The 72,089-nt window shown below is 35.7% G+C and overlaps 2 protein-coding genes and 1 long non-coding RNA gene across 6 annotated transcripts; all 3 read right to left on the reverse strand.

Annotated features, from left to right (window-relative positions):
• Nucleotides 1-16,344: 16,344 nt before the first annotated feature.
• Nucleotides 16,345-17,246, reverse strand: LOC126699822 (uncharacterized mitochondrial protein AtMg00810-like). The gene is made up of 2 exons (XM_050397798.1): nt 17,170-17,246; nt 16,345-16,978 (listed from the first exon to the last, which is right to left on the reverse strand). The coding sequence occupies exons 1-2, from the start codon at nt 17,244-17,246 to the stop codon at nt 16,345-16,347; spliced, it is 711 nt and encodes a 236-aa protein (XP_050253755.1).
• A 4,451-nt stretch (nt 17,247-21,697) lies between these two features.
• On the reverse strand, nt 21,698-28,042 carry LOC126699582 (uncharacterized). Of its 4 annotated transcripts, none has more exons than XR_007646827.1 (5): nt 27,328-28,042; nt 25,993-27,088; nt 25,280-25,334; nt 23,800-23,930; nt 21,698-22,360 (listed from the first exon to the last, which is right to left on the reverse strand). It is a non-coding gene; the product is annotated as an uncharacterized LOC126699582 (long non-coding RNA). The 4 variants fall into 4 exon arrangements; XR_007646828.1 differs by having other exon boundaries at nt 25,280-25,351; XR_007646826.1 differs by having other exon boundaries at nt 23,800-25,334; nt 25,993-26,818.
• Nucleotides 28,043-28,117: 75 nt separating this feature from the next.
• LOC126699823 (disease resistance protein RPV1-like) lies at nt 28,118-38,430 on the reverse strand. The gene is made up of 5 exons (XM_050397799.1): nt 37,928-38,430; nt 29,925-31,020; nt 29,524-29,799; nt 28,576-29,417; nt 28,118-28,121 (listed from the first exon to the last, which is right to left on the reverse strand). The coding sequence occupies exons 1-5, from the start codon at nt 38,428-38,430 to the stop codon at nt 28,118-28,120; spliced, it is 2,721 nt and encodes a 906-aa protein (XP_050253756.1).
• Between the last annotated feature and the right edge of the window lie 33,659 nt (nt 38,431-72,089).

Here is a 72,089-nt window from a genome sequence, read left to right on the forward strand (position 1 = left end):
GACCGTACGGTCCGGTCTGGGTTTCAAAACCTTGGCAGTAGGAAATGCAAAGACTGCAGAAAAGAGTAAAAGAGTGGGCTGAAGAAGGAAAAGTCCACAATCAAATAAAACCCAGCCCTTAAGGGGAGCAAGCCATAAAAGAATGGGAAATCAGAAAACAACTCACACCATAAGAAGTCAAGAATGGACTGCAGAATGTGCAGACGAGCCTCCAGACCACGGTGAATGCATAAGCAGCTGGCCGATTTTGGACATACATAGAAGTGAAGCACGCATAAGGCCTAGACATCACCAGCCTGTACCCAGCCAATACAGGACATGGTGAGGTCATAGGTTAGAGGTAAGAGGGCATGGTCTGGTGGTGGGGAGAGGGGAATGCCTATTCTAGGGTTCTTGCTCAGGCTCTTTTGGGGGAAATGTCTTGCTGGGATGACATACCGCCTAAAAGAAGCATGGATGAGTTGGAACCACTAAGTGCATGCCATGAGGGATAGGAAGAGAGAGAGCACCCACACCGTGGTAGATAAGAGTGCCACAGCAAACAAACAAACAAAATAGTCCTCCTTGTCTGGTGGCACAACCAACACAGGTAAGTGGTGATGGCTAGGCGACTGACAAACCAGTAGGTGGTCGGCAAGAACATCCAGACCAGACAAAGGTGGTTAAAGGCTAAAATAGTAAAATTTGGTCACGACAGGCATTATATAAAGAACCCTTGCCGTGCACGAGAAAAGGGATCACAATCACAAACACAGGAATAGTAATCTCGAAGAGAGAATCACAACAAATAAGCAAACATTGAGAAAGAAAACTAAAAAGAAAAGAAAGGAAGAATTAGAAAGAATGACAGATATGTACTAATAGGTTGATCCCCTCTCTCCCTCTATAGGTCCCACTCTCTGCCAAAAGCAAAGGATTCTTTTGGGCAAAAGCCATTTAGGTCCGTTTCCCTCAAAGTGACTAATTTCCATAGCAGGATTTTCCCTAAGAGATTATTCGCATTGAGGAAAAACGGTTTTCCCTCTTTGGTCTTGGCTCTAGGACATAACTTGACACATCAGATTGATCTTTTTTCTTTCTTTTGCTAACTTGTGTCTTACCCATTTATTCCCACTATTTTCTTTACAAGGTGTTTCTTATAATCGTGATTATCATCTTAATTGGGGATTATTTATTCACTTTGTCTAAAGGCAAAAGTACTTCCTTTTATTATTATTATCATGTTTGCTTGCCATGACTCATCTGAAGTAACCCTGCCTGCCATGGGCATATAAATGAAGTTCTTGGCAAACGAGGCATAGTTTGTGCATAAGTTGGACCAAAGTGAGTCGTAGTTGGACCGGTCTCAACTCCTTTACTTAGAACACTTGGGCCCAGTACAGCAGGAGGCAGCCCAGCCCAACATTACAAAAAGGCCCACCACATTTAAATTGGTGACTCCATTGGGGAGTTGAGAAACAGTTAGGGACAGAAGCCCTCGCAATCAAATGCCTCCAAGATCTAGGATGACGTGAAACATAAGCGTCGTACCCTCATAGGCAGAATCTAGGCCAACAATGCCTCACCAATAGTAGCCTAACCAGACGAAAGGTGTTAACAGAATAGGGGCTGACCACAACCACAGCCAAAAGTCCCAACTAATAATGACAACGCCTTCATTGAAGTGTTGCAGTCCCTGTTGCACTCACAGCAGCAAATGATGGAAGAAATCCGTCAGTTGAAAACAGATAAAACAAAGGAGAAAGGGAGCCAGCATGACCCAAAGCATGCGGCCGACAAAGATGAGACACCGGCAGGAGGTGTCCCACAGAATGCAGAACAACATTTCATCACTATGGCCAAAGTAGCAGCCCTCTTAGAGCAAGAGAGGGCCAGAGCACCTAATGAAAGATTCTATGCACGAAGACCTTCTTACCCATTAAGGGTACTCAGCAAACCATACCTAGAAAGGTACGAACCACGGGTCTTCACGCAGTACGACGGAAGGAAGGGAAGTGCCATTGAACACGTGAGCAAGTTCATTGATACTCTTGGCCTTTATGCAATAGACGAGGACTTATGTCTTCTGGAGTTTTCCAAATCACTATGTGACCGGGCATACACTTGGTACATCGGCCTAAAACCAGGATCAATCTCAACTTGGGATGACATGGTGGATGTATTTTGCACTAAATACTTCCATAGAGAAGAAACCATAATGCTTGCGACCTTGCAAGCAACTAAGCAAAGAAATGGTGAGGATTTAATGAAATATATCAAAAGGTTCAGGGACATAGCACTCGATTGCTATGATCATTGTGAAGAAAGGACATTGGTAGAAATGTGTATGATGAATATGATTAGAGAGTACAGGGCAGTCTTGGAAAACTTAGAAATCTCCTAGTTTGCACAATTGTTGCAAAAGGCCAAGAAGACTGCTTAGTCGATGAAGCCAAGTGCTAACAAAAGAAACGCTCCACAAGCTAGGACAGTATCCACTGGTGAACGAAGAAGGAAAACTAATGGAAGGGAATATGATACTCCCCCACCAATACCATGTACCTTAAAGGAGTTGGATGTGCTCTTAGACAAGTGGATAGCAGACGGAGTCTTTAAGCCTAATCAAGTTTCTAAGGAGCCCACAGAGGAAGAGCGAAGGGACCCACGCTTTTGTTGTTTACACAACTACGTGCAACATCCTACTACAGAATGTTAGGTGTTCCGCAGACTGGTGCATCGCAGGATCAAAGAAGGGACTCTAGAACTATCTCAGCAGGAAGTTCAAAGAAACCCACTCCTAAACCACAAAGGGAAGGGTTTAGCAGTGGTAGTAATTTGTGCGGACCCAGGGGAGGACAAGGAAGAGCATCCAGCTCTGCCTGCCGCAGCAATTACCACCTTACAAAAAAGTTCCAAATTCAAAAATTTGTTTGATTAATTGGGGCTTACAGCGAAAGAGCAGAAGATAGCCATAGAGCCCTTGGTGAGCATTGCCTCCGAGGCAGGAATAGAATGTCTATCAGCAGAAGTCACAGATGACAAAGCCCTCTTACAAGAATCAAGTGAAATTACTTTTAGTGATGAGGATATAGAGGTGGGTTACCCAGACCATAGGAGGCCCCTTTACTTAGCAGCATCCATAAATTAAATCCCCATTAAGAGAGCCATGGTGGATACAGGTGCTTCTATAAATCTCATCCTATTAAGCACTCTGCATGCGGCCGAAATTTCAGAAAGAAAGATTCAAGGGTGCCTAATGGAAGTAACAGGGTTCAGAGGAAGGGGCGAATACACCGCAGGTCACATCCAATTGTGGTTAAAGGTGGGCCCCATAGCTTCCTTAGCTCGGTTCCACGTGGTAAAGACAGAGGTCTCATATCATGTGCTTTTGGGGAGGTTATGGTTGCACAAACACCGATCAGTTCCGTCCACCTATCACCAATGCGTGAAGGAAAGGTTGAATGATAGAATAATACGTATAGCAGCAAATCCATCGCCATTTGAGTAGGCGGAGGCTCATCTAGTAAAAACTATATTCTACTACCAATAGGCACCATCTGGAGAGAACTCAGTATCAAAACCACGAGGCACCTTCATACCCAGGTGGGAGGATGTCCAGAATGACCTTGAACCTGATCTAAGGGAGTTGTTGTCACAGAAGAAGAAAAGGAAGGAATCGTCCGCTGCAGAGTTAGACGATACACCACAATGTGTTAAGGTTCGAGGACCTGATGGCTGGATTGTATACAATTATGAAGGTGCGCGGGCCCATGAGTGAAATACAAGCGGGCCCCAAACAAAAGTGGCAGTACAAAAGCCTAGTGTGTTGTGTGGCTCAAGAAAACTCAGAAGAAGAAAAAAAATGAAGAGGAAGAAGTCGTGGCAGAAAAAGATGCATAAGTTGTGGCAGAAGAAAAGTTAGAGGAGACTAACCTGGGGTCCGACTTGCAGGAACCAAGGCCCATCTCAATCAGTTCAAGGTTGTCAGAAAAAGAAAAGTCAGAATTGATAGCGTTGTTGAAAGAATACAAAGATGTCTTCGCATGAGATTATAGTGAAATGCCAGGGTTGGATTCAGGGCTAGTAGTGCATACGTTGAATGTGGATCCTGAGGCCAAGCCAGTGGCACAGCCTGCCAGGATATTCCACACTGAAATAGAAGGTCAAATAGTCAAGGAGGTACAGAAGTTGCTAACCGCATGATTCATTAAGCCTATCCAACACCCACACTGGTTGTCCAACATAGTGCCAGTAAAGAAGAAGAACGGGCAGATAAGGTGCTATGTAGATTTCAGAAATCTCAATAGGGTCTGCCTGAAAGACAAATTCCCACTGCCAAACATGGATTTGCTGATAGATTTTACGGTAGGACGCGCAATGTTTTCATTCATGGATGGATTCAGCGGGTACAATTAGATCGGAATGGCAACTTCTATTATATAGTGATGTCGTTTGGGTTGAAAAATGCAGGTGCAACTTATCAACGGACAATGACAACAATATTTCACGACATGATGCATCAGCAACTAGAGGACTATGTGGATGACATAGTGGTAAAATCAAAGAAGTGAGAAGAACACGTCCAAGTGTTGAAGAAGGTATTCGAGAGGTGTAGGACTTTCAAACTAAGGATGAACCCTCTCAAGTGCGCGTTTGGAGTGTCCTCGGGGAAATTTTTGGGTTTCCTAGTTCACAGCAGAGGAATAAACGTGGACCCAGCCAAAGCTACGACCATAGTAACCATGAAACCTCCAGCCATAGTAAAGGAGTTGAAGAGTTTCTTGGGGAAGGTCTCATATATCCAATGATTCATCCTAGGATTGGCATCAATTACCTCTGCTTTCGGCAGATTACTCAAGAAAGGGCAAATCTTTGAGTGGGGAGAAGCACAGCAGACGGCCTTCAAAAGGTTATAGTAGATTATGATGAACCTCCCTACTGTGCAAGCACTAATCTGCAAGAAGCCATTGTTGCTCTACCTAGCCACCAGCAGTATGCCATAGGTGCATTGATCGCCCATAAGGATGGAGGTGGCATTGAGCAACCAATTTACTACATCAGTCGTGCTCTAAAAGATACTGAAACTCGTTACCCAAGGGCAGAAAGGGCATGTTTGGCTATCGTGTATGCTTTGCAAAGGCTACGCCATTATTTCTTGGCTTACCAAGTGTGGTTGATGACTAAGTCCCGCGCGATCAAAGCTTTGTTGCGGCAACCGATTCTCTTTGGCAGAATATCCTAGTGGTTATTACAATTATGACAGTACGACCTGAAAGTGGGAACGCCCAAGGCAGTAAAGAGCCAGGCTATAGTAGATTTGTTGGCACAGTTTCCAGGAGAAGAGGAATTCCCGCTGGATGATGAGGTCCTAGGGGAAGTTGCCATGGCAGGAGAAGTTAGAGAGCAATGGGTAATGAAATTTGATGGGTCTTCTACCACCCAATCAGGAGAGGTGGGAGTAGTTTTGTATCATGAAGAAGACAAGGCTATGACACTATCATTCAAATTAGAATTCCTCTGTTCAAACAACACGGCAGAATATGAAGCCTATCTAACCGGGCTATCCACGGCCCTCGAAATGGGAGTCAAGCATTTAAGGGTAATGGGTGATTCGAACCTAGTGGTCTGCCAGACCAAAGGAAGCTTCTCCTTAAAGGAACCCAGCCTAGCCCAGTATAGAGCAGTGGCCTAGAAGATGGAGGAAAAGTTTTCGACCTTTGAAATAGAACATACTCTAAGGAACGAAAACCAGTTTGCGGATGCACTGGCCACATTAGGCTCACAAATAATTTTCAAAGGGGATAGCATCAGGATAGAAGTCAGCAAGAGAAAAAAGTATATTATTGAGATATTAAAGGAAAGGTTCCAAGAGGAATAGTGTGAAGTAGATTGGCAGATTCTCATAAGGGATGCTTTGATGAAAGAAGAAGACTCTACAGAACTAAAGGTGCTAAAAGACTACGTCTTGGTAAGAGGAGAATTGTACCGCAGGATGCCAGGCGGGGTCTTGTCCAGATGCGTAGGGTAGGAGGAGGCCCAGAAAAAGTTAAAGGAAGTACATGACAAGACTTGCAGATCCTGCAGAGAGGTCAACCTTTACCGCAGACTTCAAAGGTCTGGCTTTTATTTGCCAAGTATGGGTAAAGACATAGACCAAGTCCAAACCCAATGTGAGACTTGCCAGCTTGCAGCAGACAGAGAGGAAAGTTACACTGTGTTCGTCAGCGAAGACTGGAGAAGTCCATTCACACAGTACTTAGCAGAAGGTATCCTGCCACAAAAGCACAGTGAAAGGCACAAGCTTAAGAGGTTGGCAACACGTTACGTTTTACATAACACAATCCTTTTCAAAAAAGGGTATGATGGAGATCCCTTAAAATGTCTGGGTCCCGAGGAAGCAAAAAGAATGATAAAAGAAGTACACTCAGGAGAGTGTGGGGAACACCAAGGAAAGAAAAAGCTGTACAGATACTTGCTACAAATGGGTTACTATTGGCCTACCATGAAGAAAGATACGACAGAATTTGTAAAAAAATGCCACAGCTGCCAAGTACAGGCTAACTTGATTCACACTCATCCACAGAACTTACATAGTATGGTCACCCCATGGCCCTTCCACACTTGGGGGCTTGATTTGGTGGGACCAGTTAATCCATCATCGCGTGGATACATATGGATCTTGGTGGCTGCGGAATACTTCACAAAATGGGCAGAGGTAGTGCCACTCCATAAGGCACAAGAGGAGCAGTAGCAAACTTCATCAAAGAAAACATAATTGTGAGGTTTGGGGTACCCCATAGGATTATCAGTGACAATGGCATACATTTTGTCAACAGTGAAGTAAGGAAGATGCTGGAATTCTACCAAGTCAAACACCATCGTTCATCGCCCTATTACCCTCAAGGAAATGGGCAAGCAGAGGTGACAAACAAGACCCTCATAAAAATCATCTGCAAAATGAGCTAAGAGTATACGGGAGAATGGGCAATGCATCTGCCAGACGCTCTCTGGGCCTATAGAAGTTCGCCAAAATCTGCCACAAGATTTTCACCTTTTTCCTTAGTCTACGGGACGGAAGTAATGAGCCCGGTAGAAGTAATGACTCCATCCTTAAGAGTTATGCAGATGCGGGAGAAGGAAAAAGAAAATGAGGTCTTTGCAGCAGAAAGGTATGAAGACCTAGAAGGGCTTAATGAAAGAAGGGAAAAGGCCCAAGAGCGCAACCGCAGATATAGGCAAAGGATGACTAAAGCCTATGGCAGAATGACTAAAGAGAGAGTGTTCGCGGAAGGACAACTCGTATTAAAGGTAGCAAATTATGTCAAGCGAGGCATGGCAGGACCATCTAAGTTTGCACCAAAATAGGAAGGACCCTTTGTGATAAGAGAAGCACATTTAAATGGGAATTAACGTCTGGCCCAGATGGATGGCAAGGACCTGATGGATCCCATCAATGGGAAGTGGCTGAAGCGTTATTATGCTTAAGAAAAGAAAAAAAAAAGAGGTCATGTAGTTATCCCTTTTGTTCAATGAGTTTTATGTTTCTTTTTTTTCCTTCAAGTGACTTGTCACAAGACAAGATTGTAACGTGCTTTTATGAGTATGCAATGAAAAGGTACGAAATATTATAAAAGCATTCTATTTCATAGCAATAGTAAAAGCAGTAACAAAGTGTAGCATCATAGTTACAAACCCAAAATGTGGCCGAACTTGCCAAATAGTGTTATAGGAAACATAAAGTGTACTAGATGGGATAATAAGAGAAGGAAAAAAAAAAAGAAAAAAAGAAGAGGGAACTACATCATCATCAACGAAGTCCAGAAATAAGGGGTTGATCTCCAAAACGGCTGGATCCACCAATGCTGGAAAGAAGACGCTCACGACAACTCTTCAAGTTAGCCACCTCCTTCCTTAGAGCCTCGATGCATGTGTCAACGACATCAACAGTAGGCTGAACCTTCCTCATGAAGAAGGCTCAGGCAATCTCACTGAGATGATCCAGAATGAACTCCACAGAAAAGCCCACGCTAACAAGCTCCTAAGTCGCGACTCTCCACTGTAGGATCCTCTCGGTGGAGACAGTGTCAACAAAGTTATGCTCAATGTCATTCATCACACTCCCCAACAGCTTCAAAAAGTGCTCTTTAGCAGAACGACCAAGGCGGAATCCTTGCATAAAGTCACCACGGCTACTGTAGACTGCCACCAAATGAGAAGCACAATTCTCGGGAACTCTGAAGCCATGGAAGCCTACATAGGGAGGCCCAGAACACCAGAAATTTGCAGGATCAAGATCATTAACCTCAGGCTGATCAAAACAAGCAAAGAAAGCTGCAGCCTCACTCACAGGGTCCGGAACTGTGGCAAAACTACTGCCCATCTCAAATTGAGAAGGGGCAGTAGGGAGTGGACCTGTTAAGAAGATATGAAGCATAGTGTGACAAACTATGAGCTAAGAAGAATGAACTCATAAATGAAAAAGTGAAGAAAGAGATGAGAGAAAGAAACACACCACGACCCGTAAGAGTAGGGGCTGTGGAGATAGCAGAAACTGGTGTTGGGGGAATGACAAAAACTAGCGCTGAAGGTATGGCAGAAACTGGTGCTGAAGGTATGGCAAAAATGGTGCTACAGGTGCGGTAGGAGAAGTGGCTATAGGCATATCTGTGTCTGTTGCAACTCCTGGTTCCTCAAAGGTCTCTGCAATCAGAAGAATGGACATGCAAAATAAAGGGAGACCGCAGCAAAGGGGTGACACAAATATATATGCATAAAGAGGAGATAACAAAAAAAAGGAGGGAGGAGGGAGGATGGAACTTAGCAAGATAAGGAGACACATACCCATGAATTCGGCCTCATGCTCAGCACCTTCCTCTTCCTCAGAATTAGAAACCCTCTTTTTCATGGTAGGTTTGTCATCAGGATCCTCGAGAACATCCTCAGATCCCTCAGAAGACAAGTCTGCATCAGGTCCACGTATAACAGAGCTTGGGATAGAAGAAGGGGTAACCACCAAAGAAGAACCATTCTACACGGCCTGAGATAGAGCTACAAAGGGATCACTGGTAGAGATAACAAGAGGTGTGGCAGGAGAAGCAACCTCGGTCTGAGCAATAATAGAAGGAATGACTCCCCCTTAGAGAGTAAGAGTCTCGGCAGGAACATGAGTAGTCTCACTAATCCCCTCCATATGAGTACCCTCACCTATGGGTACCGACTCAGTGGAAGGGATAGGAGCCTCAGCAGGAACTCCCTGTGCAACAGCAAGAGAGGCAGAAATGGCAGCCTCAAACACCACTTCAGGCCCGTTAAAGAAACCTTCTGTGGGTGTGCTCATGGAGACAGAAATCTCCCTAACCGTGGGGTGGTATACAAAGACAGGCTCGGGCTCATCCTAGAAAGCAACCAAAAAAAAAAAAAAAAAAAGAGGAACAAAAAATCCATAACTGATGATGGTGCTGAAAATTAGATGAGACAACCAATGGCATATGGCAGGAGAAATGTGTGCCAAAAAAAAAAAGAGAAAGAAGAAAGGAAGGAGACATACCTCAAACTCGGGCTCACCAAGTAATATAGGACGGGTGGCAGAGACATCCTCCTTATGCTTAGACTGCAAAAGAAAAGAAACCAGAAGACAAAGATGAAGAAATGAGTTAACAAGTGTATAAGGGTTAATCCCAAGAAAGCCCTATATATATATATATATATATATATATATATATATAAACAGAGAGGCAAAGTTAGAGATAACATACTCTCCGCTCAGTGGTGGTGGATGAAAGGGGAGGAGAGGTCTTTTTCTTATTGCCTCGTGTCCTACTAGAAGGAGGAGCATCGGTAGATGGCCGCGGGGCAGTGAACTTAGACTTACTGGCAGTAGGGCGCACATTGGAACGGGTATGGGTAGAAGGAGGCGGAGAGCCCTCTAAAACTATATTGCCTATGAGAGGGAGGCCACTCTTAAAAGGTACAACATCTGAGCAAGCCTCAGAAGAATCGCCACCCTTTTTGGTGGACTTAGGCTTGGTAGAACCTTTCTTACTTGGCACAGGAATGTTTGTCACCTTTACTTTCTTTTCCCAACCAGCGGGATAGTCACCGGTATGCCATAACCACCACCTATCCTCCTCAACCCAATCAAAGATGGCAGATTGAGTCTGCTTCCTAGCATATGTCAACACAGATTTAGAGGGGAGAAGCAACCGAGGGTTGGTTGAAATGACTGCACTAAGCCTGTCAGAAGGAATAAGAGAAAAACCCCGGCTACCCATCAATTCCTGCTCAAATGAAGTCATCACAGCCTGCCAATATCCGTGCATAATAGGAATACAAATGCCTTCTCTTTGTGAGCCGGAATAGTAACCGCAGTGAAACGCTTGCTCCAGACCTCAAAAGCATCATGTCGTAGGAATGGTCGGATGGAGGTGGGAGACTCCATAAGGGAAGAAAGATCATCAGAAATGTCTTGATCTAGCACGAACTGTCTTCTCACCCTATTGGCAGGATAGTGCACAAACCTAAGGCCCTCGTCAACCAGATAAGGCAACCACCCAGCGTTAGTGGCTGCCAAATAAGTAATCCCTCTCTCCTCGAAACTGGTCAATGGATTGGTGGTCCCAGCAGTGTCAACAAATGGACCCATAATAGAATCTGCACATGTGTAACTTACACCTAAATTCCTGTATGCTCTCCAAGAAAACCCAACACCTTTATAAAAACACGCAATAGGAAAATGATCAATTGGCTTTAAACCAACCCAACGGAAAGCCAACGAAAAGTCAAACTCAAATCTATCACAGAAATTGGTAATGACTCTCGAACACGACTGATATTTCTCTTTGGCAAAACGGACTGGCATACACTTTGCCAAGTGCTTGGCATAACGCTTATACAACAAATGCTGTAGAATAGTACTATGAACAGAAGAAGTGACTATGTGGCAAGAGCCTGCTTGACTTTCATCGATCCTCAGAATGTCTAATTGAACATATAAGTGTCCCAAAAACATGGGAGCCAATGGCAGGCTTACTCTAGCAGATATCTTTATAGCTAATCGAAAATATAAAGGCTTCACAGCATAGTGGGGATGAGAGCCAAAAATAAACTTACAAAGCTAGAACACAATAAAGGCTGCACGGCGAGTAGCAACGAAGAACTTGGAGGAGGAACTAACCCAATATGACAACTTTGCATTGCTGCTCATCCTCATCTTCAACTCGACCTCCACGGCCTCTTCTTTCGAGGAAAGCTCTAAAGTGCTAGGATCAACGTCACTAAGGATGGGCAAAAGCAACTGATTTGCTACATCTTCCAAAGTCAAGGTGATCTCACTGCAGGAGAAAAAGAAAGTGTGAGTGGTGGTACACCACCGGCGAACCAAATGGCGGAGGTTGAAGAGGTCCCTATAGTTAGATAAACAATGGGATGAAACAATAGCCCTCAATACATCGGCCCACTATAGCAAACCCATAAAACCCACGTCGGAAAACTTTCTATCTACCCACTCCTTCCAACCCAAAGCGGTGCCCGACCCAAATTCGAAGTGAATGGGCATGGGGAGTGAAGTGGTGATTCTTCACTTCTTTCTTCTCTTCGTTCTTAACCTAAGTTCCTTATTGTTTAAACTAATTATAATAATACAATAAAGCAAGCGGCCCTTTCACGACTCAAACTGCTGGGGTCAGCATAGAATGAAGGGGACGACCCCAATGTTGTGTTGGCAAAGCCAACTTCTTGGGTTGTGGGCAGAGAAGAGCGGACGTGGGGACTCGAGTCAGGGCGTAGACAGAATGGGCGAGCACGAGCGGTCTAGTGTCCGAGCCAATTGGTCAGACGACAACTACTTTACTTATTAGATTAGTATTAGCCGCCTATCTCGAAATAAAATGGGATGGAATAGAAAGAATGCGAAGGCGGGAACCTTCGGGAAATGGGGATGAATATTGTACCAAGGATCTATAAGAGGAGCGCATTCACTATCCGGGGCAAGCTGTGCTTCCTCCTCACCGAAATGGTCCGATTCGGAATACACGGCCTCTTCGCATACATTGCGTACGGTGGGAAGAACTTTGGCCTTTTGCCGGCATCATGGTGCAGTGGTCGATTGGAGTAAAAGAATGAAAGTTTTTGAGAGGGAGAACATGGTGAAGAAAAGGAAATGGAGAAAGTGTTTGTGTTGGAAGAGGAGAGAGTGTTTGTATTTGGAATACGAAGGGAACTTCTCTTAAATACCAACGTCATTAACACTGACACGAAAGGATAAGATGGGTTAGCCATCGAATGAGGGATGGAATTAAATGAAGCGATGGCTGCATTTCAGAATAACTGCTATACTGGGAAATTCGAAGAGACAACACTGTTCATGCAAGAAAAATATATACATATGTATAAGTTAGGGTCCACTATTCGAAAAAGCCTGTAAAGGAAAAGAACAAGAAAAGGCAGAAAGGACAGGGAAGTCTTTTATTCGCATATGAACCGCAGGAACGCTTCATATACTCAGGGTCTAAATGTTGATGCTCATTTTAGGAAGCCTAGTAGAAGGAAGAAGCCTAGCAACATGGGCAAAAAAGAGTTAGTAAATGGATAGAAAAAACCATTAAGCCCAAGTGGAAGGAATAATGGATCATAGGCCCATAAGATAAGAAAATGGGCCTTGAGAAAGCAAATGGGCCTAAAGGAGCCCGGAGAGAGAGAAGTAGCAAACCCATGGGCAGTATGTGATGTAGAAAAGCGAGAATGGGCCATAGCAAGCCCAAAGTAATGCAAACAAAGAGAGTAAGGAGTTGATGGCAAGCCCATGAGACCTAAGGATGAAGGATAAAGTAATTGGGCTAAGGAAGCCCAAAGGAGTTAGTAAAAGCCCATGGGAACAAAGAATTAGAAAGGGCCGAGGATGCCCAAGGAAAGTAAATGGACTAAGGATGCCTAGAAGGAAATAAATAGGACGCAGGAGCCCGCAAGCAATGTAATAAAAAGCCCAATGATCATATTGAGTCATTGAGAGAAGAATAAGCAGCAGACCCAAAGAAGCCCAACAGGCTTGGGTCAAATGACATCACAACAAGAATGGTGGAATAGTGCAGCAGGAAATGCAAAGACTATAGAAAAGAGCAAAAGAGTGGGCTGAAGAAGGAAAAGCCCGCAATCAAATAAAACCCAGCCCTTAAGGGGAGCAAGTCATAAAAAAATGGGAAATCAGAAAACAGCTCACATCATAAGAAGTCAAGAATGGATGGCAGAATATGTAGACGAGCCTTTAGACCACGATGAATGCATGAGCAGCGGCAGATTTTGGACATACATAGAAGTGAAGCACGCGTAAGGCCCAAACATCATCAGCCTGTACCCAACCAATATAGTACGTGGTGAGGTCATGGGTCAGAGGTAAGAGGGCATGGTCTGACGGTGGGGAGAGGGGAAAGCCTATTCTGGGGTTCCTGCTCAAGCTCTTTTGGGGGAATGTCCTGCTAGGATGACATATCGCCCAAAAGAAGCATGGATGAGTTGGAACAACTAGGTGCATGTCATGAGGGATAGGAAGAAAGAGCACCCACACCGTGGCAGATAAGAGTGCCACGACAAACAAACAAACAAAATAGTCTTCCTTGTTTGGTGGCACAGCCAGCACAGGTAAGTGGAGATGGCTGGGCGACTGACAAACCAGTAGGTGGTCGGCAAGGACATCCAGACCAGACAAAGGTGGTTAAAGGCTAAAATAGTAAAATCTAGTCACGACAGGCATTATATAAAGGACCCTTGCCATGCACGGGAAAATGGATCACAATCACGAACACAAGAATAGTAATCTTAAAGAGAGAATCATAACGAATAAGTAAACACTGAGAAAGAAAACTAAAAAGAAAAGAAATGAAGAATTAGAAAGAATGGCAGGCATGCACCAATAGGTTGATCCTCTCTCTCCCTCTAAAGGTCCTACTCTCTACCAAAAGCAAAGGATTCTCTTGGGCACAAGCCATTCAAGTCCGTTTCCCTCAAAGTGACTAATTTCCACGGCAGGATTTTCCCTGAGAGATTATTCGCATTGAGGAAAAACGGTTTTCCCTCTTTGGTCTTGGCTCTGTGACATAACTTGACACATCAGATTGATCTTTTTTTCTTTCTTTTGCTAACTTGTGTCTTACCCATTTATTCCCACTATTTTTTTTACAAGGTGTTTCTTATAATCATGATTATCATCTTAATTGGGGATTATTTATTCACTTTGTTTAAAGGCAAAAGTACTTCCTTTTATTATTATTATCATGTTTGCTTGCTATGACTCATCCGAAGTAACCCTGCTTGCCATGGGCATGTAAACGAAACTCTTGGCAAACGAGGCATAGTTTGTGCAAAAGCCGGACCAAAGTGAGTCGTAGTTGGATCAGTCTCAACTCCCTTACTCAAAACACTTGGGCCCAGTACAGCAGGAGGCAGCCCAGCCCAACATTACCAAAAAGCCCACCATAGTTGGCTAATCATTTTCCATAATAAAAATGTCATTTACTCACTAATGGATAGACTATTTATTTTGAATGTATCTAACTCAATATATGCTTTAATATATATCAGCCCATTAATCACCACACTTAAAAGAATATAAGAGTCTCTCTCCTTTTTAATGTGAGATTAAATATTTTGCAAATTCCTTATCTTCTATATTAACTCTCATATTATTATATTAATGTTGTAATATTAACTCTCATATTAACTCTCTCTCTCTCTCTCTCTCTCTCTCTCTCTCTCTCTCTCTCTCTCTCTCTATATATATATATATATATATATATATATATAATCGAAGCCTTTGACTTTTTTTAGAGCTCCCATATTTTTACACTTCAGCATTATTATTTAAATTAAAAAAAAAAAAAACAAAAATTCTGAGACTAAGTCAATATAGGACTCGAATTCCTAAATCTTGATAAACTTGAATTAAAAAAAAAAGTAGTAGTATTATGATAGGACTCTTTTAAACTAACACATCAGCATTATTATTTAAATAAAAAAAAAATTCTAAGACTAAGTCAGTATAGGACTCGAATTCCTAAATCCTGATAGACTCGAATTAAAAAAAAAAAAAAGAGCAATAGTATTACGATAGGACTCTTTTAACCTAAGTCTGTATAAATTGATTAGTGTGTTCTATGATTCTATCAAAATAGTCAGTCGAATTTGGGTTTAGAGTTTAACTCTTTTTTATTGAAAAAGAAAAGCTTTACCGTCTACACTAATACACTCTCTAATGACAATACCTAGATTATGGCTTCTCTGATATTTGGTAAACAATTTTTGGTTAATACATATTGATGGTTAATACAATTATATCTTATTGAAAATATAATGAAAACATTGATGGTTAATACATATATATTTCAGGAACCAAGATTTGTAATATTCTTTTTAGGATTTGAAGCATTTGCTCTAACTGGTAAGGTTTTGTTAATGTCACTTTGTCTTGTATCTTCATGGTGGTTGTGTATAGAGCTGTAAGTATGTAATTTTTTTTTTGTTTGATGGTCTTTTATATATATATATATATATATATATATATATATATATAAAATTTTTATTTTATTTTAGTTCAGGCCAATTGATAAAGCAAGACTTAGAGGAGTGAATCATCTTTATCAGATAATTTGGGAAAACACTTCTTGATCTTATTAGAAGAATTAGGTTTACAACTTATATACAATACAGAGTAAGGGAAAACTAACACACACTTAACTCTAAACTATGCACGTGTGAACAGAAAGATAACTAAGTAGCTCATGTGAGGAAACTAACACTATTAAATACAATGCTACAAGTAGTTTTAGTCCTTAAGCTGCTAGCCATTTACTCTGTTCTGTAATTCTGTAGCTTCACTTGATCTTGCTTCTGTCAAGGCATGATTTGATCCTTGCTTCTCACACTTTTGCTCCATATTCTGATACTCCCCCTCAAGGGAAACTAGAGAATTTATATTAACCATTCCCATCTTACAAATCAAATTAGAGAATTGATTAAATCCTAATGCTTTAGTGAGCAAATCAGCTAGCTGACAGTGTGTTCTCACATGAATTAACTTGATAACTTTCTCAAGCATCTTGTCCTTTACTACATGACAATCTATCTCAATATGTTTCGTCCTTTCATGAAAAACTGGATTCGAGCCAATATGCAACGCAGCTTAACTGTCACAGAACAGTAAGGCCTCCCTTTTGTGTTCAATCCCAATATCTCTAAGGAAATACAATATCCAAACAATTTCACAAGTAGCTATAGAAAAACTAGATTCGAGCCAATATGCAACGCAGCTTGACTGTCACAGAACAGTAAGGCCTCCCTTTTGTGTTCAATCCCAATATCTCTAAGGAAATACAATATCTAAACAATTTCACAAGTAGCTACAGCCATAGCTCGATATTCTGCTTCTGTAGAGGATCTGGAAACCATGCATTGTTTCTTGGACTTCCATGACACTAGAGAATCTCCAATGACACTAAAACCAGTCACAGACCTCCTTGTATCAGGGCATGAAGCCCAATCTGAATCAGTAAAAGCTTTGACATGAAGCTCTGATTTTGATGAGAAAAATATCCCCTTTCCTAGTTCATTCTTCAAGTATTGCAAAACTTTATACACAGCATCTAGATGAGGTTTCCTTGGCTTGGCCATATATTGACTTAACCTATGGACTGCATAGGTGATGTCTAGCTTGGTAATAGTCAAGTACAATAACCTGCCAATCATTCTTCTATACATTCCTGGATCCTTGAGTTCTTCACCCTCATACTTACTTAGCTTGACATTTTGTTCCATTGGTGTCTTGGCTGGCTTGCATCCTAGAAACTCGGCATCACTCAACACTTCAAGAGTATATTTTCTTTGACACAAGATTATTCCTTGATCTGACCTAGCAACCTCAAGTCCAAGGAAATATCTCAAATCCCCCAAATCTTTGAGTTTAAATTTCTGATTCAACAACACCTTAAACTCATCTACTTCTGCCTTATTGTTACTAGCCAGTAAAACATCATCCACATAAACCAAATGAATCAAGAAGGACTAACCTATCTGCTTAGTGAAGAGAGAATAATCAGCCTTGGACTGCACAAAACCCAAGTCTTGAATCAAAGTACTTGAGAACTTAGCAAACCATTATCTTGAGGCTTGCTTAAGACCATATAATGACTTGTTCAGCCTACACACCTGCTCCCCTTGGCTATGGAACCCTGGTGGAAGAGCCATATAGACCTCCTCAGACAAATCCCCATGCAAGAATGCATTATTAACATCCAATTGCCCAAGATACTAGCCCTTAACAGTTGCCACAGTAAGAAGACACTTAACTGAGACCATTTTTGCAACAGGGGAGAAAGTCTCAGTGTAATCAATCCCTTCTTTCTGAGTGAACCCCTTGGTAACCAGCCTTGCCTTATACCTCTCAATCGACCCATCAGACTTGTACTTGACTTTATAAACCCATTTGCAGCCTATAGGCTTCTTGTTGGGAGGCAAGGAAGTCAAAGTCCAAGTGTTACTAGCCTCTAAAGCAGCTATTTCAGCAGCCATAGCATCCTGCCACTTTAGATCAGAAACTACTTGATAATAATGTGAGGGTTCAACAATTGAAGAGATAGAACAGCAAAAGGCTTTGAAGGAAGGAGAAAGAGACTTATAGGAAATGTGAGATGTTAAAGGATGAGAAGTACCTGTGTGAAGAACATCAGTAGTGGGAGTGGAAGTAACCATGTTAAAATGGTAAGCTTGGAGATAAAAAGGTCTTTTAGGAACTCTAGAAGACTTTCTTAAAGGAATTGGATCAGTAAGAGGTTCAAGAGATTCAATAGGAACATCATGCAAAAACTCCTCATCAAGCTCATGATGCAATTGAAAAATAGTATCATCCATAGAAGAAGCAGATGGAGAAATCAAATGAGATGAGGTAGATGAAGACAAATCATCAAAAGAAAGAGGAGAAGTACAAGGTAAAGGAACAGGCAGATCAGTGTTAGAATGAGAAACGGATGTAAGGAAAGGAAAAATGGATTCATGAAAGACAACATCTCTACTAATGAAAACGGTATGAATGTGTAAATCGAAAACCTTGTAACCCTTGACATTGAAAGGGTAGCTAATGAATACACACCTCGTAGACCTAGGATCAAACTTAGACTGAGTATTAGCAATGGTTGAAGCAAAACATTCATACCCAAAAACCCTTAAATGATCATAAGATGGAGGTTTATGGAAAAGAAGTTCAAAAGGGGTCTTATTGTTGAGCAAGGGAGAAGGAAGTTTGTTGATCAAGTAGGCAACAGTGAGCACACAGTCACCCCAAAAAGGAATAGGCAAATTTGACTGAAATTGTAAGGCCCTAGCAATAGAAAGAAGATGTTGATGTTTTCTCTCCACAACAGAATTTTGTTGTGGAGTATAAACACAACTGTGTTGATGGATAATACCATTAAAAGCAAAGAAATCTGGCATATTAAATTCCAAAGCATTATCAATCCTTATTTGTTTAACTTTCACATTGAATTGAGTAAAAGCCATGGTATGAAAAGACACAATAAGAGACCTCACATCATATTTAGATTTCATTAAGTAAACCCATGTAGCTCTAGTTGCATCATCAACAATAGTCAAGAAGTACTTGTAACCATCTAAGGTAGGAGTGGAATATGGACCCCAAACATCCATGTGCAACAAATCGAAGGCAAAAGTACTGAGATTGTTATTAAAAGGAAATGGCAAACGCTTTTGTTTAGCCAAAGGACAAATGTTACAAGCATTATTACAAGAAGTTTTCAGAAAAGGAAAAACATGACTTAAAGCTTGTAACCTAGAATCTAATGGATGTCCTAATCTGCTATGCTAAAGGGAAGAAAGTGTATTGATTGAAGTTGCAGCTGAGAAAGAATTGGAAACTGTACTCAGATTATGACTTGCCAGAAAATCATCAAGAGAGCTTGAAGAATGTTAATGAGTGCTGCCAGATTGTAACAAGTACAAACCATCATTTGCTTGCCCCACTCCATCGTGCTCTAACAGGAAAGGTCCTGGATAAAATAGAAGGTAGATAGGAAAATAAGGTAGCAAGGGTGAGATTTAGTGATGGTGCCAACAGAGAGAAGGTTAAAAGTGAAAGAAGGCACACATAAAACATTATGAAGTGTGAGTGAAGAAGAAAGGTTAACAGTTCCAATATGTTTGACAGAAGCAGTTTCACCATTGGGCAATTCAATTATAGACTGAGTAATAGCAGTAATAGAAGACAAAAGATTCACTGAGCAAACAATGTGGTCAGTAGCTCCAGTATTAATAACCCGAATATCAAAAGTGTAAGCCATTTTGTTAACTACCTTTGCAGAAAAAACAAAATGAGAAACATCTATACCTGCCATTGCAGAAGAAGAAGGAACACATGTTAAAGAAGCATCCTTGCCATGAATATCCTTGCCTTGGACAACAAACACAAGAGGAGAACAAGGATTAATCAATGCAAGAAGCTGTTGACACTGCTCTAGAGTAAAGAATGAATTGTTGGGATTTGGACAGGGCAGCAATTCTTGTGACTGAATGACTGAGACTTGATATGCCATTGGAGGCTTATTCTTGAACTTAAAACTAGGAGGAAAGCCATGTAATCTATAGCACTTGTCTGCTATATGGCCAATCTTGCCACAATGAGTACAAACAGGCTTATCCTTGCCCTTGACACCATTACCACCAGAGGTAATACCAGCATTAAAGTTTTGTATCTTTGCAACCAAAGCAGTTGAATCAACCTTTACACTAGATTGATTAGTAACTGATCTTTGCATCTCTTCTTGTATCAACAAAGCATAGACTTTGCTAACAGAAGGCAGAGGATCCATGAGCAATACTTGAGATCTTACTTGTGAAAAAGAGTCATTCAAACCCATTAAAAACTTCAATACTGATTCTCTAACTTGCAGATCACTAAGCCTCTTATTCACATTGCACACACATTTTCCACATGTACATGAAGGAAATGGACTACAGCTTTGCAATTGATCCCAAATTACTTTCAATTGAGTAAAGAAGTCAGTTATAGAAACTTAACCTTGGTGTAAATCACCAATTTCCTTTTGAAGATTGTAAATTCTTGGTCCATTGCTCTGTGCAAATCAATTCCTCAAATCAGTCCAAATCTCCAAAGCCGTGTCTTCATAAATGATACTTGTTTGAAGCTTTGGTGACACTGTGTTGGTTAACCAAGTTCCAACCATATTATCACATTTGATCCAAGCCTGAACAGCCAAAGGAGTAGACACCATTGGAGATGATAAAGTGAGAGAACCATCAATGAATCCCAGTTTGTTCTTGGTGAGTAATGCTTTCCTCACAGCTCGAGCCCATGTTGACTAGTTCTCTCCACCAATCAAAGGCTGAGTCACAAGAACTGTTCTCGGACTCTCTACGTGATGCAAGAACAGGGGATCATCCATTGGTGAATCTTGTGAAGACAAAGACGCAACATTCTCTGATGTAGTAGCACCTTGAATTGCAGCGGAAGCCATTGTTAACAATGAAGAATTTTCTTAGAGAAAGAAAGGAATTTTCTCAGAGAAAATTGAGGAAGTATAAACCCTAAGAACCCTAGAACTTGGGAATTTCCTCTGATACCATATTAGATAATTTGGGAAAATACTTCTCGATCTTATTAGAAGAATTAGGTTTACAACTTATATACAATACAGAGTAAGGGAAAACTAACACACACTTAACTCTAAACTATGCACGTGTGAACAGAAAGATAACTTAGTAGCTCACATGAGGAAACTAACACTATTAAATACAATGCTACAAGTACTTTTAGTCCTTAAGCTACTAGCCATTTACTCTATTCTGTAATTCTGCAGCTTCACTTGATCTTGCTTTTGTCAAGACATGATTTGATCCTTGCTTCTCACACTTTTGCTCCATATTCTAATAATCTTCATCAGTAAGACAAAGTGATACTTCTTTCAAATTTTAGATGCATTAAAAGTGATGTTCATATATGGTCAAATATTCAAGATACGAATTTTATAGTTCATGATGAATTTGAATTTCAAATTGAATAATTAGGTTTCAATTTTAGAGTTATTGCAAGTGTTGCAAATCTATATTTAAATAGAAAGATTTATTTATTTTTATCTAAACTAAATTGATCTATTTTTTTCATTATGTAAATTAATGTTTCATATATTTCATATCAAGGATAGAAAACTATAAGATTGGATTCCTAATATACAATCAAAGAGAAAAAGAAAAAGAATAGTTTACATCTTTATACACAATAGCTTTCCTGTGCATGGCATGAATTAACAACTAGTTAAATAATATTAAAATGTTACAACATAAGCAAACAAAATTTTCAATTGATCAGAGGAACTCTCCATAACTTCAAAAGTACGCTTGTTCCACTCCTTCCAAACAATCCACATCACGCAAGCGGGTACCATGTTCCAAATCTCTGAGCTATGTTTGCAAAACCAATTTTTCTAGCTAAATAGAAGAGAGGCAACATTCTCCAACAAAACCCAATGAATACCAAACATTTGAAAAACATCACCCCACAAAGCAAAAGCAACGTCACAATGGATTAAAAGATGATCAACTGTTTCCCCATGACGCTGACACATACAACACAAAAATGGCATTAAGCGTTCATTTATCGTTTTTGGATAATTCAGAATTTTTTTATTTATTGAGATGAATGAAACCAATACAAACAGAAAAACTTGAACACTGAGACTTCAGCGGTCATCTGATCTGACATAAACTCACTACTCAAGATAAAAAAAGTGTCACATTATCCCAAACTGGTTCTACTCAGAGACACAGTCTTCAAATAAATTACTGCTAATCAAACTTACAACAAACCAATCAAAAACCCAGCTACCAGCAAACATTTAAGCAGAATTCATGAAGGATGGAATGAGGTACACCCCTGTTAGAACAGAGAAATCTGTTTAGGATAGAGTTGCAACCACTTCCTTTTAAATGTTATCCTATACTTGACATCTTTTCTCACACTCTTCACTATTCTTGCCCTTGTTTTGATCTCTCCTCCATGGATTCTTGAGTTTCTTTGAGACTGTATGTGATAGACAGTAGCCCCAACCACCATGCATAAGGAAGTTATGAGGATATTTCATTTGATACTGGGTGCCTATTGGGCCCAAGAACATGGCCATTACCAACAATAGGCATTGCTGAAATTACCAGAAGTATTAGCAGTAGAGGATTTAATTACATTTCTTGATAACATCCACTGACACAGCTTCTGCCTAAGTATCCTATGTAATTTCTGAGAGGCATACACTGCTGAAATTTCATCAGCAAATGTCTCAAAACCAAACCCCCTATAACACGCTTTTCTTTCATCCTGTAGCAAAATGCATCATGATATTAGTTTTCTAACAAGCCAATAGCATATGGGCAAAACCCAAAAGAATGTGATAATTACTAATTATAACAATAAGATACAGCATATGCAATTACCTTTTTCTTTTGTTGATGAAATACAGCATATGCAATTACGGTACTAGATAGATTTGCAAATAGTAATGTAAAACAACCATGCAATCAATAACACAGAGTAAAACCTGAAAAAAATGTGATAAATACTACTAATATATAACAGTAATATACAGCATATGCAATTACAGTACAAAATCAATTTCCATGATGTGTAAATACTAATTAGCGACGTGAAAAACCATACAATCAATTAGTACCAAGAAAAGCCTCCGAGCAGTTACTAATTATCAATATGCATCCCTTGATGAATTTGGCAGAATATCTCATCTGTTTTCCAATTGGGGCTACCTATAAATTTTCATCATGAGTTCATTTTCTGTCTTGTAGTCAGATCTCAACGTCTTGATTTCAGCTATTACTAGTGTTACACAATATTGCATGTTTGCTATATAGATAAGGTGGTATAAGCATCACTCTACAAGCAAGCCTATTTAAAACCTTTAACAAACCCAAGCAGGTTTAACAACACATCTAATTACATGCTGCATGGCCATGGTTTAAGCATTTACAAAAAGTTGTCATAAAAAAAGATGCAGTAATAAGTTGAGAGGCAGGGAGAAGAAATTTTCACGAATAACTTCCACAGAAAATCAAAGACATTTAAAAAGAAAAAAAACAGCTTGATGTAGAAAAATGCGAGAGCTCCAAAGCTTATGTGTCAACATATTATAAGGTCAACAAATATATATATATATATATATATATATATATATATATAGTGCTCAATGTATTCAAAGGAGACAGTGTTGATTAATGTAATTGAGTGTTTTGAGCAATAGGCACATTGGCCTTTTTGGTTCTTTCTCCTCTCTTCTCTTTCTTTTCTTCATCTTCTCTTTCTAAAGTTACTCTTCATACAGCCCCTGAACAGTCCTAATTTCTCTCTAATTCTCCTTCTTTCCTAACCCAAAATCCACCACAAACACACGTAGTCAAATTCCCTCATTCGTCCTACATCACTAAACAGCAAGTTCTCTAATTGTCCCTGATAACCTTCTGCCAGCTCAGGATTCACGCCTGAATTGAGTAAGAGTGAATGAAACCAGTTCTAATGGATAGATCAAACCAAACCAGATTCCTAGATTAATAGTTCCAAAAAATAAAAACCCTTTGCATATTTCAAATTAGAGCAAACCAAATTATATGGAAACGACAAGGAGGAAAGATATAAGAGCTCTAGTTTATTCATTTTGAACTACCTGTCATGGACTTCCAAATGAGGACAACCCAGAAGCATAATTTTGAATGGAAGAAAATAACATGGATAGAACTATAAATTAATACCTTTGGCAGTAAAAGCTTTCCAATTTTTATGTATACTTTCTTTCTGGAAAATGATTTCTACTGCTTTTAGAACACCAACGAAAAGTTTTTCTTGCCATTCGTTTTAGGCACGTTGAACAAAAGAACCAAAACTGCACAAGAAGAAAATAGTACAAGATTAGGAGTTCACTGTCTGTTATCCAAGCTAATATGTTCATAAAGAACTTAGAAGCAATGGTTGCTAGAGATCAAGCCTCTGCCAGGACATCTGTTGACCTGTCAAACCCAAACATTTGTAAACTGCTGAATGTCTTTCACGGCTTCACCACAGCCTCTCTATTAGCTAACTCTGCTGCCTCTTTGTTACTTCTAAGAATACTAACAGAGAGAACTCACAAAGCCTGAAGCTTCAACAATCCTTCACAAAAAGCCAAAAAATAGCTGCTCTCATAGAATCTTTTACAGCCCAGCTGAAACAACCAGCCATCGAATGCACCATCTCTACTTTTACAAAATAAACTGGATCCCCTCTATTTCCTTTTCCTACCCTTTCAGCTCTCCTACAACAGGATTGGTTTCCAGTTGGAGCACTCTCTAAAGGTCTGGATTTGCTTATCCTGCTGCTGTCAAGGCCTTTCATTGTTTTTTAAATTGTTAGTCACCTTGCACATTGAAACCAAACTTTTACAATACAAGACCACACTAGTGGCAGAGAAAGGTTCTTTCTTCAAAGTTTCCTTGTTCCTATAAGTCCAAATAGACCATAAAATAGAGACAAAACACAACGTGAAGTACTTTAACTTTTCTAAATTGACCCTGATTCCCTTTATCCATGCCTGAATCAAGTAAGACTGAATGAAATCAGTTCTAACGGATAGATCAAAACAAATTAGATATCTCTGGATGACAAAGAAAAAAAACATATGGTCTAAGCTTTTAGTATCTTTGACACAAAGGATATAAGTCCTCAGATGTCTTCACAATACTGCCATCACAAGAAGAAAATCCAATAAAATCCTCCAATGAATGACCATCATTTTAAAAGGTAATTGTAACCTACATAACAGGTTCCAATGCTCAGGGCCTCCCCTTAAGGTTGTGCCAGTAAGATCACTAAAAGACCTGGCAGCTTTGTTTCTATAATTCCTGGTATGCAACAGCCATTATCCTATTTCAACCAAATAAGCCCTAGATTTGGAATGAGGTCTTATGAACTTATCAGCAACACAATCAGGAATTTGTAAAATTCTCTCAGCATCATTTTGACCATGAGTGACTAATTCAGAATTCCACCTTCAAGTATCTTTGATTATCAGATCTGCCACAACTTTTAGAGAATCTACCTAATGTACATACTTGGATGTTTATAAAGGTGTATTATCAATTCACGACGAAATGTAATATATTAGGCTAAAATGACAAAATGACAAGGAAAATGCAACAAAGCATAAATTAAAGACAAAATGGATTAAAACAACATAACAAGTAGGGCAGGGCTTACAAATCTAAGCAGACTACCTTCTCCATTCTTCAATCTTTTCTACATTGTTGTTTGCCTGCATAAGTCCAATTACTGTAAAGATGAACATGTGAAATGGGTCTGGAAAATTTCAAGAACATCAAGAGCCCAAAGCTCAAAAGTCATATGGTAAGAACTTCTGTAATAAAGAGGAATGGTATGTATGAAATAAGTTTTAGACTGTCAATATTACAAATCAATGAGGCAATGCATGTGATAGGCTGTAGCACCTTTCCATTCAAACTTGACATTATATATTTTCTAACTAACAAATTGCAGGGGAAAAAGATGTGTTACTTTGAAATGATATTCAAATATTATTAAGGTTCAGTCTCACCCCTGGCTCAACACAAGCATCACATGGGATGATGAGGTGTAAGAGGTTAACCTAACATTGCAAAATAATGGCAGCACATGGCTAAGGCCATTTAGTAATACACTCAATAATATCTATAGTTCACAGTATTTGTTGATTTCCATTAGTGACATTATTAACTTTACAAACTTTGTTGTCAATCACAATCAAAAATCTTTTCATGGCCATTCTTTGTTCTTTCAAGTCAAATTGCTAGGAGTCTCGTTGACAACTCTAATCAAACATATGGTGGGCAATCCATTCATAAATGTACACTTCAGAGAAAAAGATAGTGCAACAATCAATAGAACTTGAATTAAGAAGACAGACAGTGACTTACATGTAATGAAGAGAAAAAAGTTGATTAACCTTCCTGGTCACTTTCACTAGATTCCTCCCAATCGCTTGACTCCTCACAATCTGTTTTGGCTGCTGTACATCATTAGAGTTTCCTTCTCCATTAGGTCCAGCCCTATCATAGTAATCACGGGTCTGCTTGGCATTGCCAAAATTATGATGGAGAACATCCAAATCCTTAATAAGGAATGATGCTATTGCATGCTTTCTGGTCTTGCAAGGAAGTGGAGATCGTGTGGAGTTCACTCAATTGCTTGCATCAGTTGAGCCATCCCCAACCCTGAATTTTTGCAACTTACTTGCTCGGTTTTTGTAGGTGCAGGATGATTATCGAAAAGAGGTATTTGCTATATCGGCCTGGCTATTATGGAATAGGAGAAACGCATCTCACTTTGGCCGTCCAGTGCACCCTATTGCAAACATCGTCTCTATGGCTGGTAACATGCTGCAGGAGTTTTTGATAGCAGAAGACAAGGAACCAGTGAAACCTCTCCCTACCATCTCGCACCAGTAGCGTCCACCTGAGCTGAATCAGTACAAAGTGAACTTTGATGCTGCTGTATTCAGAACCACAAACTCGGCTGGAATTGGAGTTATTGTTTGAGATTGGAGGGGTGAACTTGTTGGTGCGCTGTGGCTCACTCCATCGCTGATATGGAGGCTTTGGCAGCTGAGTTTGGGCTTCAAACAGTTGTTTTTGAGGGGGATTCAACTATGGTTATCAATGCTATAAACCAAGGTAATGCTGGATTCTCAACCTATGGAAACGTCATTGAAGACATACGCTGTCAAGCCGTGCTTTTTCAGTCCTGTGTGTTCAACCATGTTAATCGTTCTTGTAACTGTGTTGCTGATGCTTTAGCAAAAAAAGCTAAAATCGGTTGGGGTCCCAGGTGTGGCTTGTTGATCCACCTGAGGATATTACCTCTCTTTTGCTATTTGATGCCCATTGAACATGCTTTATTAATATTAGCCCAGACTTCTTGTCTGGTTTCTCAGAAAAAAAAGGTCTCAGTCTCACCTATGCCTCAACACAAGCATCACATGGGATGATGAGGTGTTAAGATGTTAACCTAACACTGCAAAATAATTTCAGTATTTGTTGATTTCTATTAGTGACATTATTAACTTTACGAATTCTGTTGTCAATCACAATAAAAAAGCTTTTTCTCTTCATTCTTTGTTCTTTAAATTGCAAGGAGTCTCATTGACAGCTCTAATCAAACATATGGTGGGCAATGCATTCATAAATGTACACTTAAGAGAAAAAGATTTACAATTAATAGAACTTGAATTAAGAAGAAAGACAGCGACTTACAGGTAATGTAGAGAAAAAAGTTGATTAACCTTCCCGGTCACTTTCACTAGATTCCTCCCAATCGCTTAACTCCTCACCACAGTCTCTGTACTCAATTGACTCCTAACAATCCATTTTGGGTGTGATACTAGAGCTTCCTTCTCCATTAGGTCCAGCCCCATCATAGCCAGCACAGGTTCGCTTGACATCCAAACCCTTATAAGGAATGGTGCTATTGTTGCTACACTGAGCCATGAGCCATACTTCGATTGACATCTTCAATGTCTTTCTTATACACCATACGGAACCCGCATCTCTTCACCTCAAAGACTGAACAATGAGTCATAATTCTAATTCCAACCCGAATGAATCCATTTGCATCACATTCCGACAATAATTTTATTTGTTTCTCTTGGTAGTATTGAGGAAGCAAATAAAGTAGCCAAATATGATCTGATAAAACAACAATATGGCCAGTGTTTGGTGCAGAAGACATTTTTTTTCCATTAGCTACCAACCAACAGGAAAGCGAATCACCATTGGGGATTTGGTGACGTGGATGAGAACAAAATACAACGCAGACAGCAATCCCCATCCACTCATTACACAAATGAGAAAAAGGTTCTTTTATATTCACTTCAGCCCCTATACTTTGATGCCTAAACCATTTTGGAATTTTACTTCCAGGAAAAATGATGGCATATCTCTTATGCATATGTTTGTCATCAAGAGAATGTCCCTGTAACATACAAAGTAGGGTGCTTAGAACACACTTTGAGTAGAGAGAAAAAGAGAGAGTGAGAAGGAGAGATTACCTGTAACAACTTTTTTATCACTGCAAAAAACATGTCTATAAAGCCTTGATTGTCACCTAGTTTATTGCAATTTGAAAGATTGAGGGTTGGCTCAATTGAAGAATTTGGTTTCAATAGATCTGCTACCGTTTCCAATGAGGTACAATTAAATCCCCTAATATAATCAATATTTAATGGAAGCTTTGGCAATGATTGAAGACTCGTGCAATTATCCAGGTTCAAATGTCTCAAACTAGATAGTTGAGCGATGTTTCTCGGAAGGCAAACAAAATCATTTCCACTTAGATTTAATATGTTTAAAGAGAATAAGCAACTAATATCATTGGGGACTGCCCTAAGATTGCAGTCTCTTAGATCCAATTTGATTAGAGAACACAATCCCGATAGAGATAGAGAGGGCAATTCCACGGGATTTGGACATCTTGGCATTAAATAAAAAAGGAGGAAGTCATACCATGATTTAGATTTAGATGATGATAACCCCTTACATCCGCGGAAAGATAGTTGTTTAAGGTTATGTAAGAGACCAATGGAAGGAGGCACTTGTCTTATAGCAGTTCCACTCACATCAAGCTCCTCTATACTTCCTGCATTCCCCAAATTCTCAGGTAGTCTCTCAAGTTTTGAGCATCCAGAAATATCCACATCTTTAAGCAACCTCAAATTGAAAATGGTGTTGGGTAGACACACAAGATTTTTGCAATCCCTTAAATTAATTGAAGCTAGGTCAGTCAAATGCTCAATTGATGTGGGTAGTTTTGTAATAGCAGTACCATCCAAGTAAAGCTTACATACACGTTTCATGTTTCTCCCAAATTCTGGAATTTGTTTTACTTTTGAGCAATCAGAAAGAGTAAGAATCTTAAGAGACTCCATTTCAAACTTGTTTGGAAGAGTTTTGAGGCTTTTGCAAGCTTTTAGATTAAGAGAAGTTAGCTTTTTAAGAACTCCGATTGATGTGGGTAATTCTGTAATAGCAGTGTCATCCAAGTAAAGGTTTAATACAAGCATATCCTTCTCGAATTCTGGGATTTTTTTCACTTTTGAACAACCAGAAAGAATAAGAATTTCAAGAGACCTCATTTCAAATTTGTTTGGAAGACTTCTAAGATTTTTGCATCCTTTTAGATTAAGAATGGTAAGCTGTTTATGAACTCCGATTGATTTGTGCACCCTTAGTAAATTTATACAATCTTCTAAAAACAACTTCTCCAGAACTGGGATTTTGGTGACATCAGGGGTTTCAATGAGATTTTGAGACTTGTTTAATTTGATGAGTTTCAATCTCTCAAAAGACTGTTAAAAGCCCAAAAAAAAAGACAAAAAAAAAAAAATTAGCTTTTATCAAACCTTACAATTTAATGAAACCTAAAAAAGAGGTTTCCTATAGTTAATTAAATACCTTTGTTCCTTCCCAAAGTCGTTCAATGTAGCTGTAGCACATGTGAAGTTCAATAAGCTTATTTGATTGGAAACTTGATGGCAAAGATTTTGAAGAGTACCCACGCCAATCAAGAAATCTTAAGTCATTGGAAAGATGTTTAGGGTCATGCGTAAGGCGAACATTATTAATTATGAGCAATTTCAAATGTTGCATCATTAAAAAGGATTCGGGATTCCAATCTGCCTCTATTGGTTTGCGTAAATTTAGGACTATGCCTTCAATTGCTTCCGTTCCCTAATAATCAAGTACAAGAGGGATTAGTGAATTGCAAAATGTATGATTACCAAAACTACTCTAAGTTAAGCCATGTTAAATAATATAAAAAGGCATATGCTCCAGGTATTTCAATGGCATCATACCGTATTTGTTATCAGTACATTGTCAATGTCTTTATACAACCACAATCTGCTACGCTTCCCAGGATTTTTAGGGCACTCTTGAAGAACTATGTCCCGACCCATATCTCGTAATAAATCATGCATCCACAATCGATTCCAATGCAATTTTATGAGAGATTTGTCAATAAGATCCTCTAATCCAATTCCAGGGTATAGCTCGAGAGAATCTAGTATTTCTATGACTTTATCTCTATCCATTTGATTAAAAAAACATGCAATATTTAGGAATATTTTTTTGACTATTTCTTGTAAACCATCAAAACTTATTCGAAGCACATTGAGAATTCTACTTTCACCAAATTCGGTGAGCCTACCTACTTCACTTTTCCATATATCAATGCTTTTTCTGAACAAGAAAGAACCCAAAACTTCAAGGGCCAAAGGAAGCCCCTTAGAATAATCTACAAAAGCTTGAGATAGCTTTTCATAATCTTCTACTGGATGGTCCTTTTTAAAAGCTTTCAAACTAAAAAGTTTAAGAGCTTCATCATGATTCAATACTTTAGCCTCATATATTTCATTTACTTCATGATTCACCAACAAATGCCTATCTCTTGTTGTTATCATAATTCTACTACCTGAACCAAACCAACAATGCTCCCCAGCTAACTTCTTCAATTGGTCTAATTCAGTTACATCATCAAGAACAAGAAGAATCTTTTTGTTATGTAACCTATTCTTGATCATTTGAACTCCATCATCAACATCTTGTACATTCAATTTTTTGATCATCAAAAGTTTTTTCAAAAGTCTTTTTTGTAACTTGCATAAACCACATTTTTTAGATTCTTCCCTAACATTATCAAGGAAACAGCAAGCTTCAAATTTATTGGAAACCATTCTATAAACAACTCTTGCAAGAGTTGTCTTACCCATTCCTCCAGTCCCCCAAATTCCTATAATGCGAACATCACTTGACTCCATAGCTAAGTGTGACTTCAATTTCTCAACTCGGGATTCCATTCCTATTAGTCCTGAGAAGGTATGTGCTGAGAAGGTATTATCCAATTTATTTAATATCACTTCCACAATGTCTTGGATACATTCTGCCTCAGACCTACAAAGAAGAGAGAACAATAAATGTGAATCTGAATCTATGGCATTAAGTTTAGTAGGTTAAAACTGAAATTGGGACAAATAAATGTAATTGGTAAATTACATATTTTTTTTTTACTAATTATGTAATTTACCATTTTTTATTATGTAATCCTAAAATCCCTCTCTCTCTCTCTCTCTCTCTCTCTCTTATATTATATCTCTTTCTCTTCTCCGGTTCTCCCTCATCTTCACTCTCATGCAAAATTATCTAATGACTATCCAAATTACCATGAGATCCAATTCAACATCGATGGAAAATAAAGAAGCGAAGGAAACACAACCTATCTTCTAGCAGCCTCTAAGCTCTTAAAAATTTTGATTAGTTGTTAGAATCCAACTATCAGTATTCTGATTTCTGAGTCTGAACAGGCCCAATTTGAGAGAGAGAGAGAGAGAGAGAGAGAGAGAGAAATGACCAAGCCATTTTTGGATTGACAATCTCTCTGGGATTATCAGACCTACAATCCGAGCACTAATAAAAAACATGACAACCCACCCAACTGCTACAGATCGTATTTGAAGACTCACAATACATTTGATTAGACCATTTTTTTGGTGCTGCATTAAAGTATATGTCATTAAACTTTGATTTTATTTTCTTCCTCCCAGTTAGACAGAGAGTAGAGGCAGCCCAAGGACTCTCCGGTAAGCCACAAACTAATCATTAGACAGATATTAACAACCCTAAAATAAATTTAAGTCAACAAGCTAGATTTGCCACATGTAAAAGTCTTACAACAAATCCAACTAAGAAACCAAATCACTTATCTATTTCATATGAACCAATTGTTTTTCCTAAGACTTAGATTTTAACCATCGTTGCTTTACAAATCAAGGAAAATCATGACTTTTTTCTTTTTCTTTTCTAGTTGAGTTAGCCTTTAGGGAGATTTAATCTTACTAGAGAGAGGATAAGCGATTTTAGAATTTTCTCAAACATGAACTCGCGTAGGAAAAGGAAATTTGAGTTTATTTTTATCTACGTGGCGGTACTGTTGCCAATTGGTGTAACAGGAAAAATAATTTATTATTTTCCTGTTTAACACATCAGTTTTTTTTAATCCAAGAGATAATGACATGAACTAAACTAACACAGCACTGAAAATGTTAAGGACCAAATTGACACAATTAAAAGATTAGAGACCAAATTGAAATATGGTGTAGATAATAGGGACTAACTATGTAATTTACTCTTAAAAAAAATCAATGAGTTGTTATCATCTTTTGTAACTCATAACTCCTCATTTTCTTTAGTATTGTAACTTATGCCTACTCATCTTCTCAAAAAACTAAAAAAATGAAAACCTCAAATTTTATTAATAGACAATAATTGCACAATATATTAACATATAATACAATGAACTCCAATTGTAACAAAAGAATCCTGACAAAAAAGGTATGGCTTTATTAACTTTTCATTTTTTTTTTCAAGTTATTTTTATCTTTTCCTTTCTATATTTTATCAAATTTCTTTTCCTTTTTGAGGTTAGTTCTTATTTTCTTTGATAAACAGTATAGATAGAAAATAGTTTATTTTAACATTGCTGTTGATGTTCTTCATAGATAGAAAGTCACTGAGAAATTCAACAAAATTTTGAAGCCAAGAGAGAGAGAGACATGGAATCCATCCCTTCTCTTGATATTGATGGAATTCTATTTCGAAACTTCCTTTTTAATTAATGATAAAAGAAGAGGTACAAAGTTTTCCACACCATTTATCTTAATGCTGATGAAGTTCTATAATTGTTGATGTTCTCCATAGATAAGGTTATAATTGATTTTTTTTTTTTTATATGGCAAATCTAGTACCATTTCTATTATTAATTATTGATGTTTAGACTTTTTTTCTTTTACATTGTTTTGTTGAAATAATTTACTTATTATATTTTAACATATTCATTATAGTTTATTTGAGCATTTGCCCCCCATATATATATATATATAAACAAAACATTCTAATCAGAGTCAAACTTAAATTAATAGAAAACCACATAAAATAACAATAAAAAGCCCAAGTATATGATAATAACAACATCTCTTCTCAAAAAAAAAAAATATATATATATATATTTTTAATAACATGTTTGCTTAATATATATATATATATATATATATTTTATAATAAGTTGAAAAAAAAATCGTGCGAGCCAATAACTAGTATGTATATATATATATATATATATATATATATATATATATATATATATATAATTAGAGACCTCATGTGGAAATGCATGAGATTCTGCTAAATGGCGCATTTTATGACATTGTTTTCATTTGAGCTTCCACCTCATTCAAGTTTAGCATCTATGTCAAACTATTAAGTAATGACATTTTTTTTTCTTTTCATTATTTCAATTTAAAATAACAACAGAATTGTCAAAATATTAATCTAATAATGAGTTATGGAGTGACATAGCATTCAAAAAGGTTACACTAGATGTAAATCTATATGATGTTAACATCACCCTTAACTTTTCATTAAAAGAGTAATTTGAAAAATTAACATTTGGATTATATTTCACAAAAAAATTGGATTATATTATATCTTTCTATCTATTTTGTCAAAAAAAAAAAAAAAATTATTTAGTTCTACCCTCCATATTTGCTAAATATTAAGATGATCGAAAATCAGTAACTATCTTATCATAAATTGTAAAAATTTCAAGTTTTTTATTTATTTAAATTTTTTTTAACTTCAAAATTATATTGTGGATCAATTAGCAACAAATAACATCTGAGTAACATGAAATTAACGTGTACATTAAGAGCAACAAATACATGTAATGTAATGGTCCGATTTTCAAATTTTTATCCAATAATAATTTATAGAGGTAAATCATCAAAAAAAAAAAAAAAAATTATAGAGGTATGAAATCGTCAAAGAATTATAACATGTGTATCGTGATCCCCTCTGTAGTGGGTGCACTCTTCTTGCACCAACTGGCTAGCATTTATTAAAGAATTCTATAAATTACATAACCTCCCTAAATTAAACTCTAAAATTTTAAAATTTGTAACTAAAACCATTAACTTCTTTCCTTTTTTCTTTTTTTTTTTAATTATTTCAATTTGTGCCATTAATAAGTTACAATTAACTAAAAGTATCAGAAATTGACATAAGTTATGACTCATGCCTGCCTAAAAAAAAATCATTCCATGTGAAATTGTAAGATATTTGGTACAATATATGAGAGTTTTAGAATTATATAATAATTAGTCATTTAGTTCTTGTCACCAAAACATTCACATTAAAATTATATAAGCTTATGTCAAAATCATATCATATCATATGCTAAGATAATTAAAATTAGATTTAATACAACATTCCTTGAGATTTGTTGAGATGACACTCCTCCCAAACATTTATATAAAATGGAAGATGGCGGTCATTTTCTTTTTCCAGTGACCCCACAAGGGTGTGACCCTCCCTCTTGGGACAATACACAGGACATCACATCGTAAATGTCTTATTTGTGAGCTATTCATATAATATGAGCAATTTATGCATAGCTATTTTTTATGTTAAGATCTATATATAGGACTTTATTATTTGTTGTATTATTGTAGAAATTTGATTTATGTTATACTTGCTTTATTGAACTCATTTCATGGTTAGATCCTAAAGAAATTTTATTTCTTCATGAATATATCTTGCATTAGGATCTTTCAACTTAACTTTATTCCAGTGTAGAGCAGCCCTATTTTGTTTTTTGTTTTTTGTTTTGTTTTTTTTTTTAACTTGAATTAGTCTAATTAAATTACTTTTCACTAGTCATTGGAATTTTTTATTGTCATCTTTCAAAGAGTATATATAAGCTTTGAGGATGGCAAGATGAGTCATTTATCAATTTCATGATGCTGAAATTTAATTATATTGGAAAGATGCATAAGCTGGAAGCCTAAAATCATGAAAATAGAAGTTCTTTTCAAGAAAAAGGATGGAAGTGTGGTAATGAGTTCGGCCAAGTTTAGAATAATGTATTGTCCAAAATGCATTTTGCAGCTTATGTTGATGTCAGTTGATCATCATTGGATGATATTGAATAAACAAAATGTCATACTGAATCCAACGATGGTAGAACCATGATAAAAGGCTCATATTTAATTTGTGTTGTGAATTAGATAGAAAAGAAATTTCAGACAGAATCATATAATTAATTTTATTCTTTTTTTGAGAAAATTAATTTTATTCTTTTAAGACTCTTTTGTAGTAATTTTACAACGGTAGTTTTTGTTTGTTGCTTTATCTTAAATTTTAGATTGCTCATATAATCCTCTTCGATTTTCCAGATTTTAACTATCCTTAATTCCTTCATTAATTTAAATGTAATTAAGAATAATTTGATTTTAAAAGATAACCCTCTCTTCATCACTAAATTACAATACAATAAAGATTTACCCTTTACAAAAGCCACACAATGTTTGTAAATTTAAAAAATTCTCTCGTTACCAATAAATCTAATTGTGTGAATGTATACATCCAAATTTATGGATTATCATAAAAACAACTAAGTTCCAAATGATAATTATCAGGAAGGTGCATCTCACTTATAACACATATGAAAAACATCAAAATTAAAGTTTGGTTATGCTAACAACAACAAAAGTAAAAAAGAAGTGTACAATTAAAAACATCCGGACCACACAACCATCAAGAAGTAGTTAATACTTTCAGACCCAAAATCCAAACACCCAAAAACAGATGCAAAAATGAAATGCATGTACCAGCACAAATATGAACATAATAACCCATCTTCTTCATTGGGTTATGGAGTGATTATATACCATGAAGAAAGGGCCACAAAAGGAAAAATAAAACATAACACTTTGTTTGAGAATTCCTCAAGGAATGAAATGAGTAAATTTTAAAGGAATAGAATGTATTAATGTAATGGGAAGGAATGGAAGGGATTTCTTTTGGAAATTAAAGAATAGAAGAGAAATGAATCTTGCTTGGAAAGAATGAAAGAGAATTAAGAAATCTTACTTGGATGTTTTAAAATAAAGGAATGAAAGTAAGTAACCTATTTGAAGTAACAGAGAAAAGAATAGAATCATTTTATAATAATATTACTATTAGACCGTTATATATATATATATATATATATATAATCATGACCTTGTAATTGAAGATTTGCTTTCTCATGATTTTGTATTTGTATTGAATTTTATTGAGTAAATTAAATATTGTCCACCAGTCAATTTTATATGGTTTCTAGAGGTTGTGATTGGGTCCAATGGATGTCCAGTTATTTAATATTATTATTATTATTTATCTCCTTATGTCATGTGGACAATATAAATAGAATAAAAATATTGACCTGGCCTTTCTCAAAAGAAAAAAAATATTGACCTGGTTTAATATACTCTTCCTAACCATTCTCCAAAAAAAAAAAAAAAAAAAAAAAAAAAAAACCTCTTCCTAACATAATTAAACTTTATTGTTAAAGCGTCTTATATCTAACGTACCTTTATCTTTACATAGTTGTTTGTGTGTAATAATTTCAATAAAACGTAAGCAAGAAGTGATTTCTGATTGTAATGGCAAAACTTGGGATTGTCTACTCTTTTCTTTATTTGACTTTGCTTAGACGGAAACCTGTGTAGTTAAAATAAATAACAAAAGGAAAATACCTGCGCATTGTATTTTTTTTTTGGGAGAGAGATCGCATTGTCTGGGTTATTTAATGTTATCTTTGCTCAGTGGGCATTATACAACTTTGCTATGAACATAACTTATTCCATAATTTTTTTACAATTTCTTTTATAGGAACATACTTTCACATGAACTCATAACTAAAGTCACTTTTATTTTACACCACTAAAATCAATAAGAAGTTTTGATTTTAAAAGATAACTATCTCTATCTAAAAAAAACACATCACTCCTTTTTTTTTTTTTTTCTCCCACCTTTCAACATATGAGATTGTTCCTCTATCCTGTTAATATATATATATATATATATATTTGTTTCTTTTTATTTTGATAAGTTTAAGCTCATCATAGTCTCTCTTCTTTTTCCTTTTCTTTTAAAGTAAACTCATCATATTTTGTACCTAAAATTTTGTCATGTTACCTTTTAACTATTTAATGATAACTTTTTTAGTAATTAAAAGATTAAACCATCATATCATATTTTGTTTTTATATTTGTATAGAGTACATTATATTCTATGTAATGAAAGTTGGTCTTAGAAGGGTATAGATTTATTAATGCCAGCCAGATTCAAAACTTTTCAAAATTAACTAACTTAGGACATGTTTGGTAACTGTTTTTCCCCAAATTTTTTGTTTCCAAAAACAATTTTCTATTTTTAAAATTAAAAAATTTGTTTAACAACTCAAAATAGACAGAAAATAAAAACTATTCTCCAAATTCAATTTGTGAAGGAAACTGAAATCATGCAAAATGTTGTTTTTAGTTTCTAGTTTTCAAAATTGAATGAAAACACACATAATTTAATGAATCTGTTCCATTTAATGAGTTAAGATTAGAGTTCAAATCCTAGTAACAACATATTTTAGTATTTTTTACTTTTTCTTCAAAAAACTTTTTTTTTTTTTTTAATTTCAACTAACCAAACATGTTTTTGATTTAAAAAATACAAGAAAATTGTTTTTCCTTTATATTTCCAATTTTTTTTTTTTTGAAAATAGAAAACAAAAACTGTTATCAAACATAACCTTAGTCTCTAAATTGGTAAGTTCAACTTAGACCCTAATCTGTTACTCATTTTCTTATTTCTCACAATAATTAGGAACAAGTTGGTAAGTTTTGAAAAATCATGGACCTGACTAGCATTAACTAAAACCATCCAAAGCAGCTAAATGTTATTTAACCATAAATATTTTGAATTAAATTACCTCTTTGGTAAATGCCATCCTGGGCTATTGGCCACTTCTTTCAAAATAGCTTTCCATTTCTGCACCTTCTCTGTGTTCTCCTTGAAACGTTGTTCGTGTTCATCAAAAGCTTGTTTGAAAGTTCCTATCTGCTTCCTTACATCAGATGGATCCACATTATAAAAAATAGGTAAAACTATCATTCCCGTCTTGGTTATGCATCCAATGATCTCTTCAAGTTCCTCTAGGCACCAAGTTGAAGATGCATAATTTTTTGAGAGAATGACAATAGCAAACCTTGATTCTTTTATTGCTTTCATGACTGTAGGTGAAATTAATTTTCCCCTCTCAAGTTTTTCATCATCTATAAAGGTGTAAATGCCCTTTTGACCCAAAGCAGTATATAAATGGCTCGTAAAACCATTGCGGGTGTCCTCACCTCTAAAACTGAGGAATACTTCATATGTCAATTGATGGGTGGAAGAGGAAGATGATGAGGCTCTTTCAGTGTTCATGGAAGCCATTGAAAATATCCTGATAAATTTTCAATCACAATTTAGATAAAATGTACACTCAATTAAAACTGAAGATTAAATTAAAGGAAAATAAATTAGGAAATAGGAAAAGAAAGAAATAAAAGATATGGACGCAGGAAAGAAAAGTGAGAACTTGCAGATTTGGTGAATTGCAGTGAGTATTATAAAGCTCTAAAATCTCTTGAAACAACGCGAGCGGATATCTGATACTAGAAAAAGTTTATACTAGAAGAAATTGGAGAAAGAGAAACTTCTTGATTCCAGTTGTAATGTCCTATCTTTTATTCTTTTTGACCAACTTAAGTTCTTTTCATATTGCTTTCGTTTTATCTGTTCAGAATTCAAATGCCATTATGATGTGATATGCATAAATGCTGAAGAAGGGGTACAAGCAGTGCATGATTTCTTTCTTTTTCTCATATGCCATTATGATGTGATTAGCCTAGGCAATATGCTCTGTTTGTTTCACAATAATTAGGGACCATCTGTACGCACATTATATCTTGCATTTTGACCAACTATAAGAGCATTATACATTAATTATCAATTTTAGAAAATTTTTATGAGAAATTAAAAAAGTTGTAATAAAAATGAGTTACTTTTTTTTATTTTTCTATAAAAAGTTTCTTAAAGTAAAACCCAAGTCCTATCTATATTGCTTTGTTCTACCTGTTTGGATACCAAATGCAATGTGAACAGCATAAATGCTTCACTGGAAACTTGATGACAAATACATGCACTAGGATTGTGTTTGGTAATTCTACTCTGGGAATGTATTCCGTTGAGAGAAGAAATTATTGATTGGTGGTTGAGAACCCTTTCTCTATTATTTTAATTTTCTTTTAGGACAAAATTTAGTTACAAAATTGGTTATAGCTTAAAGCTACAACCTTACTTAATATATTTTTATTGGAAGTGAATTTTGACAAATCCACCATTGGATTACATTGTCTTCTTATATCCTCAATGTTTGCAAAATTTCTAGAAAATTAAAGATTAATAGCTATGTCATCAATAAATTATTTAAATTGCAAGTTTTTGTAGTTTAAAACTATGCATAAAATATAAACTTATAGATCATATAGTAAATAATTTCTGATTAACACAAAATTTAACATGTGTATTAATAGCGTAAAGAACATGCAATTTAACGGTTAGATTTTTAAAATATGTAGTAATTTTTATTTTATTGAGGAAGTTTGTAGTCTTAGGCTATAACCAATTTTATAGCTAAACTTTGTCTTTTCTTTTATCCACCAAATGTTGCTCTTTAGGTCATTTAAGAAAACAATCTTTTTATAATCAATATATTAAGGCCAAATTGAAAAATAAGGGACTATTGTTTTAAGCGAACTTGCTCTTTAATTTCTATTTAAAATTAATTTCTTGCCTTACATGTGTTTGCGCATGCATGTTCTTTTAGCACACGTGTTCTTCATTGTTCATATTTCTTTCTAAATTGTGTGAAGTGGTTAGCAAAGTTAAAAAAATATCAACAACCTACTAACTTGTTTATAAAGTGATTGTATCTTATATTTACTCTTCTTGCTCTTGTTTCTACTACATCTATAACATGAACATTCTCAAAAATAAATTTTGTTAGAAGTATATGGCTAAATTATTAAATATATTATTTCTTAATAATTTAAACTTTTTATTTCTTTAAGTTAAAGTATTGAATAAAAGAGATGGACGTGTGAAAAGTGAAAACTTACAAATATGAGAAATAAATTTGCAGTAGTGATTGTAAAGCTCACTATTCTAAGAGATAGTGGGAGGCCCACTATCTCTTAGAAAGTAGAAACAACACATAATTCAATTCCTCTTATATAATTTATTGTTTAATAAATGAATGATCACCATTCTTTCTTTTGTTTGCGAGTTTGTGAGAGAGAGAGAGAGGAGGGAGGCATTACTAAAACCAATGTCACCACAAAATTCACAACATTCTTACAACTACACTCAATTTGCCAACTACCTTGCACATGGGCCATTAAAAAAAAATTAATTAATAGTGATAGGCCCAGGTGAAGGGTAGTAGTGAAATTGGGTATTGTAAATTCTTATGAATTTTGTGGTGATCCGAGCATTGTTGGCCATTCACATCCTCTGTTTTCAGTGAAGTCTACATTTTTTTTTTTTTTTAAACAAAGTGGATGTGGAAGTCTCCCTCTCTTTCCAGGAATCTCAAACTGAAAATTATTTAACTCAGGCTATTATGATTATTACTTTTGCAGAAATTTAATTAACTAATGTTAAATCAATACAAAAGCATCCTCGCTGTTTTTAATGAATTCTTTAAGCATCAATCCTCTTGATCCTATATACAGTTAGCTTTTCACAAAATAGTATTAAGAGAAGAACGTTTGTAATTTAACAATCGCAGTGGATATAAGAGGAGAATTTCAGATACTAATACTATAAAACAAAAGTGAAACACAAAAACCAGGATAATATCTTTGTCATCATCCAAATATAAATTGAATCGCAAACTAAATATCAATTCAAAAAAAAAAAAAAATCAAAGAATTCACACAAAGCATTGCACAAGAGAAGAGAGAGGACCTTGAGTATGCGGATCACGTTGTCAAGATCGAGGAGACGAATAAGCTTGAACAATTGGTGGTACAAAACTTTCCTTGTGCTCTGTTTGAGAAGAGAAAAAACAGAGAGACAATAATTGAAGAGGGAGACTATTAGTATTAAGTTGGAGAGTTGAGGAAAGTTGTAGGAAGTTTTGTGATTGGAATTGGCTTTACTTGATTACTCAAGGACGTAACGTTCCTTGTAACCAGTATAAAGTTTTGTTTAAACAAATTTTTTACTTGAACTTTTTATTTATTTATGTTTTTTGGGATAAGTAATTTAGTGGAAATTTGATGACAATTACTCTTACACATTATGCCTTTCAAGAAAAGAGAAGAAAGATTAACTTCTTGGTAATGGTGGCCAGCAATAAACTCCTGTTCATATTACTTTTTTACAAACTATAAAATTCTATTCATATTGCTTTCTTTCTATCTATTGATAATTCAGATGCCATCGTGTTGTGACACGTAAAATCTGTAAACTTTATTTATTTATTAATTTTTTTTTTTTGAGAAATAGAATCCTATAACTAATAATACAGCTATACCTATTAGCTTATTATAAACTTTATTTAAATTCATTTCATTTAGGGTTTTTTTAGTAGGACAAAATTTGACTACTAATTTGATTATAGATTTCAAAATACAACCAAGTTCGTAGGTAAACTTTCTTCTTCTTAATAAGGTTGATTAGTCTTTTTTGATAAGTAGGAATATTTTATGACAAAAGCAGAGGAGGATGCAATCAAAGTGTAGAAAAATACACAGAGTGACTTATTAGACATCAAGAAACTGAAATGAAGAGATAAATGTTCAAATTTTATCTTCTTAAAAATTTAAATTGTTCGAAAAGGTTTTTAAAAAAAGGTAAGTTTCTTTTTTTCTTTTTTTCTTTTTTTGATGAAAAAAAAAGGTAAGTTAGTCTACTACTTGGGACTCTCCTCTAAATCAAAACATTTTAATATAAAACATTTTCTAAAAATTGCTTTGTGCCTTTCTGGTATTTTAAGTAGCTAAAATCCTTTAGGAAAAAAATCTTTTCATAATCAATAAAAAATATTAAATCCAAATTGAATAATAAAATACTATTCATTAAGCAAAATTGCTCATTTATTTCTACTTTAAATTAATTTTTTTTTCCTTATATTTATGTGTGTGCACACGTTTTCGGTGCACACAAATGTGTTTTTTATTCGTCATTATATCTTTCTAAATTGTGTGAAGTAATTAGCAGGATTTAAAAATTATCAAAAACTTATCAATTAGTTATAGAGTGATTGTACCACATATTTACTCTTCTTGTTTCTACTACAACTATAACACAAACATTTTCAATAATAAATATTCCCAAAATTAGACTTCGGAATAAAAATGAATATATTTTTCTAAAAGGCTATTTGACTTTCTACGTTGAAAGGAAAATTATTTCAAATTTAGTGTAAAATCAATCATAAATTATTTCATGATTTAAAAAGAATATCAAATTCGATTTTGATAATTAAATGAATGATTAAAAAAATATTAGAAAACAAATAAGTTGTATATTTTTTATTAATTTTTTTTAATATTGATTGGATATTAATTCAATTTTTCATGTATAATTAGACTTTAATTTTATCATATTTTCATTCTTTTAACTTTAATTTTTTTTTGGCTTATGTCTTGGCCCCCTAAACCAGATTTCTGGTTTCGTCCCTAGTATTAAACAAAAAACTCTTATTTATTTATTTGACGATCACTACAAGAGGAGAAATTCATATATAAAAAAATAGGAAAACACAAAAACTCAATAAACAAATTTAATGTTCCTCCCCTTTTCCCTCTGCTTTCTCATCATTATTCAAATTAAATATAAATTTAATAATAAAAAAAAAAAAAACAACAGAGAATTCTGAAAATCACACAAAGAAAGCATTGCATAAGAGAAGAGAGAGGACCTCGAGGGTGCGGATCAGTTTGTCAAGGTCGAGTAGATGAAGATGCTCAAACGATTGGTCGCAAAAAGAACTTTGTGTGTGCTCAGTTTGAGAAAAGAGAGAATATAATAGAGATCACACAGACTGTAGGGTATATAGAGAAGTTGTTGACAGTAATGGACTAATAATGGTGACTAACTTTATATAAAGTGTGAGGTTCTGTTCATGGTAGAGAGTTCAGGAAAGTTCCAGGAAGTTTCCACTTGTAAAAATATCAAAATCATAACTTTTTTTTTTTTTTTTTTTGCTGAATAAAATCATAACTTTATTACGCATAATGCATAACGTAAAATCTCTAAAAATTACTAAAATCAAAACAAAATACTATGTGACTTTTAAATATATATATATATATATATATTGAGACTCTTATTATGGAGGCGAAATTTTAACAAATCAAACTGTTGAACAATCAGACTCCTTTCAATGTTTTCATAATGCTTATGTGCGATTCTATGCTTTAGAATAAGTTTACTAATAAGTTTACTAATAAGTTGGATCGAGCTAGGATCTAAGTCCGCGAGTGTGAAATTTATAACTAACAAACATATGATTATATACTTACAAACATATGTACATTTATATATACGAGCTTATGTACAAGCACAACATATACATTATAATTTTTTCTATATAATATTTAAGCCCAATTTGTCTAATAAAATACCACTCATGTGAATATCAAGCAGTATTTTAATGTTAGAAACCCATAAAAATATTGTATAATTATTATATTGTATTTATTCATTGGATTTTATTTTATTTTATATCTATATAAGTTGTATTGTATTTTTTTCATATTCAAATTTCCACTTAAAATTCTCAATAAAGATTTTTAATAATTCGATAAGCCTCAAGTACAGTTTCTATAAATTTTTGTTAGACTGATAAAATGATTAAATTATTACAATTTTAAACCATATAATAACCATTTGTGTGTCTAAACCTTTAAAGAAAACAATATCATTTTTTCAAAGTTTATTATATAATTATATATTTCCAAATTTTATTATTTATACATTTTTATGAAAAATAAAGTCACAACATAAATTTTTGAGAAAGTCCTATCCACTTTCCGCGTTCTTCTTGATAATATTTGCGCGTTTAATCGTGGTCCACTTTTGCATTGTTTTTACTTTTTGGTTTTAGTGTTTAACCATAGCCCACTTTCCACTCTTTTGAACAGAGGAAAATAGGACACAGATGGTGACTAGCTAAAGCATAAAGTTCAATTCTGAATATGTATGGAAATGGAAGGGGCTGCACACTCAAATTCACGTTCAATTTCAATTGAATTTCAATACATACACACGGACCACAACTGGTACTTGCTAGAAAAAAAAAAAAAAAAAAATTAGGTGCACTAATGACACTTAATCACAAGAGAAACATGTAAAAGTGATGATGTTATAATAACGACTTGGCACATCAACATTTGTGAGAAAAAAATTAGAAAACTTTGTGTCCTCAACATTAGTCTTCAGATTATATATTTTTTTTTCTATGCATGCCATTTTACTGCCGATTTCATAAATGCCTTAGTAGAAACTTGACACATTTGCATAAAAGTAGATTTTAAAGGTAGATCTTGCAAGGCGGATTTCTTGTTTTCTTCTCCACCCAATTTAGGTACCAACTATTTTTTGGGACAAAATTAATTAGATAGAAAAAGGAGAAGAAGATATCTAGTGCAATGGTTGCATACAATCGATTTCTCAGGACACATGGGTCTATATTGTGTTATTTAATTTGTATCTTTTACATTCAAGTTTTTAGAATACCAAACTTTTTTAGCGTAACAAACTAAAATGATTTCTGTTTAGTGATGCAAAAATTGGTGCTTCAACATGCATGAGAGACTTAGTTGAACTATATGATTGATAAACACCATTAACTATTATAATGGGTCAAAGAAATGATAATTCCCCATGTCACTAACACAAAAAATGAAACACTTGCAAGATTCTCAATTTTCCCTCCTTATCTTCTATCTGCTCCGTACCAAACTAGCCACAAAAGCTTCAAACTCAAATTTGTATATCAACACAACTTTTGATTATAGATGACATGTGAAAGGGTGGAAAAAAACAATAGAAGAATATAAACAAAATCTATATTCAATAGATTTGACAAACAAGTGAATCTTTTAAGGGCCCAAAACATTAAAGACCCAAACAAGCATAAAATATAATCAACAAAATGCTAATGCGGCAATAACTTTTTTGATCCCTGTTGGCTTATTAATCTAGTAAAAATTAGAAGAATATATAATATCAAATTAATACATAATCGCTTACTAATAAAATGGAAAACCACATAACTCAACCCATAACAGATGGCATTAAGTTTTTCAGTAGAAAATATCTAAGGGCTTTTATTGAAAACTTGTACACTTGGGCCATAAATGAGCGTATGAAACCTGATTATTATGCATAATCTAAAAGCATGATAAGAAGAAGAATAATGCAAAGGAGACTACAAATTTATTTTGGTGGAAGGTACTGAACCAAATTTTATAGATTTTATTAGGATTGATAGATTTGATTCAGATGTATTTTTATTTGGTGAACTTTGTTAATGGTATGAAGTCCATATAACATGAATTTCAAATTGCTCAATTGATGACTTTCGAATTTGGCGAAAAGACATAATTAGTGTGTTGTGTTGGACATAATTAATGTGCAATTTTAATTTATAGTTTATTTTTCCAATTTGCTTAAATATTTTTTTTCATATGTTGATAATGGGGTGAGGGAAAGTTACTGGTAGGATTCAAACTATATACATAAAACACCACAAAATATGTGATGTACATAAATATTTTCTAGCTAATGGTGTCATGCATATAAATGCATATTTGAGTAGAGTAAGCCACAGGTGTTAAAACAATGTGTTTAATGAAAGTGCAGAAGGAAATTATGAACTTAATTTATGTGGGTTTTTCAAATAGGCAATTCTTCATCCCTCAAGATTTGAAGTTTTTTTTTTTTGGTTATGTTTCTTAATACTTTTGCTTCAATTTCTTAGAAGTATGTCGATTTGTATCTCCCCAAAATAGACATTATGGATTCAAAACCTGGGGCATAGTGTAATCCCCTTAATATAACAAAAAAAGGCTTCCCAATTCCTATCTCTTTTTTCTTTTTCTTTTTTTCCTTTTACAAACTTTATTTCAGTGCCTTTACAATCTTTAACGCTATATGCAAGACTTGCAGTAAGTCATTGATTCCACACTTTCTTCAGTGCATGCATCTTCACCTTTTTCTCTTTTTCCCACCTACCAAGAACAAGAAGATGAGGGTAGCGAGTAATTTTCATGGTGACTTTATATAGTTCTCTTTCAATTAATCAGATGGGGGGTGGGGTATGTATGTTGGAGAATTTTGGAAAGTTATAAGAAGTGTCCTCTCTTTCCATTAATCATATGTTCGATAAAAACTGTAAAAAGAAATATGACACACCTAACATTATTATAGGGTGCGTTTGGGAGTTTATAAAGGAATGGAATGGATTGGAATTTAAAAATCTTGTTTGGATGTTATAAAATAAAGGAATGGAATGGAATGAAAAGTAAGTAACACCGTTTGGAAGTGACATTAGAAGGAATGGAATGGAATCATTTTATAATAACATTACTATTATACCTCTCATTTTAAAGAACAAAAAAAATAATCAATGAAAACTTATAATTGCTAAAAAACAAGTTATGTATATTTCTATGTGTAAAGCAATTCACGCATCACATATTTATTCTTAACAAAATAAATATTGTCTAACAATGCAAACAAATATCTTTAAAAAAAAAATTCCGGTAATGAGTCTTGCTAAAACAAAACAAAATAACATAATCTATTCCAAAACTAAGCTTCGCCAAAAAAATCCCACACTTTTTTAATTTTTAGGCCTAGACATTAGTGTCAGTAAGACACATTTGCGCTCATAATCTGGGCAACCAAAGAACATCTCCTTATATGTTGGATTTTCCATCAAAAATATGTAGGCCTCAATCTTTGATATTGGATCTAAGTCCAATACGCCCAAAGTTACGTGAACTTCTGCTCCATATGACTTTGAAAAGCACTTTGCCATAATCTCAGTCGCCTTATCAATTGCCTTTGATACATTATCAAATGACTAGGAAATTACATTCCCGAGTTCAGCATCTTCTGCCAGTCGTCTTTTCTTGCTTTTAAAAGACATTGCATCTTGTGATGACACTCGAGAACGTGCAACATTAATTTCTGGTGACCTTTGATCATCTTCCACTTCAAAGTTCTCCAAAGAAACTTCATTTTGAGATATCAAATTATCAATCTCATCAATAGTGGTTGATGCAGCATACCTAGCACGTTTCTCCTTTGCAGTTTCAGCATGATTACCTTTTACTCTATCTTTAGCCCAAAGTTTTGCCATCTTAGAGTAGTTGGGTATAGGTGTTGTCATCCACTTCTTAGTTACAGGTTTAGACTATTACAAACCAAGACAAATGGTTAAACAACAGATATAATTATGTAACACAAAATTAAACTCACAAAAAATGGTAATTTACCGCTATGAGTGGCTCCCAAAGTTACGTGAACTTCTGCTCCATATGACTTTGAAAAGCACTTTGCCATAACCTCAGTCGCCTTATCAATTGCCTTTGATACATTATCAAATGACTAGGAAATTACATTCCCGAGTTCAGCATCTTCTGTCAGTCGTCTTTTCTTGCTTTTAAAAGACATTGCATCTTGTGATGACACTCGAGAACGTGCAACATTAATTTCTGGTGACCTTTGATCATCTTCCACTTCAAAGTTCTCCAAAGAAACTTCATTTTGAGATATCAAATTATCAATCTCATCAATAGTGGTTGATGCAGCATACCTAGCACGTTTCTTCTTTGCAGTTTCAGCATGATTACCTTTTGCTCTATCTTTAGCCCAAAGTTTTGCCATCTTAGATTAGTTGGGTATAGGTGTTGTCATCCACTTCTTAGCTACAGGTTTAGACTATTACAAACCAAGACAAATGATTAAACAACAGATATAATTATGTAACACAAAATTAAACTCACAAAAAATGGTAATTTACCGCTATGAGTGGCTCCCAAACTTTTGGTTCAGCTGTCCACATATTTAAAGAATCATTCCATCCAAAACCACTCAATCCATCTTTAAATATGTCATAGCATTTATGAAAATTCTTCTTCAGTGTCTTCTGTCGATTTTTCACCTTATCCTTGTTAATCTCCATGTCAAAATTTTCAACTAACTCTTTCACTATATCATCATATGCCTTAGAGGTAAAAGTTCCATTAACTCTACCACCTATGATCACCTGATGTAAAAAAGTATCCACTAAAGCATCATCCATAACACTACTCCATTGTACTTCTTTGCTTGGATCTCCACAATTCTTCTTTGATATCTTACCCATGCTATAATTAATAGGACAAAAAACACATATAAAATATTGTGTAAATATTAATATTAATTATCAAAAGATAGAGAGCAATATCAAAATGCAAACAAAGATAAATTTGCATAACATTTAGGTCTAAGTAATTGAAATATAGCATAGTCTTAAACGACATGACAACAATAAACCCAAAAGCTATCACATTTGGACATAGTTTTGCCGCATGGCTGATGCTATAGAATCTCTTATAATATCTCATTGCCTAGCATCCTCATCATCTTCTCTTGGAGTAGGGGCCACACGTTCAAGATGAGAATGCAAAACCTCTTCATCAACTTCAGCAATAAGACTTTCATCAGGATCGACATCCATTAAATAATTATGAAGTATGCAACATGCTAAAATAATTTCATTTTGAGTGTCAACACAATAATTAGGCTCTGTAGTACTTGCTATGATAAGAAATCTCTTTTTAAGTACACCAAATGCTCTTTCAATAGCAGTGCGCAATGATGCATGTCGCAAATTAAACAATTCTTTAGCATTTTCAGGGGGACGAACAGAGTACTCTTTTAAATGATAATGCACTCCCCTATAAGGTGCAATCAAATGACTTCTATTCATGTATCCCGGATCAACAAGATAATATTTACCTAATAAAGAATAACAACCATTAATTATATACTACAAATTTTTTAATTATAAAGAATACACCCTAATACGTATTTGAATTAAATTTACCTTTTGGGATTTTCAAGTTATCGTTTCTAGTTAAAGCACTCTTTATTATTCTTGAATTTGACGTAGTTCCTTCCCAACCTGGTAATACGTATGTGAATTTTAAATCAAATGAGCATATTGCCAACACATTTTGTGTTGTGTAACCCTTCCTACCCCGATATCTTGGTGCATCCTCATTAGACACTTTGACACGAACATGTGTTCCATCAAGTGCCCCAATACAATCTTGAGATTTAACATTATCTCTCAAAACATTTACCTTAAAATATATTTGTACTAAACTACTATCAAATATAAATTATATGCATGATATATTTACCTTAAAATATGGGTTGAACCTACTACTTTGTAGTATTTCAAGTGGCACTTGGGTTCCATCAGGTTGTGAAAATGGTGACTAATGGTCTCACTGGAACGACAAAAAAAGGACATTGGACGAGTCGTCTGATTATGTGCTAGCATGTGAAGAAACTTGCCAACTTGCTCTTCTATTGTGGCACGTTGTGTGTCTTGAAGATCACTATCTCTCCGCAAAATGTCACACAAACCTTGAAAAGCTTGTGGACCCATGCGTATTACATCATAGCATTTTTTACTATTCCTGAGTCGAGACATTAGTTCATCACGAACTTTTTGTCTTTCTATGGTTGATTGTGTAGGGATGTGGGGAACACGTCTTCTTTTTAGTCGTTGCCTTTGATGGATAATGTAACATAAATAACGGCATGCAGCATGAACCAAGGCTAGTTTCCGCATAAAGTCCGAAAAAATTATGGTCTTAAGTACATCATCATTCAAATCCATCTGAGTAAAAAAATAGTTATGTTATTAGTCTAACTTAGAAAATTATGGGCACATTGTAAGCAGATATACACACATGCATAAATACATTTACATCTTTATTAGTTAGTATTGTATCTCAACATTGATAAATAAATACTTAACATTGATAAATAAATATATAAAATATAACATAAATATGGTAATCCTTTAATTTCTTCTTTTTTTTTTTTTTTTTTTTTTTTTAAAGAATGTGATAATCTTAAAACCACCTATTTACAAAACCACATCCTAGTAGACCATGGTTTTAGACAAAACCACTGGTAATCCTTATTTGTAATAGTTGCTTGTGCTTTCTCATTTAGTATAAATTGGTCCCAATGCCTAGCATTTTAGCAAGTCAATTGTAAGAGAATAATAGTAAAATAACCATGGCAATTGTAAGGCAATTTCGTTATTAACCATCCCTAGCCATAATTAACCTTTATCAAGCATTGTTACATATATAGTGTCTACTAAAGTATGGTATAAGGCTATATGGTCAAAAAATATCTTATAGATTTTAGATAAATATTGGCTCAGAATGAAAGGGGTTGCTTTAAAAGGGCCCTTTTCAATTTGAAATATGAGTGTGAGTTTTTGTAGTTCATGTTATGCTTTGTTTTAAAACCGGCAGAACTTGTTTAATTAGCAGAGAGTGAGTGAGAGAGAGAGATACTCTATTAATGGAAGTTTGGTAGTATAATTATTTACTACATGCCAACAGACGTCAAATTATGGAAGTATTCAATAGTGCTTTATATCAGAAGGCATCCATGCTTGCTTCTGAAAGGTTATGGTCACATGCTTTAATAAGCTGCATGTGCCTCTGTCTGCAAGGAAAGTACTAAACTACTATTATTTTAATTAACATACTTTTCATTTTACTTTCTTCTCATTTAAAATTTTTTTTATTCTTGTTTTTTTCTTAACCGCACACTTGTATGTTGTCTAAACTTGTACACTAACTTTTGTAGATATTTCCTCTTAACCATACACGTTGTGAAGCCTTGGAGATATTACTAGCATTGGATGGTTGAATTAAAACTGGAAGTTCAACACACCACTTGCTTAACAGAGGAAGCAGAGATTGTAAATAACAGAGGAAGCAGAGAGGAAACAGAGTAAAAAGCAAATCAGTTGAGTTCTCCGGCAGTTCTCACTTTCAAAATTACAGTATTTCTACAGCAATTTTCTAGCAATTCTCACTTTCAAATTTCTAAATACAAGTTCGAATCTTAGCTGTACAGGTAACTCTAACAGTAATTTTCGTTTCTTTTCACTTTCAAGATTTTTAGGTGTATAGAATGCTAGTTTGTTTTGGTTTTTAGGTGTACAAAAACACTATATATATATATATATATATTTTTTTTTTTTTTTTTGGTTAAAAGGGATATATATTATAAAACAACTAACTATTTACAAACACGCTTATCAGCATACAAAAGGACAAACCATTCATATACTACAGGGAGAAGTTCAATAGAGGGAGGCTGATCAAACAAAAACACTATATATCACTCTTATAGCCAACAGTTCATAAAAATTAAAAAAAAAAAAAAAAGCCTAGCAAACAACCAAAAAGAAAAAGAAAAAGATACACATACTTGGTTTGAGCAATAACCGAAAATTGTAGCAGACAAAAGAAAAAGCAAGACCAGCGGCAGCAGCTTCACTCTACAGAGAACGGATAATAGAATGATAGCTATATTTTTTTATAGTTGAATGAGAAAAAAAGGGCTGATATTGAAGGGGTATTTTAGGGATTTTAACAAAAATTTCATCAAACCTAAATCCATTCCCTCTCATTCCTCCCAATTTTGAGGGGAACAAAAATTTGAAGTTTTGAGGGAAAAGGGAGGAATGAGCATTCCCTCTTAACCATTCTATTCCCTCCCACTTAAACTCCCAAACAAAGGAATAGACATTTCATTCCTTCCGTTAAAACTCCCAAACAAGAGGAGGGAAAAATATTCTAAAAATATTCCTTTGATTCCATTCCATTCCAGCTATATAGTATAGTTTCAATTGGGAGGTTTTTCTAGGAATTTTTTTTTTTTTTTTTTTGGTGTTTAACTCGAGAGAAGTGGTACATTTACAACATTTTCATAACAAATTTCAATAAACACTAAAAAACGAAATATAGGATACACCTTAGTGAGTCACCAACGCAAATTAACCTAATGGTGACCAGTTATATAGTTTAGTTTCAATTTTTTTTATGGAAAGGGAATGGGCTGCATAAATTGCTTGAAACTGTATTATTATTATTATTATTATTATTATTATTATTATTATTATTATTATGAGAGAATTTGGGTGAAAATGCACGTGAAGAAGTTCAAGAAAAATTTGTGTAATTTATCATTTTTTTTTAATCAAACTTAACTCAATTGTCAAGGAAGGCTTAGGAACAGCGTGACCCACTTTCTGGGTTCGTGAAAGGAAGAGAATAGGATGTAGAGTAATTTTCTGATGACCTGCCGGTATAAGATTTGGTTTACAAGATATCAATTTTTTTTAAAGCTTAGGTTATTAGGGTGAATTTAATCATTTATTATTTATAATTCTATCAATTTCTCTCACGTATAAGCCCAAACTCCCCCTTAATAAGTGGGGTCCAATATGTACGACTTTTAACATTTTAAATGAGAGATAAAGATTGAAGTCAAGATCTTCTACTTTGATACCATGTTAAATTACTGATTTTTTCAAAATTCTAAACTATTAGGGAATGGTAAATTTAATTATAATCATTTAACCAAAATTATAACAAGAATTGTGCACCAGTTCTTTAAGGAAGACACTTTAAACCGACTCAAATCTAAACATCTCAAAATTACATCTTCACAACTTAAACTGTTGCATTTTTCAATAAGATAAGATGAAATTTAGTTATATAGCGTTGAGGTTTAATCACAAAGAATACCTAATGCACATAAACAAATACTATCTTAGAAAATTATGATCCCAAATAGTATATCCCACCACCAATTAACAAAACTTTGTTAATTTGAAGTAAATAATGTTGTGTATTTGTAAGGTTGAATTTATTCAACCATCTAATTGGCTTTATTCCGTTCCAAATTTGCTTGTAATTCAGCATTTAGTAACCCTGTATTTAGGTGGGCTTGTTGTAAGGGTAGTAAGTGAGATAGAGTGAAGTTTGCTCAAGAGTGTGCAAGAAAACAGAGACTCGCGGCTGGGACTTGTGGGTGACTCGCGGCTGCAAGCCGCCAGAAGCAGCACACGTGCCAAGCATGCTGGAAGATGAACAGTCATGCTAGCTGGAGCACTACAGGACAAAACAGGACAACTGGCCATACGGTTAACTCGCGACTGGATCTCGCGACTTAGTCAAGCCGCGAGGTCAAGCCGCGAGCCACCCCTGTTTTGTAAAACCTGATGTTTCACATTCCTCTCCCACTCCAGTATAAATACCCATTTTACCCACGATTGAAAGAGAGCTTCCAGAGAGAATTTTGAGAGAGAAACCCTAAAGAAAAACCAGATTGTTTCACCCACAATCTCTACCTTAGAGTCTCTTCAAATTCCTCAACTCTCTTCCTCTCCATTGTCAAATCCTTGAGAGGCATTATACCAAACTTGGTTCTCACCATCATCATCATTGTGAGACAGTTGTTTGGATTTCTGGGTAGCAGTTAGGAAGGAACCAATCTTCATTGGTTGATGCTACGGTCTAGTAGCGGAATCTGGGAAGCTAGAAAAGAAAAAGGTTCGGCGCAACCTCGTTGGAGCAAGAAGCTTGGAGGGCTTAGGTGCACTGGGTAGATTAGGCTTGGAGGGTCTATTGCTGTCCTTGTATTCCAACTGTATTTTCTAGTGGATTGTTTACCGCTTGGAGGGCGGCGGAGAGGTTTTTCGCCGAGGACTTCGGTTTCCTCTTCGATAACACATCGCGTGTTGTCTTTGTGTTTGCATCTTCTTTCCTCTCTATCTTTGCCTTTTTATTATCTGCTGTGGTTTTATTTTGTTATGGCTTAGATAGTCTTTAACCAATTTCGTATTATAGCATGTGTTAAGTTTCCGCACACTAGCTGTTTGACATATTGCTTGTATTGGTTAAGTTGTAATTTGGGGGTCTAAACGTTCAAAGGTGTTTTGTACACGTTTTTGAACTTTCAATTGGTATCAGAGCGGGAACATTGCTATTGGTTTCATTACCATTGTGTGATCCTTGACTCCCTTTTGAGATGGATAGGTCTCAATCCCTAAATGCACCTCCATATTTTGATGGTAGTAATTATGCTTTTTGGAAGGTTCGCATGAGAGCTTTTCTGTGTTCTATTGATGAATCCGTTTGGGATGCTGTTGAGATTGGTTGGACCAAACCTGAGGCAGCCAAATCCACATGGGATAAGGCAGCACTTGCTGCATCTAATGCTAACAGTAAAGCACTCAATGCTATTTTCTGTGGTGTGTCTCCAGATGAATTTCACAGGATTTCTCACATTACCATTGCCAAAGAAGCATGGGAGATTCTGGAAACCACTTATGAAGGCACGAAGAAAGTGAAAGACACCAAGTTACAAATGCTGACCACTCGGTTTGAGGAGCTCAAAATGAGTGAGGATGAGTCTTTTGACTCTTTCTATGGAAAGCTAAATGAGGTGGTTGTCAGTAAGTTCAACTTGGGGGAGAAAACGGAGGACTCAAAGATTGTAAGGAAGATCCTTCGATCATTGCCGGAAAGTTTTCGTGCTAAAGTGACAGCAATTGAAGAGAGCAAGGATCTTGATGACATCAAAGTACAGGAGCTGGTTGGTTCTCTGCAGACTTATGAGATGTCGCTGCCCAATCAATGGAAGAGTAAATCCCTTGCTCTAAAGACTATTTAATGAGAAGGTGGAAGATCAAGACTCATCGGGAGAAGATGTGGTTGACAAAGATGTAGCCTACCTTGTCAAAAATTTCAGAAAGTTCTTGAAATTCAAAAATAATGGCAAGTTTGATGATAAAAGAAAATTCCAAAGGTCTGGAAGGGAGAAGAGGGATTTCAAAAAGAAAGATGGAAAAGAATCCCAACCCACACAAGGTGTCACTTGTTTCGAATGTAACGGGCATGGACACTTTAAGAAGGAATGTCCGAATTATTTGAAATCGAAAGGTAAAGTGTATGCCACGACCTTGAGTGACTCGGATTCGTCTGACTTAGAATCTGAAGAGAGCTGTGATGGAGAGGGGAACTATTCAGCTTTTATGACTATTGCTCATGTTGAGTCTTCGGATGAGTTGAATCTGCTTGTACGAGACCTTGGAGAACATAGTGATGATGAATCACTAGGAATTGTTGAAGAATCAGATACTGAAGAAGATGAAAGCACAGTAAATCTTCAAGAGAATTATAACTCACTCTTGGAGAAGTCGGGTGAGTACACAAGGGTGGCCAAGGCTGCTGTGAGAAAAATGAAGAAGGTTGAGGAGGACTACAAAAGTCTCCTAATTCGATATAGGGAGGCCAAATGTGAGATAGAAACACTGAATGGTGAGTTGTCCGAAGCTTACACAAAAGTGAGATTTCTTGAGAATGAGGTTGTGCAAGCGAATGCTAAAATAGAGAGGGTCACCACCAAGAAGCTAGATGATGTTATATCATCTCAAAAGAGCTTTTCAGACAAATCCGGATTGGGATATACCGGAGGAAGTAGTTCATCTGGTAATGTCACTAAAGAAGTGAAGTTTGTAAAGGCCAAAGATCCAGTTGTAGCTGACCTTACTGGTGAGAAGCTCGAGGTGGAGGAGAAGAAGAATGTGGTGAACCAACGGATGCTGAATCCCCGTAATCAGTCTGTGGGCAGGTCTGAATCTCGTGCCAAGTCACGTCCACGACCACAAAGAGGTCCTAGAGGAACTTATGTGTGCCATTATTGCGGACTTCAAGGGCATACTCGACCAAATTGCCAAAAGCTGAGAGCAAAGAACAGTGCAACTCCTCAAAGGTCAGGAGGACCCAGAAATGATTGGAGAATTTGGGCAGGTGATCAATCTAGAGATCAAAATGGAGATCCCGGAATGATGAACGTGATGAAGATGATTGGTGCATTCACCAACTGCTTGGAAAGCTTCTCACGAAGGTTTGAAAGCCCTAACTCCCGTACCCAATCCTATAAGGAAATCACCCCAAACGCAAGTGACATGTGGGTGAAAAAGGGTACTCATGCATAAGCATTACAACATGTCCATGCTTTAATACTTCCTATGCTTTGTGACAATGGTTGTTCGGTTTGCTTGCTGTTTTTGATGTTGATTGTTTGCTTGTCTACTTGTGAATTTTTTTAAATTTGTTTTATCAATCTTTTTGTTTCTTGTGTCAAAAATCCAAAAATCACATAAAAAAATTAGAAAATCAAACGGCTTGATTGACTTTGTTGAGTTTTGTCTCAAAACTTGTTTTGTCTTGTACCTTTGTGCTAATGGCTTTGTGCATTTTCGAGCATTGCTTGTTTTCATGCACTTATATCACTGTGGGAAAAATCTTGAAATCTATGTGATTGTTGTAAATAGATCTTCAAACTTGTCATGAATGATTAGTGAACGGTTATGTTGATCTTGAGACATGCATAAACTTGTGTCTATATATCTTCCCACTCTTTATTTTTGTTTTGCTAAAAAGAGCTCACCAAATGTAAATCTCCAAATGAAAAGAGATATTGAGCTGCAAAAGCCTGTCGCACATTCTAGTATTCGACTAGGAAAAAGGGTAAGCGACCTTATATTAAAGTGAATGTTTATTCAAAAAGCCAAAGGCTTGTTCATTAAAGTGAAATGTCAAATATCACTCTCACAATGAGAGGTGATTGCCTCAAAAGATCGAAAAGATCAAATGCTATGACTAAAAGTGGAGTAAAATGTAGAGCTCCAAGTCTTGTTATCAAGTGTTGTGGGAGGTCATATATACATATTTCTATAATTGAGATAGGTCACATGATCTAGAGCTAATGGTGTATGCCTTGGTTGAATCGATCATTGAAGCTTCACATTAGACGAAGGACTATCTCATTGGTGATATCCACACACAACACACAAGTTTATGTTCAATAAATGCCATATTCATTTGTGTGATTGTACTTGATGAAATGTGTTTTCACATGCTCAATCTTTGTTAATTCAAGCACAAAAAGATTTTTGAGTGTTTTAGGTGTTTTTGGAAAGTGTTTTGTTTAAAAAATCTGAAAATTTCAAAAATCCAGTTTTGCCCTGTTTTGGCGGCTCAGTCGTAGGTATGTCAAGTCGCGAGCCTCAGTCGCATCTTTGCTGGTCATTTTTGGCGACTTGTTCGCGAGTGGAAGGTCCAGTCGCGAGGTTCACTCAGAGATTTTCGCGGCTCAGCTCGCGACTCACTCGCGGGTAGACCTTCCAGTCGCGAAAAACACTTAGAAAAATTTTTCAAATTTTTGTTCTTGAGTGCTTTGGCGGCTTGAGCTGGCGATTGTGTGGCAACTTAATCAAGTCGCGAAAAACGCGTGTTTTGCAGAAACAGGAGCAGTTTTTAAACCTCTTTTCAGTTTTCCCTCGAACTTTTGTAACTGTTCATCTTCTCTCTAAACTATCTTTCTTCCAAACACTTCGTGAATCCATTTTCAAACCTCATTGGTGCTTCATTTCTTATCCAAATCATCAAGAAAAGGTATGGGTTTTGCTTTCTCAATCTCATTTTCCTTTTTCCTGCATATTTTTGTTACTGTTTGGACTGATAGTGTGTTCGAAATACTTCTCTCTTTGTGTAATGGGTATGGAGTGTCTTGTTTGATGTTGTTCTCACCTGTTTTCATGCTGAGCGGTCACAATGTGTTTTTTTTCATTGTTCTGATTTTTGCCTATTATTGAGTCTGAAAATCTTTTCTTAAATGGGTTTGGTGTCTATTTGACTTACTCATTTCACTTGCTTAAGTATTGATGTTGGTGTTCGGTATTGGTTACTGAGTTTTTATGATAACATAATGTATGTCTCTCAACCATGTGCTCTAGTGTGGATGATTGGTTTCTTCATGTTGAAATATTTTCCCCTTGTTCATATCTCTGGTGGAGTGTTTTATGTTATCTGCTCTAAATGTTCGAATGCTGTATCTGTTTGCATATCATGGTCATGATAACCTGTCTCATTGACAGTTTTGTCAGTTGTGTTGTCTATCTATGTCTTGGTGCACTATCACCATTTTGCTGCACCTGTTATTTTGTGCTTCTTTGTATTGTTGGAAGTTTGGTTGGGTCTGCACTATCTTCAGTTTGTGTTTATATATTGAAATTTTGTTTACACTGAATCTTGTTGACAATTATCTTATGTGGTATTGTTGTTTGGTTCTTTGCTGTGGGCCTGTTCTCTTGCAGATGTCTCATCGATCTTCTAGGGGTAAAGACATTGTTGCTGACGAACCAGCAACACCAGTTGCTAAAAGGACTCGTCTATCATCTCAGGCATCTTAAGATCCCAATGAGGATAGGTTCAGACTTCCGCTTAACTCACACACCTACTCAAATGTGTTTGACAAGTCAACCACTATAGTGGAACGGGTGGTAGAGTTCAACACCTTAGGGACCACTTTCATCCCTCGAATCTTTGAGAAACGAGATTGGGCAAACTTGTTCGGGAACTTTGATGATCCAATGGATGAGCTGGTCAAAGAATGCTTCTCCAATGCAACTGATCTTGGACCTGAACTCATTTTCTGGGTTAGAGGAACAGAGTTTAGTGTTACCCTAGACTCCATCGCAGATCTTCTCGGCATCACCAGACCTCAGAATGTGAATATAACTCCTTATGATGAACGAAATCCAGAAGTTGGAGAAATTTTACAAATCCTAGGATACGATCATGAAGTATCCAGTGCAGGAACATCCATCAGCACCGCAAAGTTTGCACCTGAGCTGACCACACTGAAGTTGATCATGTTCACCAATCTCTACCCACTGTCCAACACTACATTCATCAATCTTGGGAGAGCTCTATTTCTTTGTGACCTTATTACAGGAGCCCCCATTGATATATGTGCTCACATCTACTACACCTTGAGGAAGACCGCGTGTCGATCTGCAGCTCGAGGAGTTATTCCATTTTGCAGTCTCATCATGAAGCTCATTCTTCGTGCAGGCATTATTCCTCCTGCAGATGGAAAAATGTTGACTCGTCAACGTCTCATTTCCTTGTTCACTCTTCAAGCTAGCAGAAGTCACTCCTCTAAATCACCAAGAAGTGCTCACATCTCTCCGGTTACTCCATCTGCTCCTGACTCAGAGACACCTGCACATACCACATCTACATCACGTGCTGTTCCTGAAGCTTCATCGGCTAGTATTCCGCAAGCACAGACTGCTCCTCATACTGATAGAGTCGGCAGTGTACTTGAGCATATTCAGAAACACGTTGATGAGCTTGTGGCACTTCTCTACTCCACAAACAACCATGTCCAAATGCGTCTCGAGACTATGGAGAATCAACTAGATGATATTCAACGAAAGTTGGACGAGAGCCTTTAGCTATTCGTGACAAAAAGGGGGAGAGCATTCAGTAAGGGGGAGAAAAGTTCAAATGGAAGTGTGCATAGTGATAGGGGGAGTACACACATACTTTTGTCATACTTTTGTTTTTAGTCTTATCCTCTAAACTTATGGTTTTAGGTTTATGTTTGTTGCGTACTATTTAATGTTTTTATGGGTTTGATACACTGTGTTTTGGTGTATAGCTGTTTCTAACTCTTAACCTATACTCTTGGTTTAATCTTTAATATATTTTGATGATGTTATTCAGGATGTTTTTGTGGTTTGTACCCATGTGCTTTTGTAAGCTTTTAGGGTTAATGTTTTATGCATAGTTTGTAGGCTTTATGGTATGTACCTTGCTTAATGCAGCCTTTATGCTATGTTGAAATCAGTACTTTAATCTAAATGTTCTGCATTTTGGTTTATGTACTGTCACTCTTGTGCCCTTGTAGGATTGTTCCTAGATGCATATGCCTTGTGTGTTATGCATTGGTTGAGTGTTGAGCATACAAGTGTCTTGCCTTGTGCTTGTTAACTTGTATGTCCTTGTGTTCATTCCAAGTGTGAATGAGCACTGTGATCACTACCTTGTGGTATTCACTTGGTTGATCAAGCCATGGTTTGTTTATTAACTCCATCTTTGCTTGATCACATATTGCCTGTTTCATATGCATTTATAATTTTCTGCTTACAATGATCATGGTGTATTGTTGTGTTTCAGGAGTATTATGTTCATATGATTCAAGTGCTTCACAGCTTCTAGAGTTAGGTGTGAGTGAGTTTTGTTCAACTGTTCCCAACTCACATGTTAAGTCTAGAGTTTGTTTTAGGGTTTTGTCACGGAATAGCCAAAGGGGGAGATTGTAAGGTTGAATTTATTCAACCATCTAATTGGCTTTATTCCGTGCCAAATTTGCTTGTAATTCAGCATTTAGTAACCCTGTATTTAGGTGGGCTTGTTGTAAGGGTAGTGAGTGAGATAGAATGAAGTTTGCTCAAGAGTGTGCAAGAAAATAGAGACTCGCGGCTGGGACTCGCGGGTGACTCGCGGCTGCAAGCCGCCAGAAGCAGCACACGTGCCAAGCATGCTGGAAGATGAACAGTCATGCTAGCTGGAGCACTACAGGACAAAACAGGACAACTGGCCATACGGTTAACTCACGACTGGATCTCGCGACTTAGTCAAGCCGCGAGGTCAAGCCCCGAGCCACCCCTGTTTTGTAAAACCTGACGTTTCACATTCCTCTCCCACTCCAGTATAAATACCCCTTTTACCCACGATTGAAAGAGAGCTTCCAGAGAGAATTTTGAGAGAGAAACCCTAAAGAAAAACCAGATTGTTTCACCCACAATCTCTACCTTAGAGTCTCTTCAAATTCCTCAACTCTCTTCCTCTCCATTGTCAAATCCTTGAGAGGCATTATACCAAACTTGGTTCTCACCATCATCATCACTGTGAGACAGTTGTTTGGATTTCTGGGAAGCAGTTAGGAAGGAACCAATCTTCATTGGTTGATGCTACGGTCTAGTAGCGGAATCCGGGAAGCTAGAAAAGAAAAAGGTTCGGCGCAACCTCGTTGGAGCAAGAAGCTTGGAGGGCTTAGGTGCACTGGGTAGATTAGGCTTGGAGGGTCTATTGCTGTCCTTGTATCCCAACTGTATTTTCTAGTGGATTGTTTACCGCTTGGAGGGCGGCGGAGAGGTTTTTCGCCGAGGACTTCGGTTTCCTCTTCGATAACACATCGCGTGTTGTCTTTGTGTTTGCATCTTCCTTCCTCTCTATCTTTGCCTTTTTATTATCTGCTATGGTTTTATTTTATTATGGCTTAGATAGTCTTTAACCAATTTCGTATTATAGCATGTGTTAAGTTTCCGCACACTAGTTGTTTGACATATTGCTTGTATTGGTTAAGTTGTAATTTGGGGGTCTAAACGTTCAAAGGTGTTTTGTACACGTTTTTGAACTTTCAGTATTAATCTACTCTTTGGGTCAGGGCGCGTAGTCTTCCAAAATTACCATTCCTATTAGATTTAAAATGTCTAAAAATTAAAAAAACCCTACCTATTAAACACAAGTACACAAATGCTCTTATATTTTACTTGAAATACCCAAAATGCCAAGAATTGATTCTACTATTACTGATGCTAATAAACAAGTAGATCGCTGTCCTAGAAGAACTCCCATAAAGGAAGAAGAATGAACTTTTCTCCATTTCTTGTTCCCTAATTCTAAAATCAATTATTTAAATTAGAGTATTTTAAATATTAAGTATAATTTTTTTTTCAACGGATTGTAGACAGATTTGCCATTGTATAAATTTTGGTGCAATTTTTTTTATTAAATATAATCACCTGTTCATAGAAAAATTAGAAATACTATGAATTCCGGTACGTCCATACACAATATTTTTGTCTGTCCACAAGACAGAGATCACTTACAGGTTAATTTAAGGTCGAACTCATAACACTTTTGAAAGCTAAACAATAGATTTTGTATCTTTTTCCTCCTGAATTATACTTTTTAATTTCTTCTATATTTATTTATGCACCCTTAAAAAAATAAAAAATAAAAACTTTCGAACCTTAAATTTTAATTTGATATAATAGGAAACCACCTAGACTCCCTTGGTGCCATTGTTGTTGGAAACCCCACAGGCCGCGGCCAATACAATGGCCAAGAAAGGGCACAGCTATCGCAGAATTTATTTTATTTTAGTTTTTATAAAAAATTTCTTTTTGGTCACCCAAATATTTTTTCCACCACCCCCTTTTTTTTTTCCAAATAGTTTTGACACAAGTCACCACGCAATTCTAAAAGTCTTTAACGCTATATGCAAGACTTGCAAGTCATTGATTCTCCATTTTCTTTAGTGCATGCATCTTTTCTCCTTTTTTTTCTTTCCCAGCTACCAGAAGACAAGGCTAGTAGCAATTTCGTGGTGACTCTATAGTCTATATAGTTATCTTCCCATCAATCAGATGGGGGTGGGGTATGTATGTCACTATGTTGGAGAAAGTTCCCTCACCAGTCACTAGTTTTTATTATTATTATTTTTTTTCACGCAAGTAACCCAAGAGATTAAAATTAATGTTTGCATGATATCCCATATTGCAAATCTTCCACAACCACAAAAATTGGAAAGGATTTTGAATAAAATGAATAAATAATGAAAAATCTGTCTCCAAAAACCCAAAATTTTAATTAACTAAAAGTCTATGTAATGTTCTAGCTGCACCGCTTTTCTAATTTAATGGCATGACAGCGTTTTGTCTTCAATTACTACTATTATTTTACGAAGCTACATCGTTTTGTCATTAAAGAAGAGCGACACACTTTCATTAATACGTGACATAAACAACTAGTACTACCCTACAAATTTCTTGTAAAATTTAAGAATGGGTGTTGGGTATTGGAATCAAAGAGATATAGTCAAGTGCAAGGATGCACATCCTCGGTTTTGCAGTGACGTCAACAACTTAGAGGGTGTTTGGTATATTATTTCAAACAATAATTTTTAGTTTTTAAACAACATTAAATGTATTTTCACACACACTTTTTCATCTACATGTATTTCCATACATGTTTTAACAAGGTGGGTTTGAAAGTGAATACTGAGAAAACAAAGACCAAAAATTATTCAACTATGTTAAATAAAAGGGAAGATAATTATGAGAGACTAAAATGACATATGGGGGCAAAGTATGTCATCAATAGTCATCAACATACAGGGAATTTCTCTCTTAACAGCAAAATATAATCTTAAAATTCTGTGGATTTCTATTTTGTTCTACAAAAATTTATGACTTGAGAGTTCGATATCAAAAATTCTGAGATAGATTTTCAGAGGGCAATACTAATTTGCATCTTCTACTGTGGAATGCTTGTTAGTGTATTTTGTCATAGCGGTCCATCATTAGCAAAGAGTGACATAACCTTTTCTGTTGAGACTGCTCCTATCATATTTTGGAGTAATTAAATTTTTTTTAATGTACGTTTGTATACTATGGTTATATTAAATTTTCTAATAGTAAGTTTTTAGGGGCCATAGGATTTAAAAAAAAAAAATGATAATAATAATTTGGGGAATGGGGACAATAGACGGTGTAGCTTCATGGTTATCTGCTAAAAGTACGTTGATGTTGCTTTCTTCCATTTAGACCTAATTAATCATAGTGTGGACTGCATAAATGCTTTGGTCGAATTTGATCATCAATACATGCAGTAGTTTCGGGAGGAAAATTCTACCCTCCTTGATGGTAGTCTTCAACTTTGGCCCACTTCCAGTTCCAGGGAAAATTTATTTCACGGAGCGAGGTTAATTCTATGCACTTTCGGTGCTCTTTTTGATTTTTTTGTTGACCATGACCCATTTTTTGGAAAGATTAGTAAAACTTGACACGTTTTCAAATAGAGCAAATAGGAGACAATGTGAGTGTGACCAGGAAAAAAAAGTCCATTTTATATTGCTTTTCTATAATTTAGAGGCTATTGTAAGGAATGACCTGCATAATTTGTCTCATCAAACTTTTTCATTTTCTGTCCATATATGAGACACTCCAGAACAAGTAACGGATTTAAGATTTAAGTTCGCTAGGGTGAAATTTGTAACTATTAGACATTCATTTTTTATACTCACAAATATATGTAGATTTATACAAACTTATGGACAAGCACAACACATACTTTATACTTTTATATATATTATATATAAAACCCGAGGCCAATTTGTATAATAAAATACCACTCATGTGAATATTAAGTAGCATTTTAATGTTAGAAACCCATTAAATTATAATATATTTATTATGTTGTATTTATTCACTATTTTTTATTTTTTATGTCTGAATAAGTTTTATTGTATTTTTTTCATAGTAAAAAATTCCACTTATAATTCTCAATAAAAATTTTTAATAATTCAATAAGCCTCAAGTACAGTTTATATAAGTTTTTGTTAGACTCATAATATGATTAAGTTATTACAATTTTAAACCATATAATAACCATTTGTGCTTCGAAACCTTTAAAGTAAACAATATCATTTTTAAAGTTTAGTATATAAATATAAACATTATATAAAGGTTCAATTTTTTTTTTTTTTTTTTGAGGGGGAGGTTCAAAATTTTTTTTTTTTGAGGGTGAGGTTCAATTTTTTTTTAGTCACTCAATTGAACACAGATTGGTGACCAGCTTTAAAGCATAAAGTTCAATTTATATATGGAAATGGAATGGGCTGCATAAATTGCTTTAGTGATAACTATAATTTATTTTTATTTTATAAAAAATCTAGATAAGACAAATATTTAAATTTATAGTATTTATGACCATTCCAAAATATCAATTAATTTAGTTTCAAAAAAAAAATATCAATTAATTTTTTTGTATAATTATAATTCAAACTTTAGTCTTTTATTCCACGCAAGAAAATTTACTAATTGATATAAACTTGAACGCACAATGAAAAAAAAAAAAAACCATTCAATAAAAAGACAAAAAATACAATTAATTTGTCATGGAATTTGCCAACATGCTACAAGACTTAACAGATCTCAGGCCACTGCACCAAGCAATTGCATAGCTTGGCTTATCAGGATGTATAAAAAAATTCTTGCCTTTTTCTCTCTCAGTGTTTTATTTTATATTTTTATACTTTAACAATCGCAGTCAGGATGTATAATTTTTTTTTTCAACCCCTTATAAAGTATCCAATATTTAAAATAGAAAAAACCACATGCATGACTTACTGTAGTTAGTGCCTTAATGGAGCATAAAGTGCAATAGTAAGACTAAGATGAAAGATTTTTATATGTGAATGTCCATATATGTAACGGGAATGAGAGATCATTACCACGGAAAACAATAACACAATTTTTCACTTGGAACCAGTGGCTCAAAGCTGATATGGTACCGTTCTGAAGCCTAGGAAACGCTGTCATTTGCTTTGGTGGACTTAATTTGGAACCAAACGCACACTTAGTTTTAAGTAGCCTATGAAAGGGCATCGTTTGAATCATTATGTTTAACACAAGTGACACCTCTTTGAGAGAGGCTTGAGATTGAGCTTTGAATAGCTCCGCCAGAATGTTTCCAAAATAAACAAGCCTGATTTCTGTTTAGTGATGCAAAAGTTGGTGCTTCAACATAATTAACTCTAGCTTTCTGATGAAGTAAAATTTCAATCTCTGATTATAAAATCTTTTACAATGCAATTTATCAGTTTGATACTACGATCTAGCATATACATTGGTAAATTAATGGCAATTGGGGTCTAAACTCGTGTTTTTTTTCATAATAAATTTTCACTATGCCTTGTGAAACTATAGCTTATAAGCGCACACTAGAATCATGTAAAGTATGCTTTAATTTTTTAATTAATTTTATATTCTTAAATCTTCTCAAAAAAAAAAAAAAAAAATTATGTGTTCTTAAACTGTTTATAACAATCATTTTAAAATATTAATAGGATAATAATTAATATTTATTATTAAAAATTACTCAAATAATCAAGGCTTTTGAATATTCGTGAATAAGTTAACCCCTTTTCATGCTGTTTCTTAAAAAGCCTTTAGATATGTTCTCCTGAAAAACTCAATACCTTTAATGATAATTCAGAGTTGTAGTCAAGCCTAGCCCATTTTCCACGCACGAAGTAACAGGTTGATAAAAGTGTGGAATGTACGAGTATGACCACTAATGCATGCAGTAACTTTCGGTGAAAGTCCTATCCACTTTCCACGTTCTTCTTAATAATATTTGCATGTTTAATCATGGTAAAGGGCAAGATGCAGAAACGTAGCTCTGAGGTGGAGGACTTTTATATCCTGGTAAGAGAACTGATGGTGATTCTTACGACAAAAGAGTTGGAGGTATGGGCAACAGTATCTTGGTCTATCTGGAATGCACGCAATAGGTACCTGTTTGACAAAAAACAATCTCAACCTTCGGACATTTTGCAAGGAGCGTTGTCACTATTGCAGGAATACCAGAGACTATGTCCATAGAGGGGGTTAACAAAGCTTCCACACATGCCCATGCTGGATATTGATTGGATTGGCTATACATGACTAGCCAACGTCCAAATAATGTGATGTAAGACAATGCTATTGTTTTAATAAAATTCTATCTCTTACTGTCAAAAAAAAAAAAAAAATTTGGTTTTAGTGTTTAACCATAGTCCATTTTCCACTCTTTTCAACAAAGGAAAATAGGACACAGATGGTGACTAGCTAAAACATAAAGTTCAATTCTGAATATGTATGGAAATGGAAGGGGCTGCACACTCCAATTCACATTCAATTTCAATGCATACACACGGACCACAACTGTTACTTGCTCGAAAAAAAAAAAAAAAAAAAAAGGTGCACTAATGACACTTAACTTAATCACAAGAGAAACATGTAAAAGTGATGATGATTTAATCACGGCTTAGCACATCAACATTTGTGAGAAAAAAAATTAGGAAACTTTGAACAACAAGCAAACAATCAAACACCGTCACAAAGCATAGGAAGTATTAATGCATGGACATGTTATAATGCTTATGCATGAGTACCCCTTTTCACCCACTCGTCACTTGCATTTGTGGTGATTTCCTTATAAGATTGGGTATGGGAGTTAGGGCTTTCAAACCTTCGTGTGAAGCTTTCCAAGCAGTTGGTGAATGCACCAATCATCTTCATCACGTTCATCATTCCAGGATCACCATTTTGATCTCTTGATGGTTCACCAGCTCAATTTCTCCTATCATTTCTAGGTCCTCATGACCTTTGAGGAGTTGCACTATTCCTTGCTCTTAGCTTTTTGACAATTTGGTCGAGTATGCCCTTGAAGTCCGCAATGATGATACACATAATTTGATCTAGGACCTCTTTGTGGTCATAGACGAGACTTGGCTCGGGATTCAGACCTACCCACAGATTGATTATGTGAATTCAACAACCGTTTGTTCCCCACATTCCTCTTCTCCTCTATCTTAGGCTTCTCAGCAGTAGGGCCAACATCAGCTGATTCTTTGGCTTTTATAAACTTCACTTCTTTAGTGACATTTCCAGATGAGCTACTTCCTCTGATATATCCCAATTCGGATTTGTTTGAAAAACTCTTTTGAGATGAAGTAATATCATCTAGCTTCTTGGTGGTGACCCTCTCTATTTTAGCATTCGCTTACATAACCTCTTGCTCAAGAAATCTCACTTTTGTATAAGTTTCTGACAGCTCACCGTTCAGTATTTCTATCTCACATTTAGCCTCCTTATAGCGAATTAGGAGACTTTTATAGTCCTCCTCTACCTTCTTCATCTTTCTCACAGCTGCATTTGCTACCCTTATGTACTCGCCCAACCTCTCCAGGAGTGAGTTATAATTATCTTGAAGATTGGCTGTGTTTTCATCTTCTTCTGCATCTAATTCCTCAACAACTCCAAATGATTCTTCATCACTATGTACTCCAAGCTCTTGTACAAGTAGATTCAACTCGTCTGAAAACTCAACATGGGCTATAGTCATAAAAGCTGAATAATTCCCTTCTCCGTCACAGCTTTCCTTAGAATCTGAGTCGGATGAATTTGAGTCACTCAATGTCGTGGCATACACTTTGCCTTTCGATTTTAAATAATTCGGACATTCTTTCTTAAAGTGTCCATGCCTGTTACATTCGAAACAAGTGACACCTTGTGTAGATTGAGATTCTTTTCCATCTTTCTTTTTGAATTCCCTTTTCTCCCTTCCTGAACTTTGGAATTTTCCTTTATCACCAAATTTGCCATTATTCTTGAATTTCAAGAATTTTCAGAAATTTTTTACAAGGTATGCAACATCTTTGTCAACCACATCTTTTCCCGATGAGTCATGGTCTTCCACCTTCTCATTAATGGTCTTAAGAGCAAGAGATTTACTCTTCCGTTGATTGGGCAGCGACATTTCATAAGTCTGAAGAGAACTAACTAGCTTCTGGACTTTTATGTCATCAAGGTCCTTACTCTCTTCAATAGCTGTCACTTTGGCACGAAAACTTTCCGGTAATGATCGAAGGATCTTTCTTACAATTTTAGAATCCTCCGTTTTCTCTCCCAAATTGAACTTGCTTACAATCACCTCATTCAGCCTACTATAGAAAGAGTCAAAGGACTCATCCTTACTCACTTTTAACTCCTCAAACCGAGTGGTTAGCATCTGCAGCTAGGTGTCTTTTACTTTCTTCGTGCCTTCGTAAGTGGTCTCCTATATCTCTCATATTTCTTTGGCAACAGTAATGTGAGAGATCCTGTGAAATTCATCTGGAGACACACCACAGAAAATAGCATTGAGTGCTTTACTGTTAGCATTAGATGCAGTGAGTGCTGCCTTATCCCATGTGGATTTGGCTACCTCAGGTCTGGTCCAACCAATCTCATCAGCATCCCAAACAGATTCATCAATGGAACACAAAAATGCTCTTATGTGAACCTTCCAAAAAGCATAATTACTACCATCAAAATATGGCGGTGCATTTAGGGATTGAGACCGATCCATCTCAATAGGGAGTCAAGGATCACACAATGGTAATGAAACCACTAGAAGTGTACCTGTTCTGATACTAATTGAAAGTTTAAATAGTGTAAAAACACTCTTGAACGTTTAGACCCCCAATTTACAAATTAACCAACTCAGGCTTTATGTCAAACAACAAGTGTGCAGAAAATGAACAAAAGCTATAAAACAGAATTGGAAAACTATCTAAGCGAAATTAAAATCACAACCCATAGCAGGTAATAAAAGGCAAAGATAAAAGGGAAGGAAGATGCAAACACAAGAACAACATGCGATGTGTTATCGAAGAGGAAATCGAAGCCCTCGGCATAAAACCTCTCCGCCGCCCTCCAAGCGGTAAACAATCCACTAGAAAATGTAGTTGGATACATGGACAACAATAGACCCTCCAAGCCTAATCTACCCAGTGCACTTAAGCCCTCCAAGCTTCTTGCTCCAACGAGGTTGCGTCGAACCTTTTTCTTTTCTAGCTTCCCGGCTTTCGCTACTTGACCATAGTATCAATCATTGATTCCTTCCTAACTGCTTCCCAGAACACCAAACAGCCATCTCACAGTAATGAATATGGTGAGAACAAGGTTCTGGTAAAATGCCTCTCAAGGGTTTGACAATGGAGAGGAAGAGAGTTGAGGAATATGAAGAGACTCTTATGTAAAAATTGTGGATGAATCAATCTTATTTTTCTTTAGGGTTTCTCTCTCAAAATTCTCTCTGGAAACTCTCTTTCTTTTGTGGGTATAAGGGGTATATATACTAGGGTGAAAGAGGAATGTGAAACGTCAGGTTTTTCAAAACAGGACTGACTCGTGACTTGGTTTTGCGATTTGGCTTCGCGACTTGACTGAGTTACGAGATCTATAAAATAAAAGAAAATGATCATCCAAGAATATAAAATACTAAAATTCAAAACTGAATTGATACATAAAAAAATAAAAACCATGGTATTTATTCAGTTGTAACAAAATATAAATAAAATAAAATACATAAATAACTATTTCTTAATACATTTTAATTCAATCACTTAGGATATATCAAAATGGAACTTGACGATTCTTTTAAATTCTAAAAATCATCTATGTTTAAATTTGTACTAAATTTTGCAATAATTTTGTTCTAATGGACAAAATAAAAAAGTACCTTAGAACATTTATTTTTAATTGTGAAATCTAGTTTGGATTATATCCATAATTGAAAGTGCCCATTTCTTGGTTGTAACAGTAATTGGAATCCTTTAAACAAATTGGTATGCTATTGATTTTCTAGTCCTTACAAGCCATTGTCACAAATTTTAATTATATGATTTATCCATTTGTTGTTCGTTAGCATACAAGATTTAATTACATTTCATGATAACATCTACTGACACACAATTTGTATCCTATGTACTGCCCAATTATCCTATGTATTTTCAAAGAGTACTTGGCTAAAATTTTACCGGCAAATGTTGTCACAACCCAAATTTGACCATGAATTTAGAATCGGACTGACATGCTAATACGAAGCTTATGCTTGATATTAACACAAACCACTTAACCTAGCTATACGACAAATTTTCTTTTTAAACCTTACGACTGTTCTGTTTAATTTAATTGAAGAATCGCATAGATCCACAATAGAGCATCTAAAACCATCCTACATAAATATACACCACAAATGTATTCATCCAAAGTTATAAAACCTAAAAACCATGTACAACGGAAGACTTTGCATAGGAAATGATATACAAGATCGCTGGATCTGATCGTAAATATCATCTCTATATATAAAGAGGTATTTCAACTGTTCTACTGCTATACATAGTCTAACATCTATGAATACTACAATATCACATAGGCTTCTCTATAGCTCTGGAGACTCTTGCCACCACCAAATGATACCTGTACAGGGTGAGCTAAAAATGTTGAAGGGCGAGCTTATGCATGCTTAGTAAAAGATGTGTGACATGAGAATTAAGCAGTACGCAAGAGATGCATATATATAAAACAAAATAGCTTGATGTGTGGATATGCCTTAATATAAAGTACAGTTCATGCTTAAATGGTTCCATAAATTTCATAAACTATTCATAATCATTTTCATAAGTTAATCTTGCATCGTAAAACCTTAATTCTTAGTTGAAGAGCATTGTTCTTGAGAAACATAAATATAAGTCATAATTTATCTTTGGAAAGCATTCTACCCTTGAAACATATTCATGAGTTTCCATTTCATAACATCTTTTACTTTACTTTATCATTGTACCTTTCATACTAAACATCATTAGCACATGGCTCATAATTTAAACATGTTGGTAGAACTCCAGGAATTTAAAGCTAGCTCTTTACATAATATATCATACATATATCTTTATGAAAGTTCAAATATGTGTATAAACACCCTTGAATGTTTAGACCCCCAATTTACAAATTAACCAATTCAAGCTTTATGTCAAACAACTAGTATGCGGAAAATGAACATAAGCTATAATATAGAATTGGAAAAAATTAAAATCACAACCCATAGCAGATAATAAAAGGCAAAGATAAAAGGGAAGGAAGATGCAAACACAAAGACAACATGCGATGTGTTATCGAAGAGGAAACCGAAGCCCTTGGCGTAAAACCTTTCCGCCGCCCTCCAAGCGGTAAACAATCCACTAGAAAATGTAGTTGGGATACATGGACAGTAATAGACCCTTCAAGTCTAATCTACCCAGTGCACCTAAGCCCTCCAAGCTTCTTGCTCCAATGAGGTCGCGCTGAACTTTTTTCTTTTCTAGCTTCCCGGATTTCGCTACTAGACCATAGCATCAACCAATGTAGATTGGTTCCTTCCTAACTACTTCCCAGAAATCCAAACAGCCCTCTCACAATGATGAATATGGTGAGAACAAGGTTTTGGTATAATGCCTCTCAAGGATTTGATAATAAAGAGGAAGAGAGTTGAGGAATTTGAAGAGACTCTAATGTATAGATTGTTGGTGAATCAATCTTGTTTTTCTTTAGGGTTTCTCTCTCAAAATTCTCTCTGGAAACTCTTTTTTATTTGTAGGTATAAGGGGTATTTATACTGGAGTGAGGGAGGAATGTGAAACGTCAGGTTTTACAAAACAGGGGT

Source organism: Quercus robur, chromosome 9 (genome assembly GCF_932294415.1).
Source record: "Quercus robur chromosome 9, dhQueRobu3.1, whole genome shotgun sequence".
Lineage (NCBI taxonomy): Eukaryota > Viridiplantae > Streptophyta > Magnoliopsida > Fagales > Fagaceae > Quercus > Quercus robur.

Excerpts from the sequence above, each read along its gene's own strand:
- LOC126699822 (XM_050397798.1), bottom strand. The coding sequence starts at position 17,246 with ATGCATTCTTGCATGGGGATTTGTCTGAGGAGGTCTATATGGCTCTTC. Across the intron at positions 16,979-17,169 it reads TCCATAGCCAAGGGGAGCAG|TAACAATAAGGCAGAAGTAG; the intron begins GTGTGTAGGCTG and ends TTTACTGGCTAG.
- LOC126699823 (XM_050397799.1), bottom strand. The coding sequence starts at position 38,430 with ATGGCTTCCATGAACACTGAAAGAGCCTCATCATCTTCCTCTTCCACC. Across the intron at positions 29,800-29,924 it reads ATGTACTGATAACAAATACG|GGAACGGAAGCAATTGAAGG; the intron begins GTATGATGCCAT and ends CTTGATTATTAG. Across the intron at positions 29,418-29,523 it reads GACTTTGGGAAGGAACAAAG|TCTTTTGAGAGATTGAAACT; the intron begins GTATTTAATTAA and ends GGCTTTTAACAG.